Here is a 72,089-nt window from a genome sequence, read left to right on the forward strand (position 1 = left end):
AAAACATGAAGTAGTATCGAAATATTGGTAAAAACGAATATATTTACGTAAAATCACACTACATGAAAAACGTGAAAAAGTCACTATATTACCAAATTTGAGTATTTTAACTTCAAATTATAAGGCGAGGTTTCGTATTACTAACATCCCAAAAAGACATATTAAAATGTTGTTTCCAATACAAATGATAAAAATCGATGTATTTCATTAGAATTAACTAAAATGTTCCTGATTTTCCGTTTATATTACCAATGGAAGATGTACACGTAAAACCGCTCTAATCCAGCTGAAACGTCGATATATGCAAAAAAACAGAACTTCTCCCCTTTCAATATCTTACACAGTATTTTAACGAGAAACAAATAGTTGATTGAAAATTGAGTATTTAAGGTTCCTGATTTTCCGTTTATATTACCAATGGCAGATGCACACTTAAACCCCGCTCTACTCCGGCTGAAACGTCGATATATGCAATAAAAACAGAACATCTCCCCTTACAATATCTTACACAGTATTTTAACGAGAAACAAATAGTTGATTGAAAATTAGGTATTTAAGGTTAATTTCTAACCAATTATATGTTTGCATCATTTTATCGTATATATAAGGAATTAATAACAATAAACTGAAAATTCACAAAAACGTGAAAAACGGCAAAATATTGCCTAATTCTGTGATATTTTGTTTAAATCACATAAGGGAAAAGGAAAAGGATAAACGTCAAAATATTGCTAAATTCGATGATTTTTAGTACAAAACAAAAAGCAAGAAAACTTGCCAAAAAATGCAATATAATGCGAAATTTTGAGATTTGAAGGCCAAATCATATATCGTGAGAAAACATGAAGTAGTATCGAAATATTGGTAAAAACGAATTATTTACGTAAAATCACACTACATGAAAAACGTGAAAAAAGTCACTATATTACCAAATTTGAGTATTTTAACTTCAAATTATAAGGCGAGGTTTCGTATTACTAACATCCCAAAAAAGACATATTAAAATGTTGTTTCCAATACAAATGATAAAAATCGATGTGTTTTCATTAGAATTAACTAAAATGTTCCTGATTTTCCGTTTATATTACCAATGGAAGATGTACACGTAAAACCGCTCTAATCCAGCTGAAACGTCGATATATGCAATAAAAACAGAACTTCTCCCCTTTCAATATAATACACAGTATTTTAACGAGAAACAAATAGTTGATTGAAAATTAAGTATTTAAGGTTCCTGATTTTCCGTTTATATTACCAATGGAAGATGTACACTTAAACCCCGCTCTACTCCGGCTGAAACGTCGATATATGCAATAAAAACAGAACATCTCCCCTTTCAATATCTTACACAGTATTTTAACGAAAAAGAAATAGTTGATTGAAAATTAGGTATTTAATGTTAATTTCTAACCAATTATATGTTTGCATCATTTTTATCGTATATATAAGGAATTAATAACAATAAACTGAAAATTCACAAAAACGTGAAAAACGGCAAAATATTGCCTAATTCGATGATATTTTGTTTAAATCACATAAGGGAAAAGGAAAAGGATAAACGTCAAAATATTGCTAAATTCGATGATTTTTAGTACAAAACAAAATGCAAGAAAACTTGCCAAAAAATGCAATATTTGCGAAATTCTGAGATTTGAAGGCCAAATCATATATCGTGAGAAAACATGAAGTAGAATCGAAATATTGGTAAAAACGAATATATTTACGTAAAATCACACTACATGAAAAACGTGAAAAAAGTCACTATATTACCAAATTTGAGTATTTTAACTTCAAATTATAAGGCGAGGTTTCGTATTACTAACATCCCAAAAAAGACATATTAAAATGTTGTTTCCAATACAAATGATAAAAATCGATGTATTTCATTAGAATTAACTAAAATGTTCCTGATTTTCCGTTTATATTACCAATGGAAGATGTACACGTAAACCGCTCTAATCCAGCTGAAACGTCGATATATGCAATAAAAACAGAACTTCTCCCCTTTCAATATCTTACACAGTATTTTAACGAGAAACAAATAGGTGATTGAAAATTGAGTATTTAAGGTTCCTGATTTTCCGTTTATATTACCAATGGCAGATGCACACTTAAACCCCGCTCTACTCTGGCTGAAACGTCGATATATGCAATAAAAACAGAACATCTCCCCTTACAATATCTTACACAGTATTTTAACGAGAAACAAATAGTTGATTGAAAATTAGGTATTTAAGGTTAATTTCTAACCAATTATATGTTTGCATCATTTTTATCGTATATATAAGGAATTAATAACAATAAACTGAAAATTCACAAAAACGTGAAAAACGGCAAAATATTGCCTAATTCTATGATATTTTGTTTAAATCACATAAGGGAAAAGGAAAAGGATAAACGTCAAAATATTGCTAAATTCGATGATTTTTAGTACAAAACAAAATGCAAGAAACTTGCCAAAAAATGCAATATTATGCGAAATTCTGAGATTTGAAGGCCAAATCATATATCGTGAGAAAACATGAAGTAGTATCGAAATATTGGTAAAAACGAATATATTTACGTAAAATCACACTACATGAAAACGTGAAAAAAGTCACTATATTACCAAATTTGAGTATTTTAACTTCAAATTATAAGGCGAGGTTTCGTATTACTAACATCCCAAAAAAGACATATTAAAATGTTGTTTCCAATACAAATGATAAAAATCGATGTGTTTTCATTAGAATTAACTAAAATGTTCCTGATTTTCCGTTTATATTACCAATGGAAGATGTACACGTAAAACCGCTCTAATCCAGCTGAAACGTCGATATATGCAATAAAAACAGAACTTCTCCCCTTTCAATATAATACACAGTATTTTAACGAGAAACAAATAGTTGATTGAAAATTAAGTATTTAAGGGTAATTTCTAACCAATTATGTGTTTGCATCATTTTTATTGTATATATATTGAATTAATAACAATAAACTGAAAATTTACAAAAACGTGAAATAACGGCAAAATATTGCCTAATTCGATGATATTTTATTTAAATCACATAGAGGAAAATGGGGATGATAAACGTCAGAATATTGTTAAATTCGATGATTTTTAGTACAAAACAAAATGCAAGAAAACTTGCTTTAAAATGCAATATTATGCGAAATTCTGAGATTTGAAGGCCAAATCAAATATCGTGAGAAAAAATAAAGTAGCATCGAAATATTTGTAAAAACGAATATTTTTACGTAAAATCACACTACATGAAAAACGTGAAAAAAGTCACTATATTACCAAATTTGAGTATTTTAACTTCAAATTATAAGGCAAGGTTTCGTATTACTAACATCCCAGAAACGACATATTAAAGTGTTGTTTCCAATACAAATGATAAAAATCGATGTGTTTTCATTAGAATTAAGTAAAATGTTCCTGATTTTCCGTTTATATTACCAATGGAAGATGTACACGTAAAACCGCTCTAATCCAGCTGAAACGTCGATATATGCAATAAAAACAGAACTTCTCCCCTTTCAATATAATACACAGTATTTTAACGAGAAACAAATAGTTGATTGAAAATTAAGTATTTAAGGTTCCTGATTTTCCGTTTATATTACCAATGGAAGATGTACACTTAAACCCCGCTCTACTCCGGCTGAAACGTCGATATATGCAATAAAAACAGAACATCTCCCCTTTCAATATCTTACACAGTATTTTAACGAAAAAGAAATAGTTGATTGAAAATTAGGTATTTAAGGTTAATTTCTAACCAATTATATGTTTGCATCATTTTTATCGTATATATAAGGAATTAATAACAATAAACTGAAAATTCACAAAAACGTGAAAAACGGCAAAATATTGCCTAATTCGATGATATTTTGTTTAAATCACATAAGGGAAAAGGAAAAGGATAAACGTCAAAATATTGCTAAATTCGATGATTTTTAGTACAAAACAAAATGCAAGAAAACTTGCCAAAAAATGCAATATTATGCGAAATTCTGAGATTTGAAGGCCAAATCATATATCGTGAGAAAACATGAAGTAGTATCGAAATATTGGTAAAAACGAATATATTTACGTAAAATCACACTACATGAAAAACGTGAAAAAAGTCACTATATTACCAAATTTGAGTATTTTAACTTCAAATTATAAGGCGAGGTTTCGTATTACTAACATCCCAAAAAAGACATATTAAAATGTTGTTTCCAATACAAATGATAAAAATCGATGTATTTCATTAGAATTAACTAAAATGTTCCTGATTTTCCGTTTATATTACCAATGGAAGATGTACACGTAAAACCGCTCTAATCCAGCTGAAACGTCGATATATGCAATAAAAACAGAACTTCTCCCCTTTCAATATCTTACACAGTATTTTAACGAGAAACAAATAGGTGATTGAAAATTGAGTATTTAAGGTTCCTGATTTTCCGTTTATATTACCAATGGCAGATGCACACTTAAACCCCGCTCTACTCTGGCTGAAACGTCGATATATGCAATAAAAACAGAACATCTCCCCTTACAATATCTTACACAGTATTTTAACGAGAAACAAATAGTTGATTGAAAATTAGGTATTTAAGGTTAATTTCTAACCAATTATATGTTTGCATCATTTTTATCGTATATATAAGGAATTAATAACAATAAACTGAAAATTCACAAAAACGTGAAAAACGGCAAAATATTGCCTAATTCTATGATATTTTGTTTAAATCACATAAGGGAAAAGGAAAGGATAAACGTCAAAATATTGCTAAATTCGATGATTTTTAGTACAAAACAAAATGCAAGAAAACTTGCCAAAAAATGCAATATTATGCGAAATTCTGAGATTTGAAGGCCAAATCATATATCGTGAGAAAACATGAAGTAGTATCGAAATATTGGTAAAAACGAATATATTTACGTAAAATCACACTACATGAAAAACGTGAAAAAAGTCACTATATTACCAAATTTGAGTATTTTTACTTCAAATTATAAGGCGAGGTTTCGTATTACTAACATCCCAAAAAAGACATATTAAAATGTTGTTTCCAATACAAATGATAAAAATCGATGTGTTTTCATTAGAATTAACTAAAATGTTCCTGATTTTCCGTTTATATTACCAATGGAAGATGTACACGTAAAACCGCTCTAATCCGCTGAAACGTCGATATATGCAATAAAAACAGAACTTCTCCCCTTTCAATATAATACACAGTATTTTAACGAGAAACAAATAGTTGATTGAAAATTAAGTATTTAAGGGTAATTTCTAACCAATTATGTGTTTGCATCATTTTTATTGTATATATATTGAATTAATAACAATAAACTGAAAATTTACAAAAACGTGAAATAACGGCAAAATATTGCCTAATTCGATGATATTTTATTTAAATCACATAGAGGAAAATGGGGATGATAAACGTCAGAATATTGTTAAATTCGATGATTTTTAGTACAAAACAAATGCAAGAAAACTTGCTTTAAAATGCAATATTATGCGAAATTCTGAGATTTGAAGGCCAAATCAATATCGTGAGAAAAAATAAAGTAGCATCGAAATATTTGTAAAAACGAATATTTTTACGTAAAATCACACTACATGAAAAACGTGAAAAAAGTCACTATATTACCAAATTTGAGTATTTTAACTTCAAATTATAAGGCAAGGTTTCGTATTACTAACATCCCAGAAACGACATATTAAAGTGTTGTTTCCAATACAAATGATAAAAATCGATGTGTTTTCATTAGAATTAAGTAAAATGTTCCTGATTTTCCGTTTATATTACCAATGGAAGATGTACACGTAAAACCGCTCTAATCCAGCTGAAACGTCGATATATGCAATAAAAACAGAACTTCTCCCCTTTCAATATAATACACAGTATTTTAACGAGAAACAAATAGTTGATTGAAAATTAAGTATTTAAGGTTCCTGATTTTCCGTTTATATTACCAATGGAAGATGTACACTTAAACCCCGCTCTACTCCGGCTGAAACGTCGATATATGCAATAAAAACAGAACATCTCCCCTTTCAATATCTTACACAGTATTTTAACGAAAAAGAAATAGTTGATTGAAAATTAGGTATTTAAGGTTAATTTCTAACCAATTATATGTTTGCATCATTTTTATCGTATATATAAGGAATTAATAACAATAAACTGAAAATTCACAAAAACGTGAAAAACGGCAAAATATTGCCTAATTCGATGATATTTTGTTTAAATCACATAAGGGAAAAGGAAAAGGATAAACGTCAAAATATTGCTAAATTCGATGATTTTTAGTACAAAACAAAAAGCAAGAAAACTTGCCAAAAAATGCAATATAATGCGAAATTTGAGATTTGAAGGCCAAATCATATATCGTGAGAAAACATGAAGTAGTATCGAAATATTGGTAAAAACGAATATATTTACGTAAAATCACACTACATGAAAAACGTGAAAAAAGTCACTATATTACCAAATTTGAGTATTTTAACTTCAAATTATAAGGCGAGGTTTCGTATTACTAACATCCCAAAAAAGACATATTAAAATGTTGTTTCCAATACAAATGATAAAAATCGATGTGTTTTCATTAGAATTAACTAAAATGTTCCTGATTTTCCGTTTATATTACCAATGGAAGATGTACACGTAAAACCGCTCTAATCCAGCTGAAACGTCGATATATGCAATAAAAACAGAACTTCTCCCCTTTCAATATAATACACAGTATTTTAACGAGAAACAAATAGTTGATTGAAAATTAAGTATTTAAGGTTCCTGATTTTCCGTTTATATTACCAATGGAAGATGTACACTTAAACCCCGCTCTACTCCGGCTGAAACGTCGATATATGCAATAAAAACAGAACATCTCCCCTTTCAATATCTTACACAGTATTTTAACGAAAAAGAAATAGTTGATTGAAAATTAGGTATTTAAGGTTAATTTCTAACCAATTATATGTTTGCATCATTTTTATCGTATATATAAGAATTAATAACAATAAACTGAAAATTCACAAAAACGTGAAAAACGGCAAAATATTGCCTAATTCGATGATATTTTGTTTAAATCACATAAGGGAAAAGGAAAAGGATAAACGTCAAAATATTGCTAAATTCGATGATTTTTAGTACAAAACAAAATGCAAGAAAACTTGCCAAAAAATGCAATATTATGCGAAATTCTGAGATTTGAAGGCCAAATCATATATCGTGAGAAAACATGAAGTAGTATCGAAATATTGGTAAAAACGAATATATTTACGTAAAATCACACTACATGAAAAACGTGAAAAAAGTCACTATATTACCAAATTTGAGTATTTTAACTTCAAATTATAAGGCGAGGTTTCGTATTACTAACATCCCAAAAAAGACATATTAAAATGTTGTTTCCAATACAAATGATAAAAATCGATGTATTTCATTAGAATTAACTAAAATGTTCCTGATTTTCCGTTTATATTACCAATGGAAGATGTACACGTAAAACCGCTCTAATCCAGCTGAAACGTCGATATATGCAATAAAAACAGAACTTCTCCCCTTTCAATATCTTACACAGTATTTTAACGAGAAACAAATAGTTGATTGAAAATTGAGTATTTAAGGTTCCTGATTTTCCGTTTATATTACCAATGGCAGATGCACACTTAAACCCCGCTCTACTCTGGCTGAAACGTCGATATATGCAATAAAAACAGAACATCTCCCTTACAATATCTTACACAGTATTTTAACGAGAAACAAATAGTTGATTGAAAATTAGGTATTTAAGGTTAATTTCTAACCAATTATATGTTTGCATCATTTTTATCGTATATATAAGGAATTAATAACAATAAACTGAAAATTCACAAAAACGTGAAAAACGGCAAAATATTGCCTAATTCTATGATATTTTGTTTAAATCACATAAGGGAAAAGGAAAAGGATAAACGTCAAAATATTGCTAAATTCGATGATTTTTAGTACAAAACAAAATGCAAGAAAACTTGCCAAAAAATGCAATATTATGCGAAATTCTGAGATTTGAAGGCCAAATCATATATCGTGAGAAAACATGAAGTAGTATCGAAATATTGGTAAAACGAATATATTTACGTAAAATCACACTACATGAAAAACGTGAAAAAAGTCACTATATTACCAAATTTGAGTATTTTAACTTCAAATTATAAGGCGAGGTTTCGTATTACTAACATCCCAAAAAAGACATATTAAAATGTTGTTTCCAATACAAATGATAAAAATCGATGTGTTTTCATTAGAATTAACTAAAATGTTCCTGATTTTCCGTTTATATTACCAATGGAAGATGTACACGTAAAACCGCTCTAATCCAGCTGAAACGTCGATATATGCAATAAAAACAGAACTTCTCCCCTTTCAATATAATACACAGTATTTTAACGAGAAACAAATAGTTGATTGAAAATTAAGTATTTAAGGGTAATTTCTAACCAATTATGTGTTTGCATCATTTTTATTGTATATATATTGAATTAATAACAATAAACTGAAAATTTACAAAAACGTGGAATAACGGCAAAATATTGCCTAATTCGATGATATTTTATTTAAATCACATAGAGGAAAATGGGGATGATAAACGTCAGAATATTGTTAAATTCGATGATTTTTAGTACAAAACAAAATGCAAGAAAACTTGCCAAAAAATGCAATATTATGCGAAATTCTGAGATTTGAAGGCCAAATCATATATCGTGAGAAAACATGAAGTAGTATCGAAATATTGGTAAAAACGAATATATTTACGTAAAATCACACTACATGAAAAACGTGAAAAAAGTCACTATATTACCAAATTTGAGTATTTTAACTTCAAATTATAAGGCGAGGTTTCGTATTACTAACATCCCAAAAAAGACATATTAAAATGTTGTTTCCAATACAAATGATAAAAATCGATGTATTTCATTAGAATTAACTAAAATGTTCCTGATTTTCCGTTTATATTACCAATGGAAGATGTACACGTAAAACCGCTCTAATCCAGCTGAAACGTCGATATATGCAATAAAAACAGAACTTCTCCCCTTTCAATATCTTACACAGTATTTTAACGAGAAACAAATAGTTGATTGAAAATTGAGTATTTAAGGTTCCTGATTTTCCGTTTATATTACCAATGGCAGATGCACACTTAAACCCCGCTCTACTCCGGCTGAAACGTCGATATATGCAATAAAAACAGAACATCTCCCCTTACAATATCTTACACAGTATTTTAACGAGAAACAAATAGTTGATTGAAAATTAGGTATTTAAGGTTAATTTCTAACCAATTATATGTTTGCATCATTTTTATCGTATATATAAGGAATTAATAACAATAAACTGAAAATTCACAAAAACGTGAAAAACGGCAAAATATTGCCTAATTCTGTGATATTTTGTTTAAATCACATAAGGGAAAAGGAAAAGGATAAACGTCAAAATATTGCTAAATTCGATGATTTTTAGTACAAAACAAAATGCAAGAAAACTTGCCAAAAAATGCAATATTATGCGAAATTCTGAGATTTGAAGGCCAAATCATATATCGTGAGAAAACATGAAGTAGTATCGAAATATTGGTAAAAACGAATATATTTACGTAAAATCACACTACATGAAAAACGTGAAAAAAGTCACTATATTACCAAATTTGAGTATTTTAACTTCAAATTATAAGGCGAGGTTTCGTATTACTAACATCCCAAAAAAGACATATTAAAATGTTGTTTCCAATACAAATGATAAAAATCGATGTATTTCATTAGAATTAACTAAAATGTTCCTGATTTTCCGTTTATATTACCAATGGAAGATGTACACGTAAAACCGCTCTAATCCAGCTGAAACGTCGATATATGCAATAAAAACAGAACTTCTCCCCTTTCAATATCTTACACAGTATTTTAACGAGAAACAAATAGTTGATTGAAAATTGAGTATTTAAGGTTCCTGATTTTCCGTTTATATTACCAATGGCAGATGCACACTTAAACCCCGCTCTACTCCGGCTGAAACGTCGATATATGCAATAAAAACAGAACATCTCCCCTTACAATATCTTACACAGTATTTTAACGAGAAACAAATAGTTGATTGAAAATTAGGTATTTAAGGTTAATTTCTAACCAATTATATGTTTGCATCATTTTTATCGTATATATAAGGAATTAATAACAATAAACTGAAAATTCACAAAAACGTGAAAAACGGCAAAATATTGCCTAATTCTGTGATATTTTGTTTAAATCACATAAGGGAAAAGGAAAAGGATAAACGTCAAAATATTGCTAAATTCGATGATTTTTAGTACAAAACAAAAAGCAAGAAAACTTGCCAAAAAATGCAATATAATGCGAAATTTGAGATTTGAAGGCCAAATCATATATCGTGAGAAAACATGAAGTAGTATCGAAATATTGGTAAAAACGAATATATTTACGTAAAATCACACTACATGAAAAACGTGAAAAAAGTCACTATATTACCAAATTTGAGTATTTTAACTTCAAATTATAAGGCGAGGTTTCGTATTACTAACATCCCAAAAAAGACATATTAAAATGTTGTTTCCAATACAAATGATAAAAATCGATGTGTTTTCATTAGAATTAACTAAAATGTTCCTGATTTTCCGTTTATATTACCAATGGAAGATGTACACGTAAAACCGCTCTAATCCAGCTGAAACGTCGATATATGCAATAAAAACAGAACTTCTCCCCTTTCAATATAATACACAGTATTTTAACGAGAAACAAATAGTTGATTGAAAATTAAGTATTTAAGGTTCCTGATTTTCCGTTTATATTACCAATGGAAGATGTACACTTAAACCCCGCTCTACTCCGGCTGAAACGTCGATATATGCAATAAAAACAGAACATCTCCCCTTTCAATATCTTACACAGTATTTTAACGAAAAAGAAATAGTTGATTGAAAATTAGGTATTTAAGGTTAATTTCTAACCAATTATATGTTTGCATCATTTTTATCGTATATATAAGGAATTAATAACAATAAACTGAAAATTCACAAAACGTGAAAAACGGCAAAATATTGCCTAATTCGATGATATTTTGTTTAAATCACATAAGGGAAAAGGAAAAGGATAAACGTCAAAATATTGCTAAATTCGATGATTTTTAGTACAAAACAAAATGCAAGAAAACTTGCCAAAAAATGCAATATTATGCGAAATTCTGAGATTTGAAGGCCAAATCATATATCGTGAGAAAACATGAAGTAGTATCGAAATATTGGTAAAAACGAATATATTTACGTAAAATCACACTACATGAAAAACGTGAAAAAAGTCACTATATTACCAAATTTGAGTATTTTAACTTCAAATTATAAGGCGAGGTTTCGTATTACTAACATCCCAAAAAAGACATATTAAAATGTTGTTTCCAATACAAATGATAAAAATCGATGTATTTCATTAGAATTAACTAAAATGTTCCTGATTTTCCGTTTATATTACCAATGGAAGATGTACACGTAAAACCGCTCTAATCCAGCTGAAACGTCGATATATGCAATAAAAACAGAACTTCTCCCCTTTCAATATCTTACACAGTATTTTAACGAGAAACAAATAGTTGATTGAAAATTGAGTATTTAAGGTTCCTGATTTTCCGTTTATATTACCAATGGCAGATGCACACTTAAACCCCGCTCTACTCTGGCTGAAACGTCGATATATGCAATAAAAACAGAACATCTCCCCTTACAATATCTTACACAGTATTTTAACGAGAAACAAATAGTTGATTGAAAATTAGGTATTTAAGGTTAATTTCTAACCAATTATATGTTTGCATCATTTTTATCGTATATATAAGGAATTAATAACAATAAACTGAAAATTCACAAAAACGTGAAAAACGGCAAAATATTGCCTAATTCTATGATATTTTGTTTAAATCACATAAGGGAAAAGGAAAAGGATAAACGTCAAAATATTGCTAAATTCGATGATTTTTAGTACAAAACAAAATGCAAGAAAACTTGCCAAAAAATGCAATATTATGCGAAATTCTGAGATTTGAAGGCCAAATCATATATCGTGAGAAAACATGAAGTAGTATCGAAATATTGGTAAAACGAATATATTTACGTAAAATCACACTACATGAAAAACGTGAAAAAAGTCACTATATTACCAAATTTGAGTATTTTAACTTCAAATTATAAGGCGAGGTTTCGTATTACTAACATCCCAAAAAAGACATATTAAAATGTTGTTTCCAATACAAATGATAAAAATCGATGTGTTTTCATTAGAATTAACTAAAATGTTCCTGATTTTCCGTTTATATTACCAATGGAAGATGTACACGTAAAACCGCTCTAATCCAGCTGAAACGTCGATATATGCAATAAAAACAGAACTTCTCCCCTTTCAATATAATACACAGTATTTTAACGAGAAACAAATAGTTGATTGAAAATTAAGTATTTAAGGGTAATTTCTAACCAATTATGTGTTTGCATCATTTTTATTGTATATATATTGAATTAATAACAATAAACTGAAAATTTACAAAAACGTGGAATAACGGCAAAATATTGCCTAATTCGATGATATTTTATTTAAATCACATAGAGGAAAATGGGGATGATAAACGTCAGAATATTGTTAAATTCGATGATTTTTAGTACAAAACAAAATGCAAGAAAACTTGCCAAAAAATGCAATATTATGCGAAATTCTGAGATTTGAAGGCCAAATCATATATCGTGAGAAAACATGAAGTAGTATCGAAATATTGGTAAAAACGAATATATTTACGTAAAATCACACTACATGAAAAACGTGAAAAAAGTCACTATATTACCAAATTTGAGTATTTTAACTTCAAATTATAAGGCGAGGTTTCGTATTACTAACATCCCAAAAAAGACATATTAAAATGTTGTTTCCAATACAAATGATAAAAATCGATGTATTTCATTAGAATTAACTAAAATGTTCCTGATTTTCCGTTTATATTACCAATGGAAGATGTACACGTAAAACCGCTCTAATCCAGCTGAAACGTCGATATATGCAATAAAAACAGAACTTCTCCCCTTTCAATATCTTACACAGTATTTTAACGAGAAACAAATAGTTGATTGAAAATTGAGTATTTAAGGTTCCTGATTTTCCGTTTATATTACCAATGGCAGATGCACACTTAAACCCCGCTCTACTCCGGCTGAAACGTCGATATATGCAATAAAAACAGAACATCTCCCCTTACAATATCTTACACAGTATTTTAACGAGAAACAAATAGTTGATTGAAAATTAGGTATTTAAGGTTAATTTCTAACCAATTATATGTTTGCATCATTTTTATCGTATATATAAGGAATTAATAACAATAAACTGAAAATTCACAAAAACGTGAAAAACGGCAAAATATTGCCTAATTCTGTGATATTTTGTTTAAATCACATAAGGGAAAAGGAAAAGGATAAACGTCAAAATATTGCTAAATTCGATGATTTTTAGTACAAAACAAAATGCAAGAAAACTTGCCAAAAAATGCAATATTATGCGAAATTCTGAGATTTGAAGGCCAAATCATATATCGTGAGAAAACATGAAGTAGTATCGAAATATTGGTAAAAACGAATATATTTACGTAAAATCACACTACATGAAAAACGTGAAAAAAGTCACTATATTACCAAATTTGAGTATTTTAACTTCAAATTATAAGGCGAGGTTTCGTATTACTAACATCCCAAAAAAGACATATTAAAATGTTGTTTCCAATACAAATGATAAAAATCGATGTATTTCATTAGAATTAACTAAAATGTTCCTGATTTTCCGTTTATATTACCAATGGAAGATGTACACGTAAAACCGCTCTAATCCAGCTGAAACGTCGATATATGCAATAAAAACAGAACTTCTCCCCTTTCAATATCTTACACAGTATTTTAACGAGAAACAAATAGTTGATTGAAAATTGAGTATTTAAGGTTCCTGATTTTCCGTTTATATTACCAATGGCAGATGCACACTTAAACCCCGCTCTACTCCGGCTGAAACGTCGATATATGCAATAAAAACAGAACATCTCCCCTTACAATATCTTACACAGTATTTTAACGAGAAACAAATAGTTGATTGAAAATTAGGTATTTAAGGTTAATTTCTAACCAATTATATGTTTGCATCATTTTTATCGTATATATAAGGAATTAATAACAATAAACTGAAAATTCACAAAAACGTGAAAAACGGCAAAATATTGCCTAATTCTGTGATATTTTGTTTAAATCACATAAGGGAAAAGGAAAAGGATAAACGTCAAAATATTGCTAAATTCGATGATTTTTAGTACAAAACAAAAAGCAAGAAAACTTGCCAAAAAATGCAATATAATGCGAAATTTTGAGATTTGAAGGCCAAATCATATATCGTGAGAAAACATGAAGTAGTATCGAAATATTGGTAAAAACGAATATATTTACGTAAAATCACACTACATGAAAAACGTGAAAAAAGTCACTATATTACCAAATTGAGTATTTTAACTTCAAATTATAAGGCGAAGGTTTTCGTATTACTAACATCCCAAAAAAGACATATTAAAATGTTGTTTCCAATACAAATGATAAAAATCGATGTGTTTTCATTAGAATTAACTAAAATGTTCTGATTTTCCGTTTATATTACCAATGGAAGATGTACACGTAAAACCGCTCTAATCCAGCTGAAACGTCGATATATGCAATAAAAACAGAACTTCTCCCCTTTCAATATAATACACAGTATTTTAACGAGAAACAAATAGTTGATTGAAAATTAAGTATTTAAGGTTCCTGATTTTCCGTTTATATTACCAATGGAAGATGTACACTTAAACCCCGCTCTACTCCGGCTGAAACGTCGATATATGCAATAAAAACAGAACATCTCCCCTTTCAATATCTTACACAGTATTTTAACGAAAAAGAAATAGTTGATTGAAAATTAGGTATTTAATGTTAATTTCTAACCAATTATATGTTTGCATCATTTTTATCGTATATATAAGGAATTAATAACAATAAACTGAAAATTCACAAAACGTGAAAAACGGCAAAATATTGCCTAATTCGATGATATTTTGTTTAAATCACATAAGGGAAAAAGGAAAAGGATAAACGTCAAAATATTGCTAAATTCGATGATTTTTAGTACAAAACAAAATGCAAGAAAACTTGCCAAAAAATGCAATATTATGCGAAATTCTGAGATTTGAAGGCCAAATCATATATCGTGAGAAAACATGAAGTAGAATCGAAATATTGGTAAAAACGAATATATTTACGTAAAATCACACTACATGAAAAACGTGAAAAAAGTCACTATATTACCAAATTTGAGTATTTTAACTTCAAATTATAAGGCGAGGTTTCGTATTACTAACATCCCAAAAAAGACATATTAAAATGTTGTTTCCAATACAAATGATAAAAATCGATGTATTTCATTAGAATTAACTAAAATGTTCCTGATTTTCCGTTTATATTACCAATGGAAGATGTACACGTAAAACCGCTCTAATCCAGCTGAAACGTCGATATATGCAATAAAAACAGAACTTCTCCCCTTTCAATATCTTACACAGTATTTTAACGAGAAACAAATAGTTGATTGAAAATGAGTATTTAAGGTTCCTGATTTTCCGTTTATATTACCAATGGCAGATGCACACTTAAACCCCGCTCTACTCTGGCTGAAACGTCGATATATGCAATAAAAACAGAACATCTCCCCTTACAATATCTTACACAGTATTTTAACGAGAAACAAATAGTTGATTGAAAATTAGGTATTTAAGGTTAATTTCTAACCAATTATATGTTTGCATCATTTTTATCGTATATATAAGGAATTAATAACAATAAACTGAAAATTCACAAAAACGTGAAAAACGGCAAAATATTGCCTAATTCTATGATATTTTGTTTAAATCACATAAGGGAAAAGGAAAAGGATAAACGTCAAAATATTGCTAAATTCGATGATTTTTAGTACAAAACAAAATGCAAGAAAACTTGCCAAAAAATGCAATATTATGCGAAATTCTGAGATTTGAAGGCCAAATCATATATCGTGAGAAAACATGAAGTAGTATCGAAATATTGGTAAAAACGAATATATTTACGTAAAATCACACTACATGAAAAACGTGAAAAAAGTCACTATATTACCAAATTTGAGTATTTTAACTTCAAATTATAAGGGCGAGGTTTCGTATTACTAACATCCCAAAAAAGACATATTAAAATGTTGTTTCCAATACAAATGATAAAAATCGATGTGTTTTCATTAGAATTAACTAAAATGTTCCTGATTTTCCGTTTATATTACCAATGGAAGATGTACACGTAAAACCGCTCTAATCAGCTGAAACGTCGATATATGCAATAAAAACAGAACTTCTCCCCTTTCAATATAATACACAGTATTTTAACGAGAAACAAATAGTTGATTGAAAATTAAGTATTTAAGGGTAATTTCTAACCAATTATGTGTTTGCATCATTTTTATTGTATATATATTGAATTAATAACAATAAACTGAAAATTTACAAAACGTGAAATAACGGCAAAATATTGCCTAATTCGATGATATTTTATTTAAATCACATAGAGGAAAATGGGGATGATAAACGTCAGAATATTGTTAAATTCGATGATTTTTAGTACAAAACAAAATGCAAGAAAACTTGCTTTAAAATGCAATATTATGCGAAATTCTGAGATTTGAAGGCCAAATCAAATATCGTGAGAAAAATAAGTAGCATCGAAATATTTGTAAAAAACGAATATTTTTACGTAAAATCACACTACATGAAAACGTGAAAAAAGTCACTATATTACCAAATTTGAGTATTTTAACTTCAAATTATAAGGCAAGGTTTCGTATTACTAACATCCCAGAAACGACATATTAAAGTGTTGTTTCCAATACAAATGATAAAAATCGATGTGTTTTCATTAGAATTAAGTAAAATGTTCCTGATTTTCCGTTTATATTACCAATGGAAGATGTACACGTAAAACCGCTCTAATCCAGCTGAAACGTCGATATATGCAATAAAAACAGAACTTCTCCCCTTTCAATATAATACACAGTATTTTAACGAGAAACAAATAGTTGATTGAAAATTAAGTATTTAAGGTTCCTGATTTTCCGTTATATTACCAATGGAAGATGTACACTTAAACCCCGCTCTACTCCGGCTGAAACGTCGATATATGCAATAAAAACAGAACATCTCCCCTTTCAATATCTTACACAGTATTTTAACGAAAAAGAAATAGTTGATTGAAATTAGGTATTTAAGGTTAATTTCTAACCAATTATATGTTTGCATCATTTTTATCGTATATATAAGGAATTAATAACAATAAACTGAAAATTCACAAAAACGTGAAAAAACGGCAAAATATTGCCTAATTCGATGATATTTTGTTTAAATCACATAAGGGAAAAGGAAAAGGATAAACGTCAAAATATTGCTAAATTCGATGATTTTAGTACAAAACAAAATGCAAGAAAACTTGCCAAAAAATGCAATATTATGCGAAATTCTGAGATTTGAAGGCCAAATCATATATCGTGAGAAAACATGAAGTAGTATCGAAATATTGGTAAAAACGAATATATTTACGTAAAATCACACTACATGAAAAACGTGAAAAAAAGTCACTATATTACCAAATTTGAGTATTTTAACTTCAAATTATAAGGCGAGGTTTCGTATTACTAACATCCCAAAAAAGACATATTAAAATGTTGTTTCCAATACAAATGATAAAAATCGATGTATTCATTAGAATTAACTAAAATGTTCCTGATTTTCCGTTTATATTACCAATGGAAGATGTACACGGTAAAACCGCTCTAATCCAGCTGAAACGTCGATATATGCAATAAAAACAGAACTTCTCCCCTTTCAATATCTTACACAGTATTTTAACGAGAAACAAATAGGTGATTGAAAATTGAGTATTTAAGGTTCCTGATTTTCCGTTTATATTACCAATGGCAGATGCACACTTAACCCCGCTCTACTCTGGCTGAAACGTCGATATATGCAATAAAAACAGAACATCTCCCCTTACAATATCTTACACAGTATTTTAACGAGAAACAAATAGTTGATTGAAAATTAGGTATTTAAGGTTAATTTCTAACCAATTATATGTTTGCATCATTTTTATCGTATATATAAGGAATTAATAACAATAAACTGAAAATTCACAAAAACGTGAAAAACGGCAAATATTGCCTAATTCTATGATATTTTGTTTAAATCACATAAGGGAAAAGGAAAAGGATAAACGTCAAAATATTGCTAAATTCGATGATTTTTAGTACAAAACAAAATGCAAGAAAACTTGCCAAAAAATGCAAATATTATGCGAAATTCTGAGATTTGAAGGCCAAATCATATATCGTGAGAAAACATGAAGTAGTATCGAAATATTGGTAAAAACGAATATATTTACGTAAAATCACACTACATGAAAAACGTGAAAAAAGTTCACTATATTACCAAATTTGAGTATTTTTACTTCAAATTATAAGGCGAGGTTTCGTATTACTAACATCCCAAAAAAGACATATTAAAATGTTGTTTCCAATACAAATGATAAAAATCGATGTGTTTTCATTAGAATTAACTAAAATGTTCCTGGATTTTCCGTTTATATTACCAATGGAAGATGTACACGTAAAACCGCTCTAATCCAGCTGAAACGTCGATATATGCAATAAAACAGAACTTCTCCCCTTTCAATATAATACACAGTATTTTAACGAGAAACAAATAGTTTGATTGAAAATTACGTATTTAAGGGTAATTTCTAACCAATTATGTGTTTGCATCATTTTTATTGTATATATATTGAATTAATAACAATAAACTGAAAATTTACAAAAACGTGAAATAACGGCAAAATATTGCCTAATTCGATGATATTTTATTTAAATCACATAGAGGAAAATGGGGATGATAAACGTCAGAATATTGTTAAATTCGATGATTTTTAGTACAAAAACAAAATGCAGAAAACTTGCTTTAAAATGCAATATTATGCGAAATTCTGAGATTTGAAGCCAAATCAAATATCGTGAGAAAAAATAAAGTAGCATCGAAATATTTGTAAAAACGAATATTTTTTACGTAAAATCACACTACATGAAAAACGTGAAAAAGTCACTATATTACCAAATTTGAGTATTTTTAACTTCAAATTATAAGGCAAGGTTTCGTATTACTAACATCCCAGAAACGACATATTAAAGTGTTGTTTCCAATACAAATGATAAAAATCGATGTGTTTTCATTAGAATTAAGTAAAATGTTCTGATTTTCCGTTTATATTACCAATGGAAGATGTACACGTAAAACCGCTCTAATCCAGCTGAAACGTCGATATATGCAATAAAAACAGAACTTCTCCCCTTTCAATATAATACACAGTATTTTAACGAGAAACAAATAGTTGATTGAAAATTAAGTATTTAAGGTTCCTGATTTTCCGTTTATATTACCAATGGAAGATGTACACTTAAACCCCGCTCTACTCCGGCTGAAACGTCGATATATGCAATAAAAACAGAACATCTCCCCTTTCAATATCTTACACAGTATTTTAACGAAAAAGAAATAGTTGATTGAAAATTAGGTATTAAGGTTAATTTCTAACCAATTATATGTTTGCATCATTTTTATCGTATATATAAGGAATTAATAACAATAAACTGAAAATTCACAAAAACGTGAAAAACGGCCAAAATATTGCCTAATTCGATGATATTTTGTTTAAATCACATAAGGGAAAAGGAAAAGGATAAACGTCAAAATATTGCTAAATTCGATGATTTTTAGTACAAAACAAAATGCAAGAAAACTTGCCAAAAATGCAATATTATGCGAAATTCTGAGATTTGAAGGCCAAATCATATATCGTGAGAAAACATGAAGTAGTATCGAAATATTGGTAAAACGAATATATTTACGTAAAATCACACTACATGAAAACGTGAAAAAAGTCACTATATTACCAATTTGAGTATTTTAACTTCAAATTATAAGGCGAGGTTTCGTATTACTAACATCCCAAAAAAGACATATTAAAATGTTGTTTCCAATACAAATGATAAAATAATCGATGTATTTCATTAGAATTAACTAAAATGTTCCTGATTTTCCGTTTATATTACCAATGGAAGATGTACACGTAAAACCGCTCTAATCAGCTGAAACGTCGATATATGCAATAAAAACAGAACTTCTCCCCTTTCAATATAATACACAGTATTTTAACGAGAAAACAAATAGTTGATTGAAAATTAAGTATTTAAGGTTCCTGATTTTCCGTTTATATTACCAATGGAAGATGTACACTTAAACCCCGCTTCTACTCCGGCTGAAACGTCGATATATGCAATAAAAACAGAACATCTCCCCTTACAATATCTTGCACAGTATTTTAACGAGAAACAAATAGTTGATTGAAAATTAGGTATTTAAGGTTAATTTCTAACCAATTATATGTTTGCATCATTTTTATCGTATATATAAGGAATTAATAACAATAAACTGAAAATTCACAAAAACGTGAAAAACGGCAAAATATTGCCTAATTCTATGATATTTTGTTTAAATCACATAAGGGAAAAGGAAAAGGATAAACGTCAAAATATTGCTAAATTCGATGATTTTTAGTACAAAACAAAATGCAAAGAAAACTTGCCAAAAATGCAATATTATGCGAAATTCTGAGATTTGAAGGCCAAATCATATATCGTGAGAAACATGAAGTAGTATCGAAATATTGGTAAAAAACGAATATATTTACGTAAAATCACACTACATGAAAAACGTGAAAAAAGGTCACTATATTACCAAATTTGAGTATTTTAACTTCAAATTATAAGGCGAGGTTTCGTATTACTAACATCCCAAAAAAGACATATTAAAATGTTGTTTCAATACAAATGATAAAAATCGATGTGTTTTCATTAGAATTAACTAAAATGTTCCTGATTTTCCGTTTATATTACCAATGGAAGATGTACACGTAAAACCGCTCTAATCCAGCTGAAACGTCGATATATGCAATAAAAACAGAACTTCTCCCCTTTCAATATAATACACAGTATTTTAACGAGAAACAAATAGTTGATTGAAAATTAAGTATTTAAGGGTAATTTCTAACCAATTATGTGTTTGCATCATTTTTATTGTATATATATTGAATTAATAACAATAAACTGAAAATTTACAAAAACGTGGAATAACTGGCAAAATATTGCCTAATTCGATGATATTTTATTAAATCACATAGAGGAAAATGGGGATGATAAACGTCAGAATATTGTTAAATTCGATGATTTTTTAGTACAAAACAAAATGCAAGAAAACTTGCTTTAAAATGCAATATTATGCGAAATTCTGAGATTTGAAGGCCAAATCAAATATCGTGAGAAAAAATAAAGTAGCATCGAAATATTTGTAAAAACGAATATTTTTACGTAAAATCACACTACATGAAAAACGTGAAAAAAGTCACTATATTACCAAATTTGAGTATTTTAACTTCAAATTATAAGGCAAGGTTTCGTATTACTAACATCCCAGAAACGACATATTAAAGTGTTGTTTCCAATACAAATGATAAAAATCGATGTGTTTTCATTAGAATTAAGTAAAATGTTCCTGATTTTCCGTTTATATTACCAATGGAAGATGTACACGTAAAAACCGCTTTAATCCAGCTGAAACTGTCGATATATGCAACAAAAACAGAACTTCTCCCCTTTCAATATAATACACAGTATTTTAACGAGAAACAAATAGTTGATTGAAAATTAAGTATTTAAGGTTCCTGATTTTCCGTTTATATTACCAATGGAAGATGTACACTTAAACCCCGCTCTACTCCGGCTGAAACGTCGATATATGCAATAAAAACAGAACTTCTCCCCTTTCAATATCTTACACAGTATTTTAACGAGAAACAAATAGTTGATTGAAAATTAAGTATTTAAGGTTAATTTCTAACGCAATTATGTGTTTGCATCATTTTTATCGTTTATATAATAAATCAATAACAATAAACTGAAAATTCACAAAAACGTGGAAAAACTGCAAAAATATTGCCTAATTCCATCATATTTTGTTTAAATCACATAAAGGAAATAGGGGATGATAAACGTCAAAATATTGCTAAATTCGATGATTTTTAGTACAAAACAAAATGCAAGAAAACTTGCCAAAAAATGCAATATTATGCGAAATTCTGAGATTTGAAGGCCAAATCATATATCGTGAGAAAACATGAAGTAGTATCGAAATATTAGTAAAAACGAATATATTTACGTAAAATCACACTACATGAAAAACGTGAAAAAGTCACTATATTACCAAATTTGAGGATTTTTAACTTACAATTATTAAGCGAGGTTTCGTATCATTTAGATCCTAGAAAAGACATATTAAAATGTTGGTTCCAGTACAAATGATAAAAATCGATGTGTTTTCATTAGAATTAACTAAAATGTTCCTGATTTTCCGTTTATATTACCAATGGAAGATGTACACGTAAAACCGCTCTAATCCAGCTGAACGTCGATATATGCAACAAAAACAGAACTTCTCCCCTTTCAATATAATACACAGTATTTTAACGAGAAACAAATAGTTGATTGAAAATTAAGTATTTAAGGTTCCTGATTTTCCGTTTATATTACCAATGGAAGATGTACACTTAAACCCCGCTCTACTCCGGCTGAAACGTCGATATATGCAATAAAAACAGAACATCTCCCCTTTCAATATCTTACACAGTATTTTAACGAGAAACAAATAGTTGATTGAAAATTAGGTATTTAAGGTTAATTTCTAACCAATTATATGTTTGCATCATTTTTATCGTATATATAAGGAATTAATAACAATAAACTGAAAATTCTCAAAAACGTGAAAAACGGCAAAATATTGCCTAATTCGATGATATTTTGTTTAAATCACATAAGGGAAAAGGAAAAGGATAACGTCAAAATATTGCTAAATTCGATGATTTTTAGTACAAAACAAAAAGCAAGAAAAACTTGCCAAAAAATGCAATATAATGCGAAATTCTGAGATTTGAAGGCCAAATCATATATCGTGAGAAAACATGAAGTAGTATCGAAATATTGGTAAAAACGAATATATTTACGTAAAATCACACTACATGAAAAACGTGAAAAAAGTCACTATATTACCAAATTTGAGTATTTTAACTTCAAATTATAAGGCGAGGTTTCGTATTACTAACATCCCAAAAAAGACATATTAAAATGTTGTTTCCAATACAAATGATAAAAATCGATGTATTTCATTAGAATTAACTAAAATGTTCCTGATTTTCCGTTTATATTACCAATGGAAGATGTACACGTAAAACCGCTCTAATCCAGCTGAAACGTCGATATATGCAATAAAACAGAACTTCTCCCCTTTCAATATCTTACACAGTATATTAACGAGAAACAAATAGTTGATTGAAAATTGAGTATTTAAGGTTCCTGATTTTCCGTTTATATTACCAATGGCAGATGCACACTTAAACCCCGCTCTACTCCGGCTGAAACGTCGATATATGCAATAAAAACAAAACATCTCATCTTACAATATCTTACACAGTATTTTAACGAGAAACAAATAGTTGATTGAAAATTAGGTATTTAAGGTTAATTTCTAACCAATTATATGTTTGCATCATTTTTATCGTATATATATGGAATTAATAACAATAAACTGAAAATTCACAAAACGTGAAAAACGGCAAAATATTGCCTAATTCGATGATATTTTGTTTAAATCACATAAGGGAAAAGGAAAAGGATAAACGTCAAAATATTGCTAAATTCGATGATTTTTAGTTCAAAACAAAATGCAAGAAAACTTGCTTTAAAATGCAATATTATGCGAAATTCTGAGATTGAAAGCCAAATCAAATATCGTGAGAAAACATGAAGTAGCATCGAAATATTGGTAAAAACGAATATATTTACGTAAAATCACACTACATGAAAACGTGAAAAAGTCACTATATTACCAAATTTGAGGATTTTAACTTCAAATTATAAAGCGAGGTTTCGTATCATTTAGATCCTAGAAAAGACATATTAAAATGTTGGTTCCAGTACAAATGATAAAAATCGATGTGTTTTCATTAGAAATAACTAAAATGTTCCTGATTTTCCGTTTATATTACCAATGGAAGATGTACACGTAAACCCGCTCTAATCCAGCTGAAACGTCGATATATGCAATAAAAACAGAACTTCTCCCCTTTCAATATAATACACAGTATTTTAACGAGAAACAAATAGTTGATTGAAAATTAAGTATTTAAGGGTAATTTCTAACCAATTATGTGTTGCATCATTTTTATTGTATATATATTGAATTAATAACAATAAACTGAAAATTTACAAAACGTGGAATAACGGCAAAATATTGCCTAATTCGATGATATTTTGTTTAAATCACATAGAGGAAAATGGGGATGATAAACGTCAGAATATTGTTAAATTCGATGATTTTTAGTACAAAACAAAATGCAAGAAAACTTGCTTAAAAATGCAATATTATGCGAAATTCTGAGATTTGAAGGCCAAATCAAATATCGTGAGAAAAAATAAAGTAGCATCGAAATATTTGTAAAAACGAATATTTTTACGTAAAATCACACTACATGAAAAACGTGAAAAAAGTCACTATATTACCAAATTTGAGTATTTTAACTTCAAATTATAAGGCAAGGTTTCGTATTACTAACATCCCAGAAACGACATATTAAAATGTTGTTTCCAATACAAATGATAAAAATCGATGTGTTTTTATTAGAATTAAGTAAAATGTTCCTGATTTTCCGTTTATATTACCAATGGAAGATGTACACGTAAAACCGCTCTAATCCAGCTGAAACGTCGATATATGCAATAAAAACAGAACTTCTCCCCTTTCAATATCTTACACAGTATTTTAACGAGAAACAAATAGTTGATTGAAAATTGAGTATTTAAGGTTCCTGATTTTCCGTTTATATTACCAATGGCAGATGCACACTTAAACCCCGCTCTACTCTGGCTGAAACGTCGATATATGCAATAAAAACAGAACATCTCCCCTTTCAATATAATACACAGTATTTTAACGAGAAACAAATAGTTGATTGAAAATTAAGTATTTAAGGGTAATTTCTAACCAATTATGTGTTTGCATCATTTTTATTGTATATATATTGAATTAATAACAATAAACTGAAAATTTACAAAAACGTGGAATAACGGCAAAATATTGCCTAATTCGATGATATTTTATTTAAATCACATAGAGGAAAATGGGGATGATAAACGTCAGAATATTGTTAAATTCGATGATTTTTAGTACAAAACAAAATGCAAGAAAACTTGCTTTAAAATGCAATATTATGCGAAATTCTGAGATTTGAAGGCCAAATCAAATATCGTGAGAAAAAATAAAGTAGCATCGAAATATTTGTAAAAACGAATATTTTTACGTAAAATCACACTACATGAAAAACGTGAAAAAAGTCACTATATTACCAAATTTGAGTATTTTAACTTCAAATTATAAGGCAAGGTTTCGTATTACTAACATCCCAGAAACGACATATTAAAGTGTTGTTTCCAATACAAATGATAAAAATCGATGTGTTTTCATTAGAATTAAGTAAAATGTTCCTGATTTTCAGTTTATATTACCAATGGAAGATGTACACGTAAAACCGCTTTAATCCAGCTGAAACGTCGATATATGCAACAAAAACAGAACTTCTCCCCTTTCAATATAATACACAGTATTTTAACGAGAAACAAATAGTTGATTGAAAATTAAGTATTTAAGGTTCCTGATTTTCCGTTTATATTACCAATGGAAGATGTACACTTAAACCCCGCTCTACTCCGGCTGAAACGTCGATATATGCAATAAAAACAGAACTTCTCCCCTTTCAATATCTTACACAGTATTTTAACGAGAAACAAATAGTTGATTGAAAATTAAGTATTTAAGGTTAATTTCTAACCAATTATGTGTTTGCATCATTTTTATCATTTATATAATAAATCAATAACAATAAACTGAAAATTTACAAAAACGTGGAAAAACTGCAAAATATTGCCTAATTCCATCATATTTTGTTTAAATCACATAAAGGAAAAGGGGGATGATAAACGTCAAAATATTGCTAAATTCGATGATTTTTAGTACAAAACAAAATGCAAGAAAACTTGCCAAAAAATGCAATATTATGCGAAATTCTGAGATTTGAAGGCCAAATCATATATCGTGAGAAAACATGAAGTAGTATCGAAATATTAGTAAAAACGAATATATTTACGTAAAATCACACTACATGAAAAACGTGAAAAAAGTCACTATATTACCAAATTTGAGGATTTTAACTTACAATTATTAAGCGAGGTTTCGTATCATTTAGATCCTAGAAAAGACATATTAAAATGTTGGTTCCAGTACAAATGATAAAAATCGATGTGTTTTCATTAGAATTAACTAAAATGTTCCTGATTTTCCGTTTATATTACCAATGGAAGATGTACACGTAAAACCGCTCTAATCCAGCTGAAACGTCGATATATGCAACAAAAACAGAACTTCTCCCCTTTCAATATAATACACAGTATTTTAACGAGAAACAAATAGTTGATTGAAAATTAAGTATTTAAGGTTCCTGATTTTCCGTTTATATTACCAATGGAAGATGTACACTTAAACCCCGCTCTACTCCGGCTGAAACGTCGATATATGCAATAAAAACAGAACATCTCCCCTTTCAATATCTTACACAGTATTTTAACGAGAAACAAATAGTTGATTGAAAATTAGGTATTTAAGGTTAATTTCTAACCAATTATATGTTTGCATCATTTTTATCGTATATATAAGGAATTAATAACAATAAACTGAAAATTCTCAAAAACGTGAAAAACGGCAAAATATTGCCTAATTCGATGATATTTTGTTTAAATCACATAAGGGAAAAGGAAAAGGATAAACGTCAAAATATTGCTAAATTCGATGATTTTTAGTACAAAACAAAAAGCAAGAAAACTTGCCAAAAAATGCAATATAATGCGAAATTCTGAGATTTGAAGGCCAAATCATATATCGTGAGAAAACATGAAGTAGTATCGAAATATTGGTAAAAACGAATATATTTACGTAAAATCACACTACATGAAAAACGTGAAAAAAGTCACTATATTACCAAATTTGAGTATTTTAACTTCAAATTATAAGGCGAGGTTTCGTATTACTAACATCCCAAAAAAGACATATTAAAATGTTGTTTCCAATACAAATGATAAAAATCGATGTATTTCATTAGAATTAACTAAAATGTTCCTGATTTTCCGTTTATATTACCAATGGAAGATGTACACGTAAAACCGCTCTAATCCAGCTGAAACGTCGATATATGCAATAAAAACAGAACTTCTCCCCTTTCAATATAATACACAGTATTTTAACGAGAAACAAATAGTTGATTGAAAATTAAGTATTTAAGGGTAATTTCTAACCAATTATGTGTTTGCATCATTTTTATTGTATATATATTGAATTAATAACAATAAACTGAAAATTTACAAAAACGTGGAATAACGGCAAAATATTGCCTAATTCGATGATATTTTATTTAAATCACATAGAGGAAAATGGGGATGATAAACGTCAGAATATTGTTAAATTCGATGATTTTTAGTACAAAACAAAATGCAAGAAAACTTGCTTTAAAATGCAATATTATGCGAAATTCTGAGATTTGAAGGCCAAATCAAATATCGTGAGAAAAAATAAAGTAGCATCGAAATATTTGTAAAAACGAATATTTTTACGTAAAATCACACTACATGAAAAACGTGAAAAAAGTCACTATATTACCAAATTTGAGTATTTTAACTTCAAATTATAAGGCAAGGTTTCGTATTACTAACATCCCAGAAACGACATATTAAAGTGTTGTTTCCAATACAAATGATAAAAATCGATGTGTTTTCATTAGAATTAAGTAAAATGTTCCTGATTTTCCGTTTATATTACCAATGGAAGATGTACACGTAAAACCGCTCTAATCCAGCTGAAACGTCGATATATGCAATAAAAACAGAACTTCTCCCCTTTCAATATAATACACAGTATTTTAACGAGAAACAAATAGTTGATTGAAAATTAAGTATTTAAGGTTCCTGATTTTCCGTTTATATTACCAATGGAAGATGTACACTTAAACCCCGCTCTACTCCGGCTGAAACGTCGATATATGCAATAAAAACAGAACATCTCCCCTTTCAATATCTTACACAGTATTTTAACGAAAAAGAAATAGTTGATTGAAAATTAGGTATTTAAGGTTAATTTCTAACCAATTATATGTTTGCATCATTTTTATCGTATATATAAGGAATTAATAACAATAAACTGAAAATTCACAAAAACGTGAAAAACGGCAAAATATTGCCTAATTCGATGATATTTTGTTTAAATCACATAAGGGAAAAGGAAAAGGATAAACGTCAAAATATTGCTAAATTCGATGATTTTTAGTACAAAACAAAATGCAAGAAAACTTGCCAAAAAATGCAATATTATGCGAAATTCTGAGATTTGAAGGCCAAATCATATATCGTGAGAAAACATGAAGTAGTATCGAAATATTGGTAAAAACGAATATATTTACGTAAAATCACACTACATGAAAAACGTGAAAAAAGTCACTATATTACCAAATTTGAGTATTTTAACTTCAAATTATAAGGCGAGGTTTCGTATTACTAACATCCCAAAAAAGACATATTAAAATGTTGTTTCCAATACAAATGATAAAAATCGATGTATTTCATTAGAATTAACTAAAATGTTCCTGATTTTCCGTTTATATTACCAATGGAAGATGTACACGTAAAACCGCTCTAATCCAGCTGAAACGTCGATATATGCAATAAAAACAGAACTTCTCCCCTTTCAATATCTTACACAGTATTTTAACGAGAAACAAATAGTTGATTGAAAATTGAGTATTTAAGGTTCCTGATTTTCCGTTTATATTACCAATGGCAGATGCACACTTAAACCCCGCTCTACTCTGGCTGAAACGTCGATATATGCAATAAAAACAGAACATCTCCCCTTACAATATCTTACACAGTATTTTAACGAGAAACAAATAGTTGATTGAAAATTAGGTATTTAAGGTTAATTTCTAACCAATTATATGTTTGCATCATTTTTATCGTATATATAAGGAATTAATAACAATAAACTGAAAATTCACAAAAACGTGAAAAACGGCAAAATATTGCCTAATTCTATGATATTTTGTTTAAATCACATAGGGGAAAAGGAAAAGGATAAACGTCAAAATATTGCTAAATTCGATGATTTTTAGTACAAAACAAAATGCAAGAAAACTTGCCAAAAAATGCAATATTATGCGAAATTCTGAGATTTGAAGGCCAAATCATATATCGTGAGAAAACATGAAGTAGTATCGAAATATTGGTAAAAACGAATATATTTACGTAAAATCACACTACATGAAAAACGTGAAAAAAGTCACTATATTACCAAATTTGAGTATTTTAACTTCAAATTATAAGGCGAGGTTTCGTATTACTAACATCCCAAAAAAGACATATTAAAATGTTGTTTCCAATACAAATGATAAAAATCGATGTGTTTTCATTAGAATTAACTAAAATGTTCCTGATTTTCCGTTTATATTACCAATGGAAGATGTACACGTAAAACCGCTCTAATCCAGCTGAAACGTCGATATATGCAATAAAAACAGAACTTCTCCCCTTTCAATATAATACACAGTATTTTAACGAGAAACAAATAGTTGATTGAAAATTAAGTATTTAAGGGTAATTTCTAACCAATTATGTGTTTGCATCATTTTTATTGTATATATATTGAATTAATAACAATAAACTGAAAATTTACAAAAACGTGGAATAACGGCAAAATATTGCCTAATTCGATGATATTTTATTTAAATCACATAGAGGAAAATGGGGATGATAAACGTCAGAATATTGTTAAATTCGATGATTTTTAGTACAAAACAAAATGCAAGAAAACTTGCTTTAAAATGCAATATTATGCGAAATTCTGAGATTTGAAGGCCAAATCAAATATCGTGAGAAAAAATAAAGTAGCATCGAAATATTTGTAAAAACGAATATTTTTACGTAAAATCACACTACATGAAAAACGTGAAAAAAGTCACTATATTACCAAATTTGAGTATTTTAACTTCAAATTATAAGGCAAGGTTTCGTATTACTAACATCCCAGAAACGACATATTAAAGTGTTGTTTCCAATACAAATGATAAAAATCGATGTGTTTTCATTAGAATTAAGTAAAATGTTCCTGATTTTCCGTTTATATTACCAATGGAAGATGTACACGTAAAACCGCTCTAATCCAGCTGAAACGTCGATATATGCAATAAAAACAGAACTTCTCCCCTTTCAATATAATACACAGTATTTTAACGAGAAACAAATAGTTGATTGAAAATTAAGTATTTAAGGTTCCTGATTTTCCGTTTATATTACCAATGGAAGATGTACACTTAAACCCCGCTCTACTCCGGCTGAAACGTCGATATATGCAATAAAAACAGAACATCTCCCCTTTCAATATCTTACACAGTATTTTAACGAAAAAGAAATAGTTGATTGAAAATTAGGTATTTAAGGTTAATTTCTAACCAATTATATGTTTGCATCATTTTTATCGTATATATAAGGAATTAATAACAATAAACTGAAAATTCACAAAAACGTGAAAAACGGCAAAATATTGCCTAATTCGATGATATTTTGTTTAAATCACATAAGGGAAAAGGAAATGGATAAACGTCAAAATATTGATAAATTCGATGATTTTTAGTACAAAACAAAATGCAAGAAAACTTGCCAAAAAATGCAATATTATGCGAAATTCTGAGATTTGAAGGCCAAATCATATATCGTGAGAAAACATGAAGTAGTATCGAAATATTGGTAAAAACGAATATATTTACGTAAAATCACACTACATGAAAAACGTGAAAAAAGTCACTATATTACCAAATTTGAGTATTTTAACTTCAAATTATAAGGCGAGGTTTCGTATTACTAACATCCCAAAAAAGACATATTAAAATGTTGTTTCCAATACAAATGATAAAAATCGATGTATTTCATTAGAATTAACTAAAATGTTCCTGATTTTCCGTTTATATTACCAATGGAAGATGTACACGTAAAACCGCTCTAATCCAGCTGAAACGTCGATATATGCAATAAAAACAGAACTTCTCCCCTTTCAATATCTTACACAGTATTTTAACGAGAAACAAATAGTTGATTGAAAATTGAGTATTTAAGGTTCCTGATTTTCCGTTTATATTACCAATGGCAGATGTACACTTAAACCCCGCTCTACTCCGGCTGAAACGTCGATATATGCAATAAAAACAGAACATCTCCCCTTTCAATATCTTACACAGTATTTTAACGAAAAAGAAATAGTTGATTGAAAATTAGGTATTTAAGGTTAATTTCTAACCAATTATATGTTTGCATCATTTTTATCGTATATATAAGGAATTAATAACAATAAACTGAAAATTCACAAAAACGTGAAAAACGGCAAAATATTGCCTAATTCGATGATATTTTGTTTAAATCACATAAGGGAAAAGGAAAAGGATAAACGTCAAAATATTGCTAAATTCGATGATTTTTAGTACAAAACAAAATGCAAGAAAACTTGCCAAAAAATGCAATATTATGCGAAATTCTGAGATTTGAAGGCCAAATCATATATCGTGAGAAAACATGAAGTAGTATCGAAATATTGGTAAAAACGAATATATTTACGTAAAATCACACTACATGAAAAACGTGAAAAAAGTCACTATATTACCAAATTTGAGTATTTTAACTTCAAATTATAAGGCGAGGTTTCGTATTACTAACATCCCAAAAAAGACATATTAAAATGTTGTTTCCAATACAAATGATAAAAATCGATGTATTTCATTAGAATTAACTAAAATGTTCCTGATTTTCCGTTTATATTACCAATGGAAGATGTACACGTAAAACCGCTCTAATCCAGCTGAAACGTCGATATATGCAATAAAAACAGAACTTCTCCCCTTTCAATATCTTACACAGTATTTTAACGAGAAACAAATAGTTGATTGAAAATTGAGTATTTAAGGTTCCTGATTTTCCGTTTATATTACCAATGGCAGATGCACACTTAAACCCCGCTCTACTCTGGCTGAAACGTCGATATATGCAATAAAAACAGAACATCTCCCCTTACAATATCTTACACAGTATTTTAACGAGAAACAAATAGTTGATTGAAAATTAGGTATTTAAGGTTAATTTCTAACCAATTATATGTTTGCATCATTTTTATCGTATATATAAGGAATTAATAACAATAAACTGAAAATTCACAAAAACGTGAAAAACGGCAAAATATTGCCTAATTCTATGATATTTTGTTTAAATCACATAAGGGAAAAGGAAAAGGATAAACGTCAAAATATTGCTAAATTCGATGATTTTTAGTACAAAACAAAATGCAAGAAAACTTGCCAAAAAATGCAATATTATGCGAAATTCTGAGATTTGAAGGCCAAATCATATATCGTGAGAAAACATGAAGTAGTATCGAAATATTGGTAAAAACGAATATATTTACGTAAAATCACACTACATGAAAAACGTGAAAAAAGTCACTATATTACCAAATTTGAGTATTTTAACTTCAAATTATAAGGCGAGGTTTCGTATTACTAACATCCCAAAAAAGACATATTAAAATGTTGTTTCCAATACAAATGATAAAAATCGATGTGTTTTCATTAGAATTAACTAAAATGTTCCTGATTTTCCGTTTATATTACCAATGGAAGATGTACACGTAAAACCGCTCTAATCCAGCTGAAACGTCGATATATGCAATAAAAACAGAACTTCTCCCCTTTCAATATAATACACAGTATTTTAACGAGAAACAAATAGTTGATTGAAAATTAAGTATTTAAGGGTAATTTCTAACCAATTATGTGTTTGCATCATTTTTATTGTATATATATTGAATTAATAACAATAAACTGAAAATTTACAAAAACGTGGAATAACGGCAAAATATTGCCTAATTCGATGATATTTTATTTAAATCACATAGAGGAAAATGGGGATGATAAACGTCAGAATATTGTTAAATTCGATGATTTTTAGTACAAAACAAAATGCAAGAAAACTTGCTTTAAAATGCAATATTATGCGAAATTCTGAGATTTGAAGGCCAAATCAAATATCGTGAGAAAAAATAAAGTAGCATCGAAATATTTGTAAAAACGAATATTTTTACGTAAAATCACACTACATGAAAAACGTGAAAAAAGTCACTATATTACCAAATTTGAGTATTTTAACTTCAAATTATAAGGCAAGGTTTCGTATTACTAACATCCCAGAAACGACATATTAAAGTGTTGTTTCCAATACAAATGATAAAAATCGATGTGTTTTCATTAGAATTAAGTAAAATGTTCCTGATTTTCCGTTTATATTACCAATGGAAGATGTACACGTAAAACCGCTTTAATCCAGCTGAAACGTCGATATATGCAACAAAAACAGAACTTCTCCCCTTTCAATATAATACACAGTATTTTAACGAGAAACAAATAGTTGATTGAAAATTAAGTATTTAAGGTTCCTGATTTTCCGTTTATATTACCAATGGAAGATGTACACTTAAACCCCGCTCTACTCCGGCTGAAACGTCGATATATGCAATAAAAACAGAACTTCTCCCCTTTCAATATCTTACACAGTATTTTAACGAGAAACAAATAGTTGATTGAAAATTAAGTATTTAAGGTTAATTTCTAACCAATTATGTGTTTGCATCATTTTTATCGTTTATATAATAAATCAATAACAATAAACTGAAAATTCACAAAAACGTGGAAAAACTGCAAAATATTGCCTAATTCCATCATATTTTGTTTAAATCACATAAAGGAAAAGGGGGATGATAAACGTCAAAATATTGCTAAATTCGATGATTTTTAGTACAAAACAAAATGCAAGAAAACTTGCCAAAAAATGCAATATTATGCGAAATTCTGAGATTTGAAGGCCAAATCATATATCGTGAGAAAACGTGAAGTAGTATCGAAATATTAGTAAAAACGAATCTATTTACGTAAAATCACACTACATGAAAAACGTGAAAAAAGTCACTATATTACCAAATTTGAGGATTTTAACTTACAATTATTAAGCGAGGTTTCGTATCATTTAGATCCTAGAAAAGACATATTAAAATGTTGGTTCCAGTACAAATGATAAAAATCGATGTGTTTTCATTAGAATTAACTAAAATGTTCCTGATTTTCCGTTTATATTACCAATGGAAGATGTACACGTAAAACCGCTCTAATCCAGCTGAAACGACGATATATGCAACAAAAACAGAACTTCTCCCCTTTCAATATAATACACAGTATTTTAACGAGAAACAAATAGTTGATTGAAAATTAAGTATTTAAGGTTCCTGATTTTCCGTTTATATTACCAATGGAAGATGTACACTTAAACCCCGCTCTACTCCGGCTGAAACGTCGATATATGCAATAAAAACAGAACATCTCCCCTTTCAATATCTTACACAGTATTTTAACGAGAAACAAATAGTTGATTGAAAATTAGGTATTTAAGGTTAATTTCTAACCAATTATATGTTTGCATCATTTTTATCGTATATATAAGGAATTAATAACAATAAACTGAAAATTCTCAAAAACGTGAAAAACGGCAAAATATTGCCTAATTCGATGATATTTTGTTTAAATCACATAAGGGAAAAGGAAAAGGATAAACGTCAAAATATTGCTAAATTCGATGATTTTTAGTACAAAACAAAAAGCAAGAAAACTTGCCAAAAAATGCAATATAATGCGAAATTCTGAGATTTGAAGGCCAAATCATATATCGTGAGAAAACATGAAGTAGTATCGAAATATTGGTAAAAACGAATATATTTACGTAAAATCACACTACATGAAAAACGTGAAAAAAGTCACTATATTACCAAATTTGAGTATTTTAACTTCAAATTATAAGGCGAGGTTTCGTATTACTAACATCCCAAAAAAGACATATTAAAATGTTGTTTCCAATACAAATGATAAAAATCGATGTATTTCATTAGAATTAACTAAAATGTTCCTGATTTTCCGTTTATATTACCAATGGAAGATGTACACGTAAAACCGCTCTAATCCAGCTGAAACGTCGATATATGCAATAAAAACAGAACTTCTCCCCTTTCAATATCTTACACAGTATATTAACGAGAAACAAATAGTTGATTGAAAATTGAGTATTTAAGGTTCCTGATTTTCCGTTTATATTACCAATGGCAGATGCACACTTAAACCCCGCTCTACTCCGGCTGAAACGTCGATATATGCAATAAAAACAAAACATCTCATCTTACAATATCTTACACAGTATTTTAACGAGAAACAAATAGTTGATTGAAAATTAGGTATTTAAGGTTAATTTCTAACCAATTATATGTTTGCATCATTTTTATCGTATATATATGGAATTAATAAAAATAAACTGAAAATTCACAAAAACGTGAAAAACGGCAAAATATTGCCTAATTCGATGATATTTTGTTTAAATCACATAAGGGAAAAGGAAAAGGATAAACGTCAAAATATTGCTAAATTCGATGATTTTTAGTTCAAAACAAAATGCAAGAAAACTTGCTTTAAAATGCAATATTATGCGAAATTCTGAGATTTGAAAGCCAAATCAAATATCGTGAGAAAACATGAAGTAGCATCGAAATATTGGTAAAAACGAATATATTTACGTAAAATCACACTACATGAAAAACGTGAAAAAGTCACTATATTACCAAATTTGAGGATTTTAACTTCAAATTATAAAGCGAGGTTTCGTATCATTTAGATCCTAGAAAAGACATATTAAAATGTTGGTTCCAGTACAAATGATAAAAATCGATGTGTTTTCATTAGAAATAACTAAAATGTTCCTGATTTTCCGTTTATATTACCAATGGAAGATGTACACGTAAACCCGCTCTAATCCAGCTGAAACGTCGATATATGCAATAAAAACAGAACTTCTCCCCTTTCAATATAATACACAGTATTTTAACGAGAAACAAATAGTTGATTGAAAATTAAGTATTTAAGGGTAATTTCTAACCAATTATGTGTTTGCATCATTTTTATTGTATATATATTGAATTAATAACAATAAACTGAAAATTTACAAAAACGTGGAATAACGGCAAAATATTGCCTAATTCGATGATATTTTGTTTAAATCACATAGAGGAAAATGGGGATGATAAACGTCAGAATATTGTTAAATTCGATGATTTTTAGTACAAAACAAAATGCAAGAAAACTTGCTTAAAAATGCAATATTATGCGAAATTCTGAGATTTGAAGGCCAAATCAAATATCGTGAGAAAAAATAAAGTAGCATCGAAATATTTGTAAAAACGAATATTTTTACGTAAAATCACACTACGTGAAAAACGTGAAAAAAGTCACTATATTACCAAATTTGAGTATTTTAACTTCAAATTATAAGGCAAGGTTTCGTATTACTAACATCCCAGAAACGACATATTAAAATGTTGTTTCCAATACAAATGATAAAAATCGATGTGTTTTTATTAGAATTAAGTAAAATGTTCCTGATTTTCCGTTTATATTACCAATGGAAGATGTACACGTAAAACCGCTTTAATCCAGCTGAAACGTCGATATATGCAATAAAAACAGAACTTCTCCCCTTTCAATATCTTACACAGTATTTTAACGAGAAACAAATAGTTGATTGAAAATTGAGTATTTAAGGTTCCTGATTTTCCGTTTATATTACCAATGGCAGATGCACACTTAAACCCCGCTCTACTCCGGCTGAAACGTCGATATATGCAATAAAAACAGAACATCTCCCCTTACAATATCTTACACAGTATTTTAACGAGAAACAAATAGTTGATTGAAAATTAGGTATTTAAGGTTAATTTCTAACCAATTATGTGTTTGCATCATTTTTATCATTTATATAATAAATCAATAACAATAAACTGAAAATTTACAAAAACGTGGAAAAACTGCAAAATATTGCCTAATTCCATCATATTTTGTTTAAATCACATAAAGGAAAAGGGGGATGATAAACGTCAAAATATTGCTAAATTCGATGATTTTTAGTACAAAACAAAATGCAAGAAAACTTGCCAAAAAATGCAATATTATGCGAAATTCTGAGATTTGAAGGCCAAATCATATATCGTGAGAAAACATGAAGTAGTATCGAAATATTGGTAAAAACGAATATATTTACGTAAAATCACACTACATGGAAAACGTGAAAAAAGTCACTATATTACCAAATTTGAGTATTTTAACTTCAAATTATAAGGCGAGGTTTCGTATTACTAACATCCCAAAAAAGACATATTAAAATGTTGTTTCCAATACAAATGATAAAAATCGATGTATTTCATTAGAATTAACTAAAATGTTCCTGATTTTCCGTTTATATTACCAATGGAAGATGTACACGTAAAACCGCTCTAATCCAGCTGAAACGTCGATATATGCAATAAAAACAGAACTTCTCCCCTTTCAATATCTTACACAGTATTTTAACGAGAAACAAATAGTTGATTGAAAATTGAGTATTTAAGGTTCCTGATTTTCCGTTTATATTACCAATGGCAGATGCACACTTAAACCCCGCTCTACTCTGGCTGAAACGTCGATATATGCAATAAAAACAGAACCTCTCCCCTTTCAATATAATACACAGTATTTTAACGAGAAACAAATAGTTGATTGAAAATTAAGTATTTAAGGGTAATTTCTAACCAATTATGTGTTTGCATCATTTTTATTGTATATATATTGAATTAATAACAATAAACTGAAAATTTACAAAAACGTGGAATAACGGCAAAATATTGCCTAATTCGATGATATTTTATTTAAATCACATAGAGGAAAATGGGGATGATAAACGTCAGAATATTGTTAAATTCGATGATTTTTAGTACAAAACAAAATGCAAGAAAACTTGCTTTAAAATGCAATATTATGCGAAATTCTGAGATTTGAAGGCCAAATCAAATATCGTGAGAAAAAATAAAGTAGCATATAAATATTTGTAAAAACGAATATTTTTACGTAAAATCACACTACATGAAAAACGTGAAAAAAGTCACTATATTACCAAATTTGAGTATTTTAACTTCAAATTATAAGGCAAGGTTTCGTATTACTAACATCCCAGAAACGACATATTAAAGTGTTGTTTCCAATACAAATGATAAAAATCGATGTGTTTTCATTAGAATTAAGTAAAATGTTCCTGATTTTCAGTTTATATTACCAATGGAAGATGTACACGTAAAACCGCTTTAATCCAGCTGAAACGTCGATATATGCAACAAAAACAGAACTTCTCCCCTTTCAATATAATACACAGTATTTTAACGAGAAACAAATAGTTGATTGAAAATTAAGTATTTAAGGTTCCTGATTTTCCGTTTATATTACCAATGGAAGATGTACACTTAAACCCCGCTCTACTCCGGCTGAAACGTCGATATATGCAATAAAAACAGAACTTCTCCCCTTTCAATATCTTACACAGTATTTTAACGAGAAACAAATAGTTGATTGAAAATTAAGTATTTAAGCTTAATTTCTAACCAATTATGTGTTTGCATCATTTTTATCATTTATATAATAAATCAATAACAATAAACTGAAAATTTACAAAAACGTGGAAAAACTGCAAAATATTGCCTAATTCCATCATATTTTGTTTAAATCACATAAAGGAAAAGGGGGATGATAAACGTCAAAATATTGCTAAATTCGATGATTTTTAGTACAAAACAAAATGCAAGAAAACTTGCCAAAAAATGCAATATTATGCGAAATTCTGAGATTTGAAGGCCAAATCATATATCGTGAGAAAACATGAAGTAGTATCGAAATATTAGTAAAAACGAATATATTTACGTAAAATCACACTACATGAAAAACGTGAAAAAAGTCACTATATTACCAAATTTGAGGATTTTAACTTACAATTATTAAGCGAGGTTTCGTATCATTTAGATCCTAGAAAAGACATATTAAAATGTTGGTTCCAGTACAAATGATAAAAATCGATGTGTTTTCATTAGAATTAACTAAAATGTTCCTGATTTTCCGTTTATATTACCAATGGAAGATGTACACGTAAAACCGCTCTAATCCAGCTGAAACGTCGATATATGCAACAAAAACAGAACTTCTCCCCTTTCAATATAATACACAGTATTTTAACGAGAAACAAATAGTTGATTGAAAATTAAGTATTTAAGGTTCCTGATTTTCCGTTTATATTACCAATGGAAGATGTACACTTAAACCCCGCTCTACTCCGGCTGAAACGTCGATATATGCAATAAAAACAGAACATCTCCCCTTTAAATATCTTACACAGTATTTTAACGAGAAACAAATAGTTGATTGAAAATTAGGTATTTAAGGTTAATTTCTAACCAATTATATGTTTGCATCATTTTTATCGTATATATAAGGAATTAATAACAATAAACTGAAAATTCTCAAAAACGTGAAAAACGGCAAAATATTGCCTAATTCGATGATATTTTGTTTAAATCACATAAGGGAAAAGGAAAAGGATAAACGTCAAAATATTGCTAAATTCGATGATTTTTAGTACAAAACAAAAAGCAAGAAAACTTGCCAAAAAATGCAATATAATGCGAAATTCTGAGATTTGAAGGTCAAATCATATATCGTGAGAAAACATGAAGTAGTATCGAAATATTGGTAAAAACGAATATATTTACGTAAAATCACACTACATGAAAAACGTGAAAAAAGTCACTATATTACCAAATTTGAGTATTTTAACTTCAAATTATAAGGCGAGGTTTCGTATTACTAACATCCCAAAAAAGACATATTAAAATGTTGTTTCCAATACAAATGATAAAAATCGATGTATTTCATTAGAATTAACTAAAATGTTCCTGATTTTCCGTTTATATTACCAATGGAAGATGTACACGTAAAACCGCTCTAATCCAGCTGAAACGTCGATATATGCAATAAAAACAGAACTTCTCCCCTTTCAATATCTTACACAGTATTTTAACGAGAAACAAATAGTTGATTGAAAATTGAGTATTTAAGGTTCCTGATTTTCCGTTTATATTACCAATGGCAGATGCACACTTAAACCCCGCTCTACTCCGGCTGAAACGTCGATATATGCAATAAAAACAAAACATCTCATCTTACAATATCTTACACAGTATTTTAACGAGAAACAAATAGTTGATTGAAAATTAGGTATTTAAGGTTAATTTCTAACCAATTATATGTTTGCATCATTTTTATCGTATATATAAGGAATTAATAACAATAAACTGAAAATTCTCAAAAACGTGAAAAACGGCAAAATATTGCCTAATTCGATGATATTTTGTTTAAATCACATAAGGGAAAAGGAAAAGGATAAACGTCAAAATATTGCTAAATTCGATGATTTTTAGTACAAAACAAAAAGCAAGAAAACTTGCCAAAAAATGCAATATAATGCGAAATTCTGAGATTTGAAGGTCAAATCATATATCGTGAGAAAACATGAAGTAGTATCGAAATATTGGTAAAAACGAATATATTTACGTAAAATCACACTACATGAAAAACGTGAAAAAAGTCACTATATTACCAAATTTGAGTATTTTAACTTCAAATTATAAGGCGAGGTTTCGTATTACTAACATCCCAAAAAAGACATATTAAAATGTTGTTTCCAATACAAATGATAAAAATCGATGTATTTCATTAGAATTAACTAAAATGTTCCTGATTTTCCGTTTATATTACCAATGGAAGATGTACACGTAAAACCGCTCTAATCCAGCTGAAACGTCGATATATGCAATAAAAACAGAACTTCTCCCCTTTCAATATCTTACACAGTATTTTAACGAGAAACAAATAGTTGATTGAAAATTGAGTATTTAAGGTTCCTGATTTTCCGTTTATATTACCAATGGCAGATGCACACTTAAACCCCGCTCTACTCCGGCTGAAACGTCGATATATGCAATAAAAACAAAACATCTCATCTTACAATATCTTACACAGTATTTTAACGAGAAACAAATAGTTGATTGAAAATTAGGTATTTAAGGTTAATTTCTAACCAATTATATGTTTGCATCATTTTTATCGTATATATAAGGAATTAATAACAATAAACTGAAAATTCACAAAAACGTGAAAAACGGCAAAATATTGCCTAATTCGATGATATTTTGTTTAAATCACATAAGGGAAAAGGAAAAGGATAAACGTCAAAATATTGCTAAATTCGATGATTTTTAGTTCAAAACAAAATGCAAGAAAACTTGCTTTAAAATGCAATATTATGCGAAATTCTGAGATTTGAAAGCCAAATCAAATATCGTGAGAAAACATGAAGTAGCATCGAAATATTGGTAAAAACGAATATATTTACGTAAAATCACACTACATGAAAAACGTGAAAAAGTCACTATATTACCAAATTTGAGGATTTTAACTTCAAATTATAAAGCGAGGTTTCGTATCATTTAGATCCTAGAAAAGACATATTAAAATGTTGGTTCCAGTACAAATGATAAAAATCGATGTGTTTTCATTAGAAATAACTAAAATGTTCCTGATTTTCCGTTTATATTACCAATGGAAGATGTACACGTAAACCCGCTCTAATCCAGCTGAAACGTCGATATATGCAATAAAAACAGAACTTCTCCCCTTTCAATATAATACACAGTATTTTAACGAGAAACAAATAGTTGATTGAAAATTAAGTATTTAAGGGTAATTTCTAACCAATTATGTGTTTGCATCATTTTTATTGTATATATATTGAATTAATAACAATAAACTGAAAATTTACAAAAACGTGGAATAACGGCAAAATATTGCCTAATTCGATGATATTTTGTTTAAATCACATAGAGGAAAATGGGGATGATAAACGTCAGAATATTGTTAAATTCGATGATTTTTAGTACAAAACAAAATGCAAGAAAACTTGCTTAAAAATGCAATATTATGCGAAATTCTGAGATTTGAAGGCCAAATCAAATATCGTGAGAAAAAATAAAGTAGCATCGAAATATTTGTAAAAACGAATATTTTTACGTAAAATCACACTACATGAAAAACGTGAAAAAAGTCACTATATTACCAAATTTGAGTATTTTAACTTCAAATTATAAGGCAAGGTTTCGTATTACTAACATCCCAGAAACGACATATTAAAATGTTGTTTCCAATACAAATGATAAAAATCGATGTGTTTTCATTAGAATTAAGTAAAATGTTCCTGATTTTCCGTTTATATTACCAATGGAAGATGTACACGTAAAACCGCTTTAATCCAGCTGAAACGTCGATATATGCAATAAAAACAGAACTTCTCCCCTTTCAATATCTTACACAGTATTTTAACGAGAAACAAATAGTTGATTGAAAATTGAGTATTTAAGGTTCCTGATTTTCCGTTTATATTACCAATGGCAGATGCACACTTAAACCCCGCTCTACTCCGGCTGAAACGTCGATATATGCAATAAAAACAGAACATCTCCCCTTACAATATCTTACACAGTATTTTAACGAGAAACAAATAGTTGATTGAAAATTAGGTATTTAAGGTTAATTTCTAACCAATTATATGTTTGCATCATTTTTATCGTATATATAAGGAATTAATAACAATAAACTGAAAATTCACAAAAACGTGAAAAACGGCAAAATATTGCCTAATTCGATGATATTTTGTTTAAATCACATAAGGGAAAAGGAAAAGGATAAACGTCAAAATATTGCTAAATTCGATGATTTTTAGTACAAAACAAAATGCAAGAAAACTTGCCAAAAAATGCAATATTATGCGAAATTCTGAGATTTGAAGGCCAAATCATATATCGTGAGAAAACATGAAGTAGTATCGAAATATTGGTAAAAACGAATATATTTACGTAAAATCACACTACATGAAAAACGTGAAAAAGTCACTATATTACCAAATTTGAGTATTTTAACTTCAAATTATAAGGCGAGGTTTCGTATTACTAACATCCCAAAAAAGACATATTAAAATGTTGTTTCCAATACAAATGATAAAAATCGATGTATTTCATTAGAATTAACTAAAATGTTCATGATTTTCCGTTTATATTACCAATGGAAGATGTACACGTAAAACCGCTCTAATCCAGCTGAAACGTCGATATATGCAATAAAAACAGAACTTCTCCCCTTTCAATATCTTACACAGTATTTTAACGAGAAACAAATAGTTGATTGAAAATTGAGTATTTAAGGTTCCTGATTTTCCGTTTATATTACCAATGGCAGATGCACACTTAAACCCCGCTCTACTCTGGCTGAAACGTCGATATATGCAATAAAAACAGAACATCTCCCCTTACAATATCTTACACAGTATTTTAACGAGAAACAAATAGTTGATTGAAAATTAGGTATTTAAGGTTAATTTCTAACCAATTATATGTTTGCATCATTTTTATCGTATATATAAGGAATTAATAACAATAAACTGAAAATTCACAAAAACGTGAAAAACGGCAAAATATTGCCTAATTCGATGATATTTTGTTTAAATCACATAAGGGAAAAGGAAAAGGATAAACGTCAAAATATTGTTAAATTCGATGATTTTTAGTACAAAACAAAATGCAAGAAAACTTGCCAAAAAATGCAATATTATGCGAAATTCTGAGATTTGAAGGCCAAATCATATATCGTGAGAAAACATGAAGTAGTATCGAAATATTGGTAAAAACGAATATATTTACGTAAAATCACACTACATGAAAAACGTGAAAAAAGTCACTATATTACCAAATTTGAGTATTTTAACTTCAAATTATAAGGCGAGGTTTCGTATTACTAACATCCCAAAAAAGACATATTAAAATGTTGTTTCCAATACAAATGATAAAAATCGATGTGTTTTCATTAGAATTAACTAAAATGTTCCTGATTTTCCGTTTATATTACCAATGGAAGATGTACACGTAAAACCGCTCTAATCCAGCTGAAACGTCGATATATGCAATAAAAACAGAACTTCTCCCCTTTCAATATAATACACAGTATTTTAACGAGAAACAAATAGTTGATTGAAAATTAAGTATTTAAGGGTAATTTCTAACCAATTATGTGTTTGCATCATTTTTATTGTATATATATTGAATTAATAACAATAAACTGAAAATTTACAAAAACGTGGAATAACGGCAAAATATTGCCTAATTCGATGATATTTTATTTAAATCACATAGAGGAAAATGGGGATGATAAACGTCAAAATATTGCTAAATTCGATGATTTTTAGTACAAAACAAAATGCAAGAAAACTTGCCAAAAAATGCAATATTAGGCGAAATTCTGAGATTTGAAGGCCAAATCATATATCGTGAGAAAACATGAAGTAGTATCGAAATATTGGTAAAAACGAATATATTTACGTAAAATCACAATACATGAAAAACGTGAAAAAAGTCACTATATTACCAAATTTGAGTATTTTAACTTCAAATTATAAGGCGAGGTTTCGTATTACTAACATCCCAAAAAAGACATATTAAAATGTTGTTTCCAATACAAATGATAAAAATCGATGTATTTCATTAGAATTAACTAAAATGTTCCTGATTTTCCGTTTATATTACCAATGGAAGATGTACACGTAAAACCGCTCTAATCCAGCTGAAACGTTGATATATGCAATAAAAACAGAACTTCTCCCCTTTCAATATCTTACACAGTATTTTAACGAGAAACAAATAGTTGATTGAAAATTGAGTATTTAAGGTTCCTGATTTTCCGTTTATATTACCAATGGCAGATGCACACTTAAACCCCGCTCTACTCCGGCTGAAACGTCGATATATGCAATAAAAACAGAACATCTCCCCTTACAATATCTTACACAGTATTTTAACGAGAAACAAATAGTTGATTGAAAATTAGGTATTTAAGGTTAATTTCTAACCAATTATATGTTTGCATCATTTTTATCGTATATATAAGGAATTAATAACAATAAACTGAAAATTCACAAAAACGTGAAAAACGGCAAAATATTGCCTAATTCGATGATATTTTGTTTAAATCACATAAGGGAAAAGGAAAAGGATAAACGTCAAAATATTGCTAAATTCGATGATTTTTAGTACAAAACAAAATGCAAGAAAACTTGCCAAAAAATGCAATATTATGCGAAATTCTGAGATTTGAAAGCCAAATCAAATATCGTGAGAAAACATGAAGTAGCATCGAAATATTGGTAAAAACGAATATATTTACGTAAAATCACACTACATGAAAAACGTGAAAAAGTCACTATATTACCAAATTTGAGGATTTTAACTTCAAATTATAAAGCGAGGTTTCGTATCATTTAGATCCTAGAAAAGACATATTAAAATGTTGGTTCCAGTACAAATGATAAAAATCGATGTGTTTTCATTAGAAATAACTAAAATGTTCCTGATTTTCCGTTTATATTACCAATGGAAGATGTACACGTAAACCCGCTCTAATCCAGCTGAAACGTCGATATATGCAATAAAAACAGAACTTCTCCCCTTTCAATATAATACACAGTATTTTAACGAGAAACAAATAGTTGATTGAAAATTAAGTATTTAAGGGTAATTTCTAACCAATTATGTGTTTGCATCATTTTTATTGTATATATATTGAATTAATAACAATAAACTGAAAATTCACAAAAACGTGAAAAACGGCAAAATATTGCCTAATTCGATGATATTTTGTTTAAATCACATAGAGGAAAATGGGGATGATAAACGTCAGAATATTGTTAAATTCGATGATTTTTAGTACAAAACAAAATGCAAGAAAACTTGCTTAAAAATGCAATATTATGCGAAATTCTGAGATTTGAAGGCCAAATCAAATATCGTGAGAAAAAATAAAGTAGCATCGAAATATTTGTAAAAACGAATATTTTTACGTAAAATCACACTACATGAAAAACGTGAAAAAAGTCACTATATTACCAAATTTGAGTATTTTAACTTCAAATTATAAGGCAAGGTTTCGTATTACTAACATCCCAGAAACGACATATTAAAATGTTGTTTCCAATACAAATGATAAAAATCGATGTGTTTTCATTAGAATTAAGTAAAATGTTCCTGATTTTCCGTTTATATTACCAATGGAAGATGTACACGTAAAACCGCTTTAATCCAGCTGAAACGTCGATATATGCAATAAAAACAGAACTTCTCCCCTTTCAATATCTTACACAGTATTTTAACGAGAAACAAATAGTTGATTGAAAATTGAGTATTTAAGGTTCCTGATTTTCCGTTTATATTACCAATGGCAGATGCACACTTAAACCCCGCTCTACTCCGGCTGAAACGTCGATATATGCAATAAAAACAGAACATCTCCCCTTACAATATCTTACACAGTATTTTAACGAGAAACAAATAGTTGATTGAAAATTAGGTATTTAAGGTTAATTTCTAACCAATTATATGTTTGCATCATTTTTATCGTATATATAAGGAATTAATAACAATAAACTGAAAATTCACAAAAACGTGAAAAACGGCAAAATATTGCCTAATTCGATGATATTTTGTTTAAATCACATAAGGGAAAAGGAAAAGGATAAACGTCAAAATATTGCTAAATTCGATGATTTTTAGTACAAAACAAAATGCAAGAAAACTTGCCAAAAAATGCAATATTATGCGAAATTCTGAGATTTGAAGGCCAAATCATATATCGTGAGAAAACATGAAGTAGTATCGAAATATTGGTAAAAACGAATATATTTACGTAAAATCACACTACATGAAAAACGTGAAAAAAGTCACTATATTACCAAATTTGAGTATTTTAACTTCAAATTATAAGGCGAGGTTTCGTATTACTAACATCCCAAAAAAGACATATTAAAATGTTGTTTCCAATACAAATGATAAAAATCGATGTATTTCATTAGAATTAACTAAAATGTTCATGATTTTCCGTTTATATTACAAATGGAAGATGTACACGTAAAACCGCTCTAATCCAGCTGAAACGTCGATATATGCAATAAAAACAGAACTTCTCCCCTTTCAATATCTTACACAGTATTTTAACGAGAAACAAATAGTTGATTGAAAATTGAGTATTTAAGGTTCCTGATTTTCCGTTTATATTACCAATGGCAGATGCACACTTAAACCCCGCTCTACTCTGGCTGAAACGTCGATATATGCAATAAAAACAGAACATCTCCCCTTACAATATCTTACACAGTATTTTAACGAGAAACAAATAGTTGATTGAAAATTAGGTATTTAAGGTTAATTTCTAACCAATTATATGTTTGCATCATTTTTATCGTATATATAAGGAATTAATAACAATAAACTGAAAATTCACAAAAACGTGAAAAACGGCAAAATATTGCCTAATTCGATGATATTTTGTTTAAATCACATAAGGGAAAAGGAAAAGGATAAACGTCAAAATATTGTTAAATTCGATGATTTTTAGTACAAAACAAAATGCAAGAAAACTTGCCAAAAAATGCAATATTATGCGAAATTCTGAGATTTGAAGGCCAAATCATATATCGTGAGAAAACATGAAGTAGTATCGAAATATTGGTAAAAACGAATATATTTACGTAAAATCACACTACATGAAAAACGTGAAAAAAGTCACTATATTACCAAATTTGAGTATTTTAACTTCAAATTATAAGGCGAGGTTTCGTATTACTAACATCCCAAAAAAGACATATTAAAATGTTGTTTCCAATACAAATGATAAAAATCGATGTGTTTTCATTAGAATTAACTAAAATGTTCCTGATTTTCCGTTTATATTACCAATGGAAGATGTACACGTAAAACCGCTCTAATCCAGCTGAAACGTCGATATATGCAATAAAAACAGAACTTCTCCCCTTTCAATATAATACACAGTATTTTAACGAGAAACAAATAGTTGATTGAAAATTAAGTATTTAAGGGTAATTTCTAACCAATTATGTGTTTGCATCATTTTTATTGTATATATATTGAATTAATAACAATAAACTGAAAATTTACAAAAACGTGGAATAACGGCAAAATATTGCCTAATTCGATGATATTTTATTTAAATCACATAGAGGAAAATGGGGATGATAAACGTCAAAATATTGCTAAATTCGATGATTTTTAGTACAAAACAAAATGCAAGAAAACTTGCCAAAAAATGCAATATTAGGCGAAATTCTGAGATTTGAAGGCCAAATCATATATCGTGAGAAAACATGAAGTAGTATCGAAATATTGGTAAAAACGAATATATTTACGTAAAATCACAATACATGAAAAACGTGAAAAAAGTCACTATATTACCAAATTTGAGTATTTTAACTTCAAATTATAAGGCGAGGTTTCGTATTACTAACATCCCAAAAAAGACATATTAAAATGTTGTTTCCAATACAAATGATAAAAATCGATGTATTTCATTAGAATTAACTAAAATGTTCATGATTTTCCGTTTATATTACCAATGGAAGATGTACACGTAAAACCGCTCTAATCCAGCTGAAACGTCGATATATGCAATAAAAACAGAACTTCTCCCCTTTCAATATAATACACAGTATTTTAACGAGAAACAAATAGTTGATTGAAAATTAAGTATTTAAGGTTGCTGATTTTCCGTTTATATTACCAATGGAAGATGTACACTTAAACCCCGCTCTACTCCGGCTGAAACGTCGATATATGCAATAAAAACAGAACATCTCCCCTTTCAATATCTTACACAGTATTTTAACGAAAAAGAAATAGTTGATTGAAAATTAGGTATTTAAGGTTAATTTCTAACCAATTATATGTTTGCATCATTTTTATCGTATATATAAGGAATTAATAACAATAAACTGAAAATTCACAAAAACGTGAAAAACGGCAAAATATTGCCTAATTCGATGATATTTTGTTTAAATCACATAAGGGAAAAGGAAAAGGATAAACGTCAAAATATTGCTAAATTCGATGATTTTTAGTACAAAACAAAATGCAAGAAAACTTGCCAAAAAATGCAATATTATGCGAAATTCTGAGATTTGAAGGCCAAATCATATATCGTGAGAAAACATGAAGTAGTATCGAAATATTGGTAAAAACGAATATATTTACGTAAAATCACACTACATGAAAAACGTGAAAAAAGTCACTATATTACCAAATTTGAGTATTTTAACTTCAAATTATAAGGCGAGGTTTCGTATTACTAACATCCCAAAAAAGACATATTAAAATGTTGTTTCCAATACAAATGATAAAAATCGATGTATTTCATTAGAATTAACTAAAATGTTCCTGATTTTCCGTTTATATTACCAATGGAAGATGTACACGTAAAACCGCTCTAATCCAGCTGAAACGTCGATATATGCAATAAAAACAGAACTTCTCCCCTTTCAATATAATACACAGTATTTTAACGAGAAACAAATAGTTGATTGAAAATTAAGTATTTAAGGGTAATTTCTAACCAATTATGTGTTTGCATCATTTTTATTGTATATATATTGAATTAATAACAATAAACTGAAAATTTACAAAAACGTGGAATAACGGCAAAATATTGCCTAATTCGATGATATTTTATTTAAATCACATAGAGGAAAATGGGGATGATAAACGTCAGAATATTGTTAAATTCGATGATTTTTAGTACAAAACAAAATGCAAGAAAACTTGCTTTAAAATGCAATATTATGCGAAATTCTGAGATTTGAAGGCCAAATCAAATATCGTGAGAAAAAATAAAGTAGCATCGAAATATTTGTAAAAACGAATATTTTTACGTAAAATCACACTACATGAAAAACGTGAAAAAAGTCACTATATTACCAAATTTGAGTATTTTAACTTCAAATTATAAGGCAAGGTTTCGTATTACTAACATCCCAGAAACGACATATTAAAGTGTTGTTTCCAATACAAATGATAAAAATCGATGTGTTTTCATTAGAATTAAGTAAAATGTTCCTGATTTTCCGTTTATATTACCAATGGAAGATGTACACGTAAAACCGCTTTAATCCAGCTGAAACGTCGATATATGCAATAAAAACAGAACTTCTCCCCTTTCAATATCTTACACAGTATTTTAACGAGAAACAAATAGTTGATTGAAAATTAAGTATTTAAGGTTAATTTCTAACCAATTATGTGTTTGCATCATTTTTATCGTTTATATAATAAATCAATAACAATAAACTGAAAATTCACAAAAACGTGGAAAAACTGCAAAATATTGCCTAATTCCATCATATTTTGTTTAAATCACATAAAGGAAAAGGGGGATGATAAACGTCAAAATATTGCTAAATTCGATGATTTTTAGTACAAAACAAAATGCAAGAAAACTTGCCAAAAAATGCAATATTATGCGAAATTCTGAGATTTGAAGGCCAAATCATATATCGTGAGAAAACATGAAGTAGTATCGAAATATTAGTAAAAACGAATATATTTACGTAAAATCACACTACATGAAAAACGTGAAAAAAGTCACTATATTACCAAATTTGAGGATTTTAACTTACAATTATTAAGCGAGGTTTCGTATCATTTAGATCCTAGAAAAGACATATTAAAATGTTGGTTCCAGTACAAATGATAAAAATCGATGTGTTTTCATTAGAATTAACTAAAATGTTCCTGATTTTCCGTTTATATTACCAATGGAAGATGTACACGTAAAACCGCTCTAATCCAGCTGAAACGTCGATATATGCAACAAAAACAGAACTTCTCCCCTTTCAATATAATACACAGTATTTTAACGAGAAACAAATAGTTGATTGAAAATTAAGTATTTAAGGTTCCTGATTTTCCGTTTATATTACCAATGGAAGACGTACACTTAAACCCCGCTCTACTCCGGCTGAAACGTCGATATATGCAATAAAAACAGAACATCTCCCCTTTCAATATCTTACACAGTATTTTAACGAGAAACAAATAGTTGATTGAAAATTAGGTATTTAAGGTTAATTTCTAACCAATTATATGTTTGCATCATTTTTATCGTATATATAAGGAATTAATAACAATAAACTGAAAATTCTCAAAAACGTGAAAAACGGCAAAATATTGCCTAATTCGATGATATTTTGTTTAAATTACATAAGGGAAAAGGAAAAGGATAAACGTCAAAATATTGCTAAATTCGATGATTTTTAGTACAAAACAAAAAGCAAGAAAACTTGCCAAAAAATGCAATATAATGCGAAATTCTGAGATTTGAAGGCCAAATCATATATCGTGAGAAAACATGAAGTAGTATCGAAATATTGGTAAAAACGAATATATTTACGTAAAATCACACTACATGAAAAACGTGAAAAAAGTCACTATATTACCAAATTTGAGTATTTTAACTTCAAATTATAAGGCGAGGTTTCGTATTACTAACATCCCAAAAAAGACATATTAAAATGTTGTTTCCAATACAAATGATAAAAATCGATGTGTTTTCATTAGAATTAACTAAAATGTTCCTGATTTTCCGTTTATATTACCAATGGAAGATGTACACGTAAAACCGCTCTAATCCAGCTGAAACGTCGATATATGCAATAAAAACAGAACTTCTCCCCTTTTAATATAATACACAGTATTTTAACGAGAAACAAATAGTTGATTGAAAATTAAGTATTTAAGGTTCCTGATTTTCCGTTTATATTACCAATGGAAGATGTACACTTAAACCCCGCTCTACTTCGGCTGAAACGTCGATATATGCAATAAAAACAGAACATCTCCCCTTTCAATATCTTACACAGTATTTTAACGAAAAAGAAATAGTTGATTGAAAATTAGGTATTTAAGGTTAATTTCTAACCAATTATATGTTTGCATCATTTTTATCGTATATATAAGGAATTAATAACAATAAACTGAAAATTCACAAAAACGTGAAAAACGGCAAAATATTGCCTAATTCGATGATATTTTGTTTAAATCACATAAGGGAAAAGGAAAAGGATAAACGTCAAAATATTGCTAAATTCGATGATTTTTAGTACAAAACAAAATGCAAGAAAACTTGCCAAAAAATGCAATATTATGCGAAATTCTGAGATTTGAAGGCCAAATCATATATCGTGAGAAAACATGAAGTAGTATCGAAATATTGGTAAAAACGAATATATTTACGTAAAATCACACTACATGAAAAACGTGAAAAAAGTCACTATATTACCAAATTTGAGTATTTTAACTTCAAATTATAAGGCGAGGTTTCGTATTACTAACATCCCAAAAAAGACATATTAAAATGTTGTTTCCAATACAAATGATAAAAATCGATGTATTTCATTAGAATTAACTAAAATGTTCCTGATTTTCCGTTTATATTACCAATGGAAGATGTACACGTAAAACCGCTCTAATCCAGCTGAAACGTCGATATATGCAATAAAAACAGAACTTCTCCCCTTTCAATATCTTACACAGTATTTTAACGAGAAACAAATAGTTGATTGAAAATTGAGTATTTAAGGTTCCTGATTTTCCGTTTATATTACCAATGGCAGATGCACACTTAAACCCCGCTCTACTCTGGCTGAAACGTCGATATATGCAATAAAAACAGAACATCTCCCCTTACAATATCTTACACAGTATTTTAACGAGAAACAAATAGTTGATTGAAAATTAGGTATTTAAGGTTAATTTCTAACCAATTATATGTTTGCATCATTTTTATCGTATATATAAGGAATTAAAAACAATAAACTGAAAATTCACAAAAACGTGAAAAACGGCAAAATATTGCCTAATTCTATGATATTTTGTTTAAATCACATAAGGGAAAAGGAAAAGGATAAACGTCAAAATATTGCTAAATTCGATGATTTTTAGTACAAAACAAAAAGCAAGAAAACTTGCCAAAAAATGCAATATAATGCGAAATTCTGAGATTTGAAGGCCAAATCATATATCGTGAGAAAACATGAAGTAGTATCGAAATATTGGTAAAAACGAATATATTTACGTAAAATCACACTACATGAAAAACGTGAAAAAAGTCACTATATTACCAAATTTGAGTATTTTAACTTCAAATTATAAGGCGAGGTTTCGTATTACTAACATCCCAAAAAAGACATATTAAAATGTTGTTTCCAATACAAATGATAAAAATCGATGTGTTTTCATTAGAATTAACTAAAATGTTCCTGATTTTCCGTTTATATTACCAATGGAAGATGTACACGTAAAACCGCTCTAATCCAGCTGAAACGTCGATATATGCAATAAAAACAGAACTTCTCCCCTTTCAATATAATACACAGTATTTTAACGAGAAACAAATAGTTGATTGAAAATTAAGTATTTAAGGGTAATTTCTAACCAATTATGTGTTTGCATCATTTTTATTGTATATATATTGAATTAATAACAATAAACTGAAAATTTACAAAAACGTGGAATAACGGCAAAATATTGCCTAATTCGATGATATTTTATTTAAATCACATAGAGGAAAATGGGGATGATAAACGTCAAAATATTGCTAAATTCGATGATTTTTAGTACAAAACAAAATGCAAGAAAACTTGCCAAAAAATGCAATATTAGGCGAAATTCTGAGATTTGAAGGCCAAATCATATATCGTGAGAAAACATGAAGTAGTATCGAAATATTGGTAAAAACGAATATATTTACGTAAAATCACAATACATGAAAAACGTGAAAAAAGTCACTATATTACCAAATTTGAGTATTTTAACTTCAAATTATAAGGCGAGGTTTCGTATTACTAACATCCCAAAAAAGACATATTAAAATGTTGTTTCCAATACAAATGATAAAAATCGATGTATTTCATTAGAATTAACTAAAATGTTCCTGATTTTCCGTTTATATTACCAATGGAAGATGTACACGTAAAACCGCTCTAATCCAGCTGAAACGTTGATATATGCAATAAAAACAAAACTTCTCCCCTTTCAATATCTTACACAGTATTTTAACGAGAAACAAATAGTTGATTGAAAATTGAGTATTTAAGGTTCCTGATTTTCCGTTTATATTACCAATGGCAGATGCACACTTAAACCCCGCTCTACTCTGGCTGAAACGTCGATATATGCAATAAAAACAGAACATCTCCCCTTACAATATCTTACACAGTATTTTAACGATAAACAAATAGTTGATTGAAAATTAGGTATTTAAGGTTAATTTCTAACCAATTATATGTTTGCATCATTTTTATCGTATATATAAGGAATTAATAACAATAAACTGAAAATTCACAAAAACGTGAAAAACGGCAAAATATTGCCTAATTCGATGATATTTTGTTTAAATCACATAAGGGAAAAGGAAAAGGATAAACGTCAAAATATTGCTAAATTCGATGATTTTTAGTACAAAACAAAATGCAAGAAAACTTGCCAAAAAATGCAATATTATGCGAAATTCTGAGATTTGAAGGCCAAATCATATATCGTGAGAAAACATGAAGTAGTATCGAAATATTGGTAAAAACGAATATATTTACGTAAAATCACACTACATGAAAAACGTGAAAAAAGTCACTATATTACCAAATTTGAGTATTTTAACTTCAAATTATAAGGCGAGGTTTCGTATTACTAACATCCCAAAAAAGACATATTAAAATGTTGTTTCCAATACAAATGATAAAAATCGATGTATTTCATTAGAATTAACTAAAATGTTCCTGATTTTCCGTTTATATTACCAATGGAAGATGTACACGTAAAACCGCTCTAATCCAGCTGAAACGTCGATATATGCAATAAAAACAGAACTTCTCCCCTTTCAATATAATACACAGTATTTTAACGAGAAACAAATAGTTGATTGAAAATTAAGTATTTAAGGTTGCTGATTTTCCGTTTATATTACCAATGGAAGATGTACACTTAAACCCCGCTCTACTCCGGCTGAAACGTCGATATATGCAATAAAAACAGAACATCTCCCCTTTCAATATCTTACACAGTATTTTAACGAAAAAGAAATAGTTGATTGAAAATTAGGTATTTAAGGTTAATTTCTAACCAATTATATGTTTGCATCATTTTTATCGTATATATAAGGAATTAATAACAATAAACTGAAAATTCACAAAAACGTGAAAAACGGCAAAATATTGCCTAATTCGATGATATTTTGTTTAAATCACATAAGAGAAAAGGAAAAGGATAAACGTCAAAATATTGCTAAATTCGATGATTTTTAGTACAAAACAAAATGCAAGAAAACTTGCCAAAAACTGCAATATTATGCGAAATTCTGAGATTTGAAGGCCAAATCATATATCGTGAGAAAACATGAAGTAGTATCGAAATATTGGTAAAAACGAATATATTTACGTAAAATCACACTACATGAAAAACGTGAAAAAAGTCACTATATTACCAAATTTGAGTATTTTAACTTCAAATTATAAGGCGAGGTTTCGTATTACTAACATCCCAAAAAAGACATATTAAAATGTTGTTTCCAATACAAATGATAAAAATCGATGTATTTCATTAGAATTAACTAAAATGTTCCTGATTTTCCGTTTGTATTACCAATGGAAGATGTACACGTAAAACCGCTCTAATCCAGCTGAAACGTCGATATATGCAATAAAAACAGAACTTCTCCCCTTTCAATATAATACACAGTATTTTAACGAGAAACAAATAGTTGATTGAAAATTAAGTATTTAAGGGTAATTTCTAGCCAATTATGTGTTTGCATCATTTTTATTGTATATATATTGAATTAATAACAATAAACTGAAAATTTACAAAAACGTGGAATAACGGCAAAATATTGCCTAATTCGATGATATTTTATTTAAATCACATAGAGGAAAATGGGGATGATAAACGTCAGAATATTGTTAAATTCGATGATTTTTAGTACAAAACAAAATGCAAGAAAACTTGCTTTAAAATGCAATATTATGCGAAATTCTGAGATTTGAAGGCCAAATCAAATATCGTGAGAAAAAATAAAGTAGCATCGAAATATTTGTAAAACGAATATTTTTACGTAAAATCACACTACATGAAAAACGTGAAAAAAGTCACTATATTACCAAATTTGAGTATTTTAACTTCAAATTATAAGGCAAGGTTTCGTATTACTAACATCCCAGAAACGACATATTAAAGTGTTGTTTCCAATACAAATGATAAAAATCGATGTGTTTTCATTAGAATTAAGTAAAATGTTCTTGATTTTCCGTTTATATTACCAATGGAAGATGTACACGTAAAACCGCTTTAATCCAGCTGAAACGTCGATATATGCAATAAAAAACGAACTTCTCCCCTTTCAATATCTTACACAGTATTTTAACGAGAAACAAATAGTTGATTCAAAATTGAGTATTTAAGGTTCCTGATTTTCCGTTAATATTACCAATGGAAGATGCACACGTAAAACCGCTCTACTCCGGCTGAAACGTCGATATATGCAATATAAACAGAACTTCTCCCCTTTCAATATCTTACACAGTATTTTAACGAGAAACAAATAGTTGATTGAAAATTAAGTATTTAAGGTTAATTTCTAACCAATTATGTGTTTGCATCATTTTTATCGTTTATATAATAAATCAATAACAATAAACTGAAAATTCACAAAAACGTGGAAAAACTGCAAAATATTGCCTAATTCCATCATATTTTGTTTAAATCACATAAAGGAAAAGGGGGATGATAAACGTCAAAATATTGCTAAATTCGATGATTTTTAGTACAAAACAAAATGCAAGAAAACTTGCCAAAAAATGCAATATTATGCGAAATTCTGAGATTTGAAGGCCAAATCATATATCGTGAGAAAACATGAAGTAGTATCGAAATATTAGTAAAAACGAATATATTTACGTAAAATCACACTACATGAAAAACGTGAAAAAAGTCACTATATTACCAAATTTGAGGATTTTAACTTACAATTATTAAGCGAGGTTTCGTATCATTTAGATCCTAGAAAAGACATATTAAAATGTTGGTTCCAGTACAAATGATAAAAATCGATGTGTTTTTATTAGAATTAACTAAAATGTTCCTGATTTTCCGTTTATATTACCAATGGAAGATGTACACGTAAAACCGCTCTAATCCAGCTGAAACGTCGATATATGCAACAAAAACAGAACTTCTCCCCTTTCAATATAATACACAGTATTTTAACGAGAAACAAATAGTTGATTGAAAATTAAGTATTTAAGGTTCCTGATTTTCCGTTTATATTACCAATGGAAGACGTACACTTAAACCCCGCTCTACTCCGGCTGAAACGTCGATATATGCAATAAAAACAGAACATCTCCCCTTTCAATATCTTACACAGTATTTTAACGAGAAACAAATAGTTGATTGAAAATTAGGTATTTAAGGTTAATTTCTAACCAATTATATGTTTGCATCATTTTTATCGTATATATAAGGAATTAATAACAATAAACTGAAAATTCTCAAAAACGTGAAAAACGGCAAAATATTGCCTAATTCGATGATATTTTGTTTAAATCACATAAGGGAAAAGGAAAAGGATAAACGTCAAAATATTGCTAAATTCGATGATTTTTAGTACAAAACAAAAAGCAAGAAAACTTGCCAAAAAATGCAATATAATGCGAAATTCTGAGATTTGAAGGCCAAATCATATATCGTGAGAAAACATGAAGTAGTATCGAAATATTGGTAAAAACGAATATATTTACGTAAAATCACACTACATGAAAAACGTGAAAAAAGTCACTATATTACCAAATTTGAGTATTTTAACTTCAAATTATAAGGCGAGGTTTCGTATTACTAACATCCCAAAAAAGACATATTAAAATGTTGTTTCCAATACAAATGATAAAAATCGATGTGTTTTCATTAGAATTAACTAAAATGTTCCTGATTTTCCGTTTATATTACCAATGGAAGATGTACACGTAAAACCGCTCTAATCCAGCTGAAACGTCGATATATGCAATAAAAACAGAACTTCTCCCCTTTTAATATAATACACAGTATTTTAACGAGAAACAAATAGTTGATTGAAAATTAAGTATTTAAGGTTCCTGATTTTCCGTTTATATTACCAATGGAAGATGTACACTTAAACCCCGCTCTACTCCGGCTGAAACGTCGATATATGCAATAAAAACAGAACATCTCCCCTTTCAATATCTTACACAGTATTTTAACGAAAAAGAAATAGTTGATTGAAAATTAGGTATTTAAGGTTAATTTCTAACCAATTATATGTTTGCATCATTTTTATCGTATATATAAGGAATTAATAACAATAAACTGAAAATTCACAAAAACGTGAAAAACGGCAAAATATTGCCTAATTCGATGATATTTTGTTTAAATCACATAAGGGAAAAGGAAAAGGATAAACGTCAAAATATTGCTAAATTCGATGATTTTTAGTACAAAACAAAATGCAAGAAAACTTGCCAAAAAATGCAATATTATGCGAAATTCTGAGATTTGAAGGCCAAATCATATATCGTGAGAAAACATGAAGTAGTATCGAAATATTGGTAAAAACGAATATATTTACGTAAAATCTCACTACATGAAAAACGTGAAAAAAGTCACTATATTACCAAATTTGAGTATTTTAACTTCAAATTATAAGGCGAGGTTTCGTATTACTAACATCCCAAAAAAGACATATTAAAATGTTGTTTCCAATACAAATGATAAAAATCGATGTATTTCATTAGAATTAACTAAAATGTTCCTGATTTTCCGTTTATATTACCAATGGAAGATGTACACGTAAAACCGCTCTAATCCAGCTGAAACGTCGATATATGCAATAAAAACAGAACTTCTCCCCTTTCAATATCTTACACAGTATTTTAACGAGAAACAAATAGTTGATTGAAAATTGAGTATTTAAGGTTCCTGATTTTCCGTTTATATTACCAATGGCAGATGCACACTTAAACCCCGCTCTACTCTGGCTGAAACGTCGATATATGCAATAAAAACAGAACATCTCCCCTTACAATATCTTACACAGTATTTTAACGAGAAACAAATAGTTGATTGAAAATTAGGTATTTAAGGTTAATTTCTAACCAATTATATGTTTGCATCATTTTTATCGTATATATAAGGAATTAAAAACAATAAACTGAAAATTCACAAAAACGTGAAAAACGGCAAAATATTGCCTAATTCTATGATATTTTGTTTAAATCACATAAGGGAAAAGGAAAAGGATAAACGTCAAAATATTGCTAAATTCGATGATTTTTAGTACAAAACAAAAAGCAAGAAAACTTGCCAAAAAATGCAATATAATGCGAAATTCTGAGATTTGAAGGCCAAATCATATATCGTGAGAAAACATGAAGTAGTATCGAAATATTGGTAAAAACGAATATATTTACGTAAAATCACACTACATGAAAAACGTGAAAAAAGTCACTATATTACCAAATTTGAGTATTTTAACTTCAAATTATAAGGCGAGGTTTCGTATTACTAACATCCCAAAAAAGACATATTAAAATGTTGTTTCCAATACAAATGATAAAAATCGATGTGTTTTCATTAGAATTAACTAAAATGTTCCTGATTTTCCGTTTATATTACCAATGGAAGATGTACACGTAAAACCGCTCTAATCCAGCTGAAACGTCGATATATGCAATAAAAACAGAACTTCTCCCCTTTCAATATAATACACAGTATTTTAACGAGAAACAAATAGTTGATTGAAAATTAAGTATTTAAGGGTAATTTCTAACCAATTATGTGTTTGCATCATTTTTATTGTATATATATTGAATTAATAACAATAAACTGAAAATTTACAAAAACGTGGAATAACGGCAAAATATTGCCTAATTCGATGATATTTTATTTAAATCACATAGAGGAAAATGGGGATGATAAACGTCAGAATATTGTTAAATTCGATGATTTTTAGTATAAAACAAAATGCAAGAAAACTTGCTTTAAAATGCAATATTATGCGAAATTCTGAGATTTGAAGGCCAAATCGTGAGAAAAAATAAAGTAGCATCGAAATATTTGTAAAAACGAATATTTTTACGTAAAATCACACTACATGAAAAACGTGAAAAAAGTCACTATATTACCAAATTTGAGTATTTTAACTTCAAATTATAAGGCAAGGTTTCGTATTACTAACATCCCAGAAACGACATATTAAAGTGTTGTTTCCAATACAAATGATAAAAATCGATGTGTTTTCATTAGAATTAAGTAAAATGTTCCTGATTTTCCGTTTATATTACCAATGGAAGATGTACACGTAAAACCGCTTTAATCCAGCTGAAACGTCGATATATGCAACAAAAACAGAACTTCTCCCCTTTCAATATAATACACAGTATTTTAACGAGAAACAAATAGTTGATTGAAAATTAAGTATTTAAGGTTCCTGATTTTCCGTTTATATTACCAATGGAAGATGTACACTTAAACCCCGCTCTACTCCGGCTGAAACGTCGATATATGCAATAAAAACAGAACTTCTCCCCTTTCAATATCTTACACAGTATTTTAACGAGAAACAAATAGTTGATTGAAAATTAAGTATTTAAGGTTAATTTCTAACCAATTATGTGTTTGCATCATTTTTATCGTTTATATAATAAATCAATAACAATAAACTGAAAATTTACAAAAACGTGGAAAAACTGCAAAATATTGCCTAATTCCATCATATTTTGTTTAAATCACATAAAGGAAAAGGGGGATGATAAACGTCAAAATATTGCTAAATTCGATGATTTTTAGTACAAAACAAAATGCAAGAAAACTTGCCAAAAAATGCAATATTATGCGAAATTCTGAGATTTGAAGGCCAAATCATATATCGTGAGAAAACATGAAGTAGTATCGAAATATTAGTAAAAACGAATATATTTACGTAAAATCACACTACATGAAAAACGTGAAAAAAGTCACTATATTACCAAATTTGAGGATTTTAACTTACAATTATTAAGCGAGGTTTCGTATCATTTAGATCCTAGAAAAGACATATTAAAATGTTGGTTCCAGTACAAATGATAAAAATCGATGTGTTTTCATTAGAATTAACTAAAATGTTCCTGATTTTCCGTTTATATTACCAATGGAAGATGTACACGTAAAACCGCTCTAATCCAGCTGAAACGTCGATATATGCAACAAAAACAGAACTTCTCCCCTTTCAATATAATACACAGTATTTTAACGAGAAACAAATAGTTGATTGAAAATTAAGTATTTAAGGTTCCTGATTTTCCGTTTATATTACCAATGGAAGATGTACACTTAAACCCCGCTCTACTCCGGCTGAAACGTCGATATATGCAATAAAAACAGAACATCTCCCCTTTCAATATCTTACACAGTATTTTAACGAGAAACAAATAGTTGATTGAAAATTAGGTATTTAAGGTTAATTTCTAACCAATTATATGTTTGCATCATTTTTATCGTATATATAAGGAATTAATAACAATAAACTGAAAATTCTCAAAAACGTGAAAAACGGCAAAATATTGCCTAATTCGATGATATTTTGTTTAAATCACATAAGGGAAAAGGAAAAGGATAAACGTCAAAATATTGCTAAATTCGATGATTTTTAGTACAAAACAAAAAGCAAGAAAACTTGCCAAAAAATGCAATATAATGCGAAATTCTGAGATTTGAAGGCCAAATCATATATCGTGAGAAAACATGAAGTAGTATCGAAATATTGGTAAAAACGAATATATTTACGTAAAATCACACTACATGAAAAACGTGAAAAAAGTCACTATATTACCAAATTTGAGTATTTTAACTTCAAATTATAAGGCGAGGTTTCGTATTACTAACATCCCAAAAAAGACATATTAAAATGTTGTTTCCAATACAAATGATAAAAATCGATGTATTTCATTAGAATTAACTAAAATGTTCCTGATTTTCCGTTTATATTACCAATGGAAGATGTACACGTAAAACCGCTCTAATCCAGCTGAAACGTCGATATATGCAATAAAAACAGAACTTCTCCCCTTTCAATATCTTACACAGTATTTTAACGAGAAACAAATAGTTGATTGAAAATTAGGTATTTAAGGTTAATTTCTAACCAATTATATGTTTGCATCATTTTTATCGTATATATAAGGAATTAATAACAATAAACTGAAAATTCACAAAAATGTGAAAAACGGCAAAATATTGCCTAATTCCATGATATTTTGTTTAAATCACATAAGGGAAAAGGAAAAGGATAAACGTCAAAATATTGCTAAATTCGATGATTTTTAGTACAAAACAAAATGCAAGAAAACTTGCTTTAAAATGCAATATTATGCGAAATTCTGAGATATGAAAGCCAAATCAAATATCGTGAGAAAACATGAAGTAGCATCGAAATATTGGTAAAAACGAATATATTTACGTAAAATCACACTACATGAAAAACGTGAAAAAAGTCACTATATTACCAAATTTGAGGATTTTAACTTCAAATTATAAAGCGAGGTTTCGTATCATTTAGATCCTAGAAAAGACATATTAAAATGTTGGTTCCAGTACAAATGATAAAAATCGATGTGTTTTCAATAGAAATAACTAAAATGTTCCTGATTTTCCGTTTATATTACCAATGGAAGATGTACACGTAAAACCGCTCTAATCCAGCTGAAACGTCGATATATGCAACAAAAACAGAACTTCTCCCCTTTCAATATAATACACAGTATTTTAACGAGAAACAAATAGTTGATTGAAAATTAAGTATTTAAGGTTCCTGATTTTCCGTTTATATTACCAATGGAAGATGTACACTTAAACCCCGCTCTACTCCGGCTGAAACGTCGATATATGCAATAAAAACAGAACATCTCCCCTTTCAATATCTTACACAGTATTTTAACGAGAAAGAAATAGTTGATTGAAAATTAGGTATTTAAGGTTAATTTCTAACCAATTATATGTTTGCATCATTTTTATCGTATATATAAGGAATTAATAACAATAAACTGAAAATTCTCAAAAACGTGAAAAACGGCAAAATATTGCCTAATTCGATGATATTTTGTTTAAATCACATAAGGGAAAAGGAAAAGGATAAACGTCAAAATATTGCTAAATTCGATGATTTTTAGTACAAAACAAAAAGCAAGAAAACTTGCCAAAAAATGCAATATAATGCGAAATTCTGAGATTTGAAGGCCAAATCATATATCGTGAGAAAACATGAAGTAGTATCGAAATATTGGTAAAAACGAATATATTTACGTAAAATCACACTACATGAAAAACGTGAAAAAAGTCACTATATTACCAAATTTGAGTATTTTAACTTCAAATTATAAGGCGAGGTTTCGTATTACTAACATCCCAAAAAAGACATATTAAAATGTTGTTTCCAATACAAATGATAAAAATCGATGTATTTCATTAGAATTAACTAAAATGTTCCTGATTTTCCGTTTATATTACCAATGGAAGATGTACACGTAAAACCGCTCTAATCCAGCTGAAACGTCGATATATGCAATAAAAATAGAACTTCTCCCCTTTCAATATCTTACACAGTATTTTAACGAGAAACAAATAGTTGATTGAAAATTGAGTATTTAAGGTTCCTGATTTTCCGTTTATATTACCAATGGCAGATGCACACTTAAACCCCGCTCTACTCCGGCTGAAACGTCGATATATGCAATAAAAACAAAACATCTCATCTTACAATATCTTACACAGTATTTTAACGAGAAACAAATAGTTGATTGAAAATTAGGTATTTAAGGTTAATTTCTAACCAATTATATGTTTGCATCATTTTTATCGTATATATAAGGAATTAATAACAATAAACTGATAATTCACAAAAACGTGAAAAACGGCAAAATATTGCCTAATTCGATGATATTTTGTTTAAATCACATAAGGGAAAAGGAAAAGGATAAACGTCAAAATATTGCTAAATTCGATGATTTTTAGTTCAAAACAAAATGCAAGAAAACTTGCTTTAAAATGCAATATTATGCGAAATTCTGAGATTTGAAAGCCAAATCAAATATCGTGAGAAAACATGAAGTAGCATCGAAATATTGGTAAAAACGAATATATTTACGTAAAATCACACTACATGAAAAACGTGAAAAAGTCACTATATTACCAAATTTGAGGATTTTAACTTCAAATTATAAAGCGAGGTTTCGTATCATTTAGATCCTAGAAAAGACATATTAAAATGTTGGTTCCAGTACAAATGATAAAAATCGATGTGTTTTCATTAGAAATAACTAAAATGTTCCTGATTTTCCGTTTATATTACCAATGGAAGATGTACACGTAAACCCGCTCTAATCCAGCTGAAACGTCGATATATGCAATAAAAACAGAACTTCTCCCCTTTCAATATAATACACAGTATTTTAACGAGAAACAAATAGTTGATTGAAAATTAAGTATTTAAGGGTAATTTCTAACCAATTATGTGTTTGCATCATTTTTATTGTATATATATTGAATTAATAACAATAAACTGAAAATTTACAAAAACGTGGAATAACGGCAAAATATTGCCTAATTCGATGATATTTTGTTTAAATCACATAGAGGAAAATGGGGATGATAAACGTCAGAATATTGTTAAATTCGATGATTTTTAGTACAAAACAAAATGCAAGAAAACTTGCTTAAAAATGCAATATTATGCGAAATTCTGAGATTTGAAGGCCAAATCAAATATCGTGAGAAAAAATAAAGTAGCATCGAAATATTTGTAAAAACGAATATTTTTACGTAAAATCACACTACATGAAAAACGTGAAAAAAGTCACTATATTACCAAATTTGAGTATTTTAACTTCAAATTATAAGGCAAGGTTTCGTATTACTAACATCCCAGAAACGACATATTAAAATGTTGTTTCCAATACAAATGATAAAAATCGATGTGTTTTCATTAGAATTAAGTAAAATGTTCCTGATTTTCCGTTTATATTACCAATGGAAGATGTACACGTAAAACCGCTTTAATCCAGCTGAAACGTCGATATATGCAATAAAAACAGAACTTCTCCCCTTTCAATATCTTACACAGTATTTTAACGAGAAACAAATAGTTGATTGAAAATTGAGTATTTAAGGTTCCTGATTTTCCGTTTATATTACCAATGGCAGATGCACACTTAAACCCCGCTCTACTCCGGCTGAAACGTCGATATATGCAATAAAAACAGAACATCTCCCCTTACAATATCTTACACAGTATTTTAACGAGAAACAAATAGTTGATTGAAAATTAGGTATTTAAGGTTAATTTCTAACCAATTATATGTTTGCATCATTTTTATCGTATATATAAGGAATTAATAACAATAAACTGAAAATTCACAAAAACGTGAAAAACGGCAAAATATTGCCTAATTCGATGATATTTTGTTTAAATCACATAAGGGAAAAGGAAAAGGATAAACGTCAAAATATTGCTAAATTCGATGATTTTTAGTACAAAACAAAATGCAAGAAAACTTGCCAAAAAATGCAATATTATGCGAAATTCTGAGATTTGAAGGCCAAATCATATATCGTGAGAAAACATGAAGTAGTATCGAAATATTGGTAAAAACGAATATATTTACGTAAAATCACACTACATGAAAAACGTGAAAAAAGTCACTATATTACCAAATTTGAGTATTTTAACTTCAAATTATAAGGCGAGGTTTCGTATTACTAACATCCCAAAAAAGACATATTAAAATGTTGTTTCCAATACAAATGATAAAAATCGATGTATTTCATTAGAATTAACTAAAATGTTCCTGATTTTCCGTTTATATTACCAATGGAAGATGTACACGTAAAACCGCTCTAATCCAGCTGAAACGTCGATATATGCAATAAAAACAGAACTTCTCCCCTTTCAATATCTTACACAGTATTTTAACGAGAAACAAATAGTTGATTGAAAATTAGGTATTTAAGGTTAATTTCTAACCAATTATATGTTTGCATCATTTTTATCGTATATATAAGGAATTAATAACAATAAACTGAAAATTCACAAAAATGTGAAAAACGGCAAAATATTGCCTAATTCCATGATATTTTGTTTAAATCACATAAGGGAAAAGGAAAAGGATAAACGTCAAAATATTGCTAAATTCGATGATTTTTAGTACAAAACAAAATGCAAGAAAACTTGCTTTAAAATGCAATATTATGCGAAATTCTGAGATATGAAAGCCAAATCAAATATCGTGAGAAAACATGAAGTAGCATCGAAATATTGGTAAAAACGAATATATTTACGTAAAATCACACTACATGAAAAACGTGAAAAAAGTCACTATATTACCAAATTTGAGGATTTTAACTTCAAATTATAAAGCGAGGTTTCGTATCATTTAGATCCTAGAAAAGACATATTAAAATGTTGGTTCCAGTACAAATGATAAAAATCGATGTGTTTTCAATAGAAATAACTAAAATGTTCCTGATTTTCCGTTTATATTACCAATGGAAGATGTACACGTAAACCGCTCTAATCCAGCTGAAACGTCGATATATGCAATAAAAACAAAACTTCTCCCCTTTCAATATAATACACAGTATTTTACCGAGAAACAAATAGTTGATTGAAAATTGAGTATTTAAGGTTCCTGATTTTCCGTTAATATTACCAATGGCAGATGCACACGTAAAACCGCTCTACTCCGGCTGAAACGTCGATATATGCAATAAAAACAGAACTTCTCCCCTTTCAATATCTTACACAGTATTTTAACGAGAAACAAATAGTTGATTGAAAATTAAGTATTTAAGGTTAATTTCTAACCAATTATGTGTTTGCATCATTTTTATCGTATATATAATAAATCAATAACAATAAACTTAAAATTCACAAAAACGTGGAAAAACTGCAAAATATTGCCTAATTCCATCATATTTTGTTTAAATCACATAAAGGAAAAGGGGGATGATAAACGTCAAAATATTGCTAAATTCGATGATTTTTAGTACAAAACAAAATGCAAGAAAACTTAAAATAATGAGCTGAAAATAATAAAATAATGAACAATTGCCAAAAAATGCAATATTATGGGAAATTCTGAGATTTGAAGGCCAAATCATATATCGTGAGAAAACATGAAGTAGTATCGAAATATTAGTAAAAACGAATATATTTACGTAAAATCACACTACATGAAAAACGTGAAAAAAGTCACTATATTACCAAATTTGAGGATTTTAACTTCAAATTATAAAGCGAGGTTTCGTATCATTTAGTTCCTAGAAAAGACATATTAAAATGTTGGTTCCAGTACAAATGATAAAAATCGATGTGTTTTCATTAGAATTAACTAAAATGTTCCTGATTTTCCGTTTATATTACCAATGGAAGATGTACACGTAAAACCGCTCTAATCCAGCTGAAACGTCGATATATGCAATAAAAATAGAACTTCTCCACTTTCACTATAATACACAGTATTTTAACGAGAAACAAATAGTTGATTGAAAATTAAGTATTTAAGGTTCCTGATTTTCCGTTTATATTACCAATGGAAGATTTACACTTAAACCCCGCTCTACTCCAGCTGAAACGTTGATATATGCAATAAAAACAGAACATCTCCCCTTTCAATATCTTACACAGTATTTTAACGAGAAACAAATAGTTGATTGAAAATTAGGTATTTAAGGTTAATTTCTAACCAATTATATGTTTGCATCATTTTTATCGTATATATATAAGGAATTAATAACAATAAACAGAAAATTCACAAAAACGTGAAAAACGGCAAAATATTGCCTAATTCGATGATATTTTGTTTAAATCACATAAGGGAAAAGGAAAAGGATAAACGTCAAAATATTGCTAAATTCGATGATTTTTAGTACAAAACAAAATGCAAGAAAACTTGCCAAAAAATGCAATATTATGCGAAATTCTGAGATTTGAAGGCCAAATCATATATCGTGAGAAAACATGAAGTAGTATCGAAATATTGGTAAATACGAATATATTTACGTAAAATCACACTACATGAAAAACGTGAAAAAAGTCACTATATTACCAAATTTGAGTATTTTAACTTCAAATTATAAGGCGAGGTTTCGTATTACTAACATCCCAAAAAAGACATATTAAAATGTTGTTTCCAATACAAATGATAAAAATCGATGTTTTCATTAGAATTAACTAAAATGTTCCTGATTTTCCGTTTATATTACCAATGGAAGATGTATACGTAAAACCGCTCTAATCCAGCTGAAACGTCGATATATGCAATAAAAACAGAACTTCTCCCCTTTCAATATCTTACACAGTATTTTAACGAGAAACAAATAGTTGATTGAAAATTGAGTATTTAAGGTTCCTGATTTTCCGTTAATATTACCAATGGCAGATGCACACGTAAAACCGCTCTACTCCGGCTGAAACGTCGATATATGCAATAAAAACAGAACTTCTCCCCTTTCAATATCTTACACAGTATTTTAACGAGAAACAAATAGTTGATTGAAAATTAAGTATTTAAGGTTAATTTCTAACCAATTATGTGTTTGCATCATTTTTATCGTATATATAATAAATCAATAACAATAAACTTAAAATTCACAAAAACGTGGAAAAACTGCAAAATATTGCCTAATTCCATCATATTTTGTTTAAATCACATAAAGGAAAAGGGGGATGATAAACGTCAAAATATTGCTAAATTCGATGATTTTTAGTACAAAACCAAATGCAAGAAAACTTAAAATAATGAGCTGAAAATAATAAAATAATGAACAATTGCCAAAAAATGCAATATTATGGGAAATTCTGAGATTTGAAGGCCAAATCATATATCGTGAGAAAACATGAAGTAGTATCGAAATATTAGTAAAAACGAATATATTTACGTAAAATCACACTACATGAAAAACGTGAAAAAAGTCACTATATTACCAAATTTGAGGATTTTAACTTCAAATTATAAAGCGAGGTTTCGTATCATTTAGTTCCTAGAAAAGACATATTAAAATGTTGGTTCCAGTACAAATGATAAAAATCGATGTGTTTTCATTAGAATTAACTAAAATGTTCCTGATTTTCCGTTTATATTACCAATGGAAGATGTACACGTAAAACCGCTCTAATCCAGCTGAAACGTCGATATATGCAATAAAAATAGAACTTCTCCACTTTCACTATAATACACAGTATTTTAACGAGAAACAAATAGTTGATTGAAAATTAAGTATTTAAGGTTCCTGATTTTCCGTTTATATTACCAATGGAAGATTTACACTTAAACCCCGCTCTACTCCAGCTGAAACGTTGATATATGCAATAAAAACAGAACATCTCCCCTTTCAATATCTTACACAGTATTTTAACGAGAAACAAATAGTTGATTGAAAATTAGGTATTTAAGGTTAATTTCTAACCAATTATATGTTTGCATCATTTTTATCGTATATATATAAGGAATTAATAACAATAAACAGAAAATTCACAAAAACGTGAAAAACGGCAAAATATTGCCTAATTCGATGATATTTTGTTTAAATCACATAAGGGAAAAGGAAAAGGATAAACGTCAAAATATTGCTAAATTCGATGATTTTTAGTACAAAACAAAATGCAAGAAAACTTGCCAAAAAATGCAATATTATGCGAAATTCTGAGATTTGAAGGCCAAATCATATATCGTGAGAAAACATGAAGTAGTATCGAAATATTGGTAAATACGAATATATTTACGTAAAATCACACTACATGAAAAACGTGAAAAAAGTCACTATATTACCAAATTTGAGTATTTTAACTTCAAATTATAAGGCGAGGTTTCGTATTACTAACATCCCAAAAAAGACATATTAAAATGTTGTTTCCAATACAAATGATAAAAATCGATGTTTTCATTAGAATTAACTAAAATGTTCCTGATTTTCCGTTTATATTACCAATGGAAGATGTATACGTAAAACCGCTCTAATCCAGCTGAAACGTCGATATATGCAATAAAAACAGAACTTCTCCCCTTTCAATATCTTACACAGTATTTTAACGAGAAACAAATAGTTGATTGAAAATTGAGTATTTAAGGTTCCTGATTTTCCGTTAATATTACCAATGGCAGATGCACACGTAAAACCGCTCTACTCCGGCTGAAACGTCGATATATGCAATAAAAACAGAACTTCTCCCCTTTCAATATCTTACACAGTATTTTAACGAGAAACAAATAGTTGATTGAAAATTAAGTATTTAAGGTTAATTTCTAACCAATTATGTGTTTGCATCATTTTTATCGTATATATAATAAATCAATAACAATAAACTTAAAATTCACAAAAACGTGGAAAAACTGCAAAATATTGCCTAATTCCATCATATTTTGTTTAAATCACATAAAGGAAAAGGGGGATGATAAACGTCAAAATATTGCTAAATTCGATGATTTTTAGTACAAAACCAAATGCAAGAAAACTTAAAATAATGAGCTGAAAATAATAAAATAATGAACAATTGCCAAAAAATGCAATATTATGGGAAATTCTGAGATTTGAAGGCCAAATCATATATCGTGAGAAAACATGAAGTAGTATCGAAATATTAGTAAAAACGAATATATTTACGTAAAATCACACTACATGAAAAACGTGAAAAAAGTCACTATATTACCAAATTTGAGGATTTTAACTTCAAATTATAAAGCGAGGTTTCGTATCATTTAGTTCCTAGAAAAGACATATTAAAATGTTGGTTCCAGTACAAATGATAAAAATCGATGTGTTTTCATTAGAATTAACTAAAATGTTCCTGATTTTCCGTTTATATTACCAATGGAAGATGTACACGTAAAACCGCTCTAATCCAGCTGAAACGTCGATATATGCAATAAAAATAGAACTTCTCCACTTTCACTATAATACACAGTATTTTAACGAGAAACAAATAGTTGATTGAAAATTAAGTATTTAAGGTTCCTGATTTTCCGTTTATATTACCAATGGAAGATTTACACTTAAACCCCGCTCTACTCCAGCTGAAACGTTGATATATGCAATAAAAACAGAACATCTCCCCTTTCAATATCTTACACAGTATTTTAACGAGAAACAAATAGTTGATTGAAAATTAGGTATTTAAGGTTAATTTCTAACCAATTATATGTTTGCATCATTTTTATCGTATATATATAAGGAATTAATAACAATAAACAGAAAATTCACAAAAACGTGAAAAACGGCAAAATATTGCCTAATTCGATGATATTTTGTTTAAATCACATAAGGGAAAAGGAAAAGGATAAACGTCAAAATATTGCTAAATTCGATGATTTTTAGTACAAAACAAAATGCAAGAAAACTTGCTTTAAAATGCAATATTATGCGAAATTCTGAGATTTGAAGGCCAAATCATATATCGTGAGAAAACATGAAGTAGTATCGAAATATTGGTAAAAACGAATATATTTACGTAAAATCACACTACATGAAAAACGTGAAAAAAGTCACTATATTACCAAATTTGAGTATTTTAACTTCAAATTATAAGGCGAGGTTTCGTATTACTAACATCCCAAAAAAGACATATTAAAATGTTGTTTCCAATACAAATGATAAAAATCGATGTTTTCATTAGAATTAACTAAAATGTTCCTGATTTTCCGTTTATATTACCAATGGAAGATGTATACGTAAAA

This window comes from Procambarus clarkii, unplaced genomic scaffold (genome assembly GCF_040958095.1).
Source record: "Procambarus clarkii isolate CNS0578487 unplaced genomic scaffold, FALCON_Pclarkii_2.0 HiC_scaffold_110, whole genome shotgun sequence".
NCBI lineage: Eukaryota > Metazoa > Arthropoda > Malacostraca > Decapoda > Cambaridae > Procambarus > Procambarus clarkii.